The sequence below is a fragment of the Rhamphochromis longiceps genome, linkage group LG23 (genome assembly GCF_057381845.1).
Source record: "Rhamphochromis longiceps isolate RC_006_pf linkage group LG23, R_longiceps_female_GT1.1, whole genome shotgun sequence".
NCBI classification, from domain to species: domain Eukaryota; kingdom Metazoa; phylum Chordata; class Actinopteri; order Cichliformes; family Cichlidae; genus Rhamphochromis; species Rhamphochromis longiceps.
This window is the reverse complement of record NC_140578.1, coordinates 13,196,723-13,248,518: the sequence shown is the minus strand read 5'-3', so window position 1 is coordinate 13,248,518 and position 51,796 is coordinate 13,196,723. Positions and strand designations below refer to the sequence as shown.

The 51,796-nt window shown below is 42.0% G+C and overlaps 2 protein-coding genes across 2 annotated transcripts in view; both read left to right on the top strand.

The window, feature by feature from the left end:
- The first annotated feature begins 509 nt into the window (after positions 1-509).
- Positions 510-28,713, top strand: tprg1 (tumor protein p63 regulated 1). The gene is made up of 6 exons (XM_085398070.1): positions 510-667; positions 809-1,068; positions 3,082-3,173; positions 6,524-6,700; positions 23,903-24,056; positions 27,699-28,713. Exons 2-6 carry the CDS (start codon positions 829-831, stop codon positions 27,891-27,893), a joined length of 858 nt encoding a protein of 285 aa, XP_085254196.1. The 5' UTR covers positions 510-667; positions 809-828; the 3' UTR covers positions 27,894-28,713.
- Positions 28,714-44,353: 15,640 nt separating this feature from the next.
- Positions 44,354-51,796, top strand: part of tp63 (tumor protein p63) — a 65,070-nt gene continuing 57,627 nt past the window's right edge. Inside the window, exon 1 of the mRNA XM_085398985.1 lies at positions 44,354-44,484. The gene's annotated coding sequence lies outside the window, so the exon portion shown is untranslated. The remainder of the gene's footprint in view (positions 44,485-51,796) is intronic.

Here is a 51,796-nt window from a genome sequence, read left to right as displayed (position 1 = left end):
TCTATGGACTCCTTAATTAAATCTGTCCATGCAATTTGTAAGTGAAGTCAGTCTGAGTTACAACAACAGGGGCGTGTCCAGGGGGGACACATGGGGTGACACCAGTCCCACTAATGCCACTGAGTTCGTTGACTACTGTTAATCTTTGGATGGATGAGTGCGTGGAACAACCAGTACAGCTGTATTTAGACTTATTTAATATTAATATTGCTTATTTAAAAATAGTTGGTTATTTAATCACAGTATATTTATATTTTAAAAGTTTTCAGATTTTAAAATATAAATAGACCGTTTTATAATGCTATATTATAAAAATAAAGCTACCTAGCTGTATATAAGCAATTTAAAGCATCTGCAGAGGATAAAATTATATATAATGAGTGAGCCATATCACACATATTATTGCGGATAATGAACTTCCATCTGATTTCCACTGGTCATTCTGTGCACTGCAGTTATAAATTATAAGATGAATTTGACTTTCCAGTGAGCTGCTGTCAGAAGCGCAGACCATGCGCCGTCTGTGTAAATCGGATGTGCGCAAACGTGAGCGCTGCTGTCCGCCGCCATTCAAAACAAACACTGGGCCCGGAACAAGGAAGTCGTGCACCTGTTGCTCCTGCCTTACTGTACCTTTCCACACGTACTGCGCTTTCTATAATCTAAGGTAAGAAACCTGTATTACCAGCTTCTAAGAATAACTCGACTTAAGTATCGATTCGGAAAAACTGCGTGCAGGAACCCGTCGCTGGGAAGGCGCCGACAGAATCAGATCCAGACACATCAGTATTCTGACTTCTTTTAACAGAAGAGTTGTGAAGCCTCATCATGGCAGACGCGGAGGATGAAGTAGTTAAAGGAAGTGAAGAGCAGCAGCAGCAGGCGGAGGAGGAGGTTGATCTCAGCTCCTCTCCGACCCCTCCGGAGGACTCTCAGACAGCTGCTGGCCGCAAAGGGGACGCGCAGGAGCGGCCAGCGGAGAGCGTGGCCACCTCGACCCAGGGCCGTCACCTACTGGTGGAGCCCACCCTGGACCAGTTTAAACTAAGGAAGTTCTTCGTGTTAAGGGTAAAATATCATCAGCGTTTCCTCTTGACGCAAAGTGCTCCCAGTAATATGTCACACATTTCTGTAAGCGCACTGACGCCTGGGTTAGACTTTTATTTAGAATACTTTCATTTTTTTAATACACTATCTTCTTTATTTACTATATTTAAGAGACACAACATATAATTTGTCATTTCATAGGACTCCATATGAGAAAGTAGCTCATCTGGCTCGAATGAGCAAACTTCTTCCTGGTTTTAGTCCCGCACTTAACTTGTGGTTGAAACATGCCTAAGCTGTTTCCTGTCTGTGGCTTAAACTCATCAGCCCAGAGTGGACCACACACCTGGGTAACGTCATTAAAAACTTTATTTTTAAATAATGATAAAGTATAAAGTGTGCAAAGGTTTCAACAGAAGCATATAAGTAATCTGTATAGCACCAAACATAATAAAGGCGAGTTTATGTTAGAAAAAAATGAGTACCGTATTTCCCGGACTACAAAGCGCACCTGTATATTAGCCGCACAAGCTAAAATCAGGGGAAAATCCTGTTTTGTACATACATTAGCCGCACCTGACCAAAAGCCGCAGGTGTTTCAATGTTGACTTATCATATGTAAGAGAATATGCACAAAGGGAATTGTCAGGAAAGAGATGGCTGTTTGGAGACATCACTTTTATTAATATTTTGAAAAACAAGTTATGGGTACATATTTGCACATGTAGTACATAACAATAACCTACAGCACACCAGAAAAATAGATTCGGACTACCTTTTAGGCTCAGGTGCAGTGACACAGCTTTAACAAGAAGAAAAGTCAGTCATTCACCACCATCTTTCTCTTCTTCCTGCGCACTAAAACCACCAAAGTCCTCTCCTCCAGTGTCGGATACAAACAGGCTCAGGATGGCTTCGTCATCCACTCTTCTTCTCTCCTTCGTTGTCACTTTCAAAACCAAAGAAATCCTCATTGTCAGTGTCAGAGTCGAACACCCTCAGAAGGGCCGTGGCGGTGTCCTCCTCTCCATCATGCAGCAGTCCAGCCCTTCAAAATCCGTTGGTGATCGTGGATGTTTTCACACTTTTCCACGCTGTCAGAATCCACCGGTGGAGTTGGGCATAACTTGCTTTTTGGGCATAACTTGCAAGTTTATCGCCGCTCATCATCCACGCCTCCCGCTGAATGCGTAGCGCTACTTTGAAGTTTGTTTTTCGCGCTACTTCGTACGGCACTACGTTGCCTGGCGGACGGACATGTGACTAACATACCACTCTTGAACCCCGATCCTTCCGCCAGGCAACGTAGTGCCGTACAACAGCGGAACACACAAAACAAATCGTCTTACGATATGACAAAAATCACGGACAATCCATAGAAAAGCCGCACCTGACTAAAAGCCGCAGGGTTCAAAGCTTGTGCAAAAAGTAGCGGCTTATAGCCCGACATTTACGGTATATAGGTTGGAATACCTTTTTTTACTTAAAAAAAAGTACCAACAACAAGCTGAACGTTATCAGGATCGCTAAGATTCTGTTCATTGGAGGCCTGTTGTTTTGGATTTTGATGGGAAATCAGTCATACCTGCTATGTTGCCAGGCCAGCTCAGCACCATCCTCAGATTACAGAATGACTGTCAAGAGCACCTCAATATGAACTCCTAATCTTTTCACTCGCTCCAGCTTGGCATTGAAATAATAAAACATAAAGTGCAAGACTGGCAGAGCATTCAAAACCAGAAACGCTCACAGATGACAGTGTGTTCTGCGCTGGAGTGTTCCCTTGTGTGTTCAAATACCTGACTTACTCACATTTCTACACGCTCGGCTCTCTTCGTTCGCAGACATTTTCACACGCCCGGGCTTCATGCTTATGTTTATTGTGATTTCGTTTGACACGCACACACGCTGACATTTTACTAGTCCCAGCTGCACATCTGCCTCAAAGATTACCCCTTAAGCTTTCTGTGCACACGTTGTGATTGTCACAATGGAAAATTAGAAAGTGACACCCGTGCATTTCTGTCTCCTCAGCCTGGCACTCTGAATCAGGCCATCAAAGACGTTGAAGCTCTGGTGAATGAGGAGGTAGATGGCAGCGTTCTCAGCGTTTGGCTGATGGCAGAGTGAGTTCATGAGATCATGTTCTGTTATACACCTCCATGTTTGAGTGCGCGGCGCCTTGTGCGCCAAGTGAAAACCTTTTACCTTTACCCTCAACCCCACACCATCACCCACATTTAGCATTTAGAAACACTATTAAACATTGAATAAAAGGCTAATAATTCATTATAATATAGTAGTACACTTGTACCAAAAGAATTTAAAAGTCTTTTTTTGAATGCATTTGTTTTGTTATAACCAGACTGGACAAAAGAGGTGGCACTAAATGAGTTGTGACTAAACATAAGTTTGTTTCCCTGGACTAAAAGGGAAATAAACCCACAGTAGAAACCAAGTCAAACAAAGTAAAAGAGGTCATACATTAAAGAGCAGAAAGGAAACATGACACCCAAAGTGCTGCAACATGTATAAAAGGATGAGTTCTGCTAGTCAGGGCTGTTTGCTTTAACCTAAGCCTAAGTCATTTGTAAAATCCATTTAAATGTTGTATCAGCTTTTACGTTTGAGTTGTTTTTATATATCGAGGTCGGTCGTTCATTTTCCCAAGGGGCCCGTGAGAAGCTGGGGCTGTTGTGGAGGGCCGCACAAATAATCTAAACTCGATTCTGCTCAATATTCATTTTATTTATTGATAAGCTTCTTGGTCTTTGCTCTCTACTTTGTGAAAATTAATTACCCATCCCTGATAATCGATGACTGAAAACCACTAGAATAAATGAGCAATTTCATATTGTGTTCATTCATATGAATTCATTCAAATCATATTCTGTTCTGTCCTGACCTAGCTAACTCAAACTTGAACACAGGTGTATTCCAGTTACCGTAAGTTTTTCATGTCTTTGAGAGAACGATGTGATCGATTTACTAGTGGATAGTCCATTTGCACTTATTTTGAAAGTTCAGTTGCTGCTAATTCGCTAGCCTTTCCTGTCTCACCACACGCAGGTTGATCAGCTAATAGGTGGCTGTGGCTCAGGAAGTAATGCGGGATTGAAGGATGGTGGTTTGATCCCCGGCTCCTCCAATCTGCATGCCAAAGTAGTCTCAGGCGAGATACTGAACCCCGAGTTGCTCCTAATGCGCTCATCAGAATGTGAATGTGTGGGGTTTTTACATCTAAAACACTTAGATGTAGGAAAAAGTGTTTGTATGAATGTGTGTGTGAATTGTGGAGTTTGTGTGCATCCGCAGGATAAAATGGAAAGACAGCTGATATTTTATTTTTGCTATATTTCCAAATGTTTCTGTTCTCATCAAAGCCAAGAAAAAAAACCCTCCTCGAATACCTCTTAATCTCAAGCAGAGATAGTGATTGAACACAGAGCAACACAAAGTGACTGCAAGACATTTACAAAGTGCACTCGATGTGATGTCAGGTTGCATCACTCCTGCACAAGCTTTCAGGAAACATTTAAAAGGCTGGCCATGTGAGAATGAATAATGCATCCCAGTTTATGCGGTTCTGGGTACATACACACACACACATGCACGTTAACGCCTGTCCTACATCAGGCCCGCTGTTATCATGGCCATAGAAGCCAGCGTAGGACTTCAAGCAACAGAAAGAGTGCATCATGTGGTAATTTTGCGACTCTGCTGCAGAATTTGCCCCAAGGGAGGCCGAAGACTTATGTCAGCAAAGCATGAGAAATTCCTCAAATTTGGCTTAGCTGAAGGTTGTCACTTGCTTTACAAAAAGTCGTCTCAATTGCTGTACATTTCTTATAATAGGGCCATCTTTTAAAAATACACTAGGTGGTGTTTTTTATGTAGGAAAAATGAGAGAAATAATGTTAGTTACACTATTTTCCATCAGTTAATTTTCAGAAAAGCCCCGGAAGATTCTTTAAGTTACTTAAAGACATACTTTACATACTTTGGGTAAATCTGGGCAATTAAATGCTTCTTTTGATTGTCCAGAGATAAAACCTGGTCTGTCCTGTTTTCTAGCTGGCTTTACTTTTAGCATACATAGATCTCATTGTCTCAGGATAGACTTGTGTCTTTTTACAATCTTCATGACAAGCCAAGCCATTTAGAAGCCACTGTGCCTTCATATTTAGCTTAGAGTTGCATGCAACCATATTTCTAAAGGGGCGGCAGCAATGTGGCAACCAGAGATAAAGACATGTCTGGGAAATTGTGTGAATTGTGGTAATGATAGATAGATATTTATCTCAGTTTTAAGCAACGCAGTTGAGCTCATTGATCAGCCGCCGCTCACCAACTCCTTTGAGATTTTAAGCTATGCTAACAGTCTGCTAGCTGTAGCAAAAGCTAGCGGAAAGAAAACAAACAATTTTTCAAAATGTACCCTACCAAACAGTGTGCAGGGTCCTGCAGAGGTACTTCCTGTCGGTTTCTGTCCTGACCAACAGTTTGTTTTGTCAGGCTCGAGTGCTTAACAGCATGTCAGCCCACCCACAGTGTGCATCACATCTGTAGCATGCTTGCTGCCCCGTGCCCAGTCAAGGTTAACTCATTTCATCAGCACAGTCACAGCTCTTCACCCACACCTTTCTATAAAGCTTTGACTGTTCAGTGAACTGTCTTCTCTGGCTTACGGATGCCAGCAGCAATCAGGAGTGTTTCACTCTGAGGTGACCAAGTGCGCCCAGCTCAGTGGGCTGTAAGAAAGGGAGCTTCTCCAAGAGAATCCATGCCACCACGAATTAGCTGTTCGCACAGCGGTGAGGGATGGAGTGTGTGGATGAATGTGTGTTTAATGATGGTTTTTTTGTGATTTCAATTAGTACTGCAAACATTTTTGGAGACATTTTGAGGGCATAAAAGAAAGCCCATTTTTCCAGTAAAAATGTAGGGCTTCAGAAATGCTTACATCCATATTGTATGATCTTTGCCCAGGGCATTTTTATTTTACTTCGTGAACTGTAAGAGTACATAATTGAGCAGCTCTACAATATGTGTGCGTGTGTGTTAACTTTATATGACCTCCAGAATTCCAATCATTTTTGGCTATTTTTGCTTATTTTTTAAACTTGCTGATGAAAAATGTAAAACATTTCATTAAGTGTTTTGTTTTGAAAGGTTTTTAGTGAAGTAATAAATGAGTGAGGTTGATTTTCTTGTTGCTGTTTCCTAATACCGCAATGCTGCTAATCCATCTTTATAGCAGGTGAATAAACAAGTTAGTTTACTTGAAGAAGACTATGACGAGTCAGTGAAAGCAAAATAACTTAAGAATACCTTTTGTTGGAAGCGGTTTGAGTGCTGACATTGTAATATTTGAATACTGAAGCTGAAATATTTTTTTATTTAACATTTAAAAACCTGCTTTTTTCTGTTCTGTTTTTCTTTTTGTTCTTGCTCACACACTGTTTGGTTGTTTCAGAGTGGATCACTGGAACAATGAAAAGGAGCGCATTGTTCTCATCACAGAATTCTCTCTCCTGGTCTTCAAGTACGACTTCATGATGTTCAACTGTGACCAGATGCAGAGGATCCCGCTTAACTTTGTGGACCGCATCTCCCACGGCACCTTCAGCTTCCCAAAGCGCTCCCTGCTGGAGTAAGTCCGCTCATTTTGTCCAACAGTAAAACGTGCCTTCTAAGCTTTAAGCTTTAAGATTCGAGTTACTGAGTAGGGTTAGTGGACTGTAAAAATGACATTCAAAAACAATACGACTGTCAGTTGATTACTAATGCTTATCATCTACAGTCCTGTGCATTTCTTTGCATTTTTCTGGAAAATTTAAATTAGGTGCAGGAATTAATTGAAATGTGCAAACATACATGGAAATACTTTACATAAGGCAAAGACAGTGTTTGTACTATCCTGCCAAGCTTGAAAGTCAATATTTAGTCTGACTTTTATTCGTCAACACAGGCTGAACTTTGTTATTCAGCTTTTTTGTCATTTCTTTAGGTAGTCTTCTTTTAGGTAGGCTTCTTAAAGGACAATCAAAGCTCCTTTTTGGATGTTGGCTGCCTTTTGTTTTTTTCTCTATCATGGTGATTCCACACTGCTAAAACAATGTTGAGGTCTGGGCTCTGTGGAGGCCAGTCCATGACTGTTAGTGCTCCATTGTGTGTTTTTTCTATTCAGGTATGTCTTACTGCATTGGTAGTGTGTTTAAGATCATTTTCATGCTAAAAATTAAGCTGTTGCCAATCAGATGTTTTGCAGATGATGTTATCTGTCCATCCATTTGCTTCCGATTATCCTTTTCAGGGTCTTGGGGGGCGCTGGAGCCTATCCCAGCTGTCTTAGGGCGAGAGTCGGGGTACATACTGGACAGGTCACCAGTCTGTTGCATGGCTAACACATAGAGACAGACAACCATTTGCACTCACATTCACACCTATGGGCAATTTAGGGTTTCCAATTAGCCTATCCCCACTAAGTGCTTGTCTTTGGACTGTGGGAGGAAGCCGGTGTTTCTGGAGAGAACCCACGCAAACACGGGGAGAACATGCAAACTGCACACAGAAAGACCTCGGCCTGATAGTGGAATTGAACTCAGGACCTTCTTGCTATGAGGCAACAGTGCTATGGTGGATCAAAATCAAATCATACTTTTCAGCTGTTGTAATTTCATCAGTTTTGACAAGATTGATCTGAAACACAACCCAAACCACGACAGACCATGTTTTACAGATGGCTCTCTGTACATGCCTACTATGATTTGAACCGAAAATGTCAAATTTGGCTTTATCTCTCCATCAGACCTGTTGTTACTGGCTTTCAGTCCAGTTCTTGTGTCATTTGGCATTCCTCAGCCTTTCCTTCCTCTTTCCCTTCCTTAGGAATGACAGCTGTAAATTCTGCTGAGACCATTCCTGATTAGGCTTCTGTGAACCGTTGCTTCCTGTTTCTTAAGGACATGACTCTACGATACTGTGTGCTATAGATAGTTTCTTAGGCCTGAAACTTCTTCTTTTGTCCTCCACTTGCCCAGTTTTCTTTTTTTTATCGATTCAGCTAAATTAGAAATTGAAACATAAAGTAGTGGTTCTGTTGTTTAGTGGTTTACACGTTTGCCTAACAAGTGAAAGACCTTGAATCTAATGTTAACAAGGCCATTTCATGTAAAACAAATTTGCCAAATCATACGGAGCTACCTGCTGTGGTGAGCCTTTGTGAATAACAGATCAGCCAAAGTAGCTTTTTGCTATTAACGAATGCCCAAGGATGCAATTTGAAATCGTTTTTTGCTAAGTTGTCTGATTTGTTTGGGTTAGTTCAGAGAAAAAAGATCAAATAAAACCTCTGAAAATTGTCAGATGCAAGGACTGGACTGAAAATGGGAGAATAAGCAGCTAATGTCCATAGAGTAACTGAAAAAACAGAAGAACTATTGCTCAAGACCATTTTAAAAATGACTCCTTGTCTTGGTCCTAGGAAGCAAAATAAAAAGAGAAGGGGGAGCTCGAGAAATGTCCTGTATGCCTACAAATGTTTGCAGGAATTTCACATTGGTATTTAAACTGAGCAAACAGGGGTGTTAATTAAAGAAAAAAGCTTTTACTGTACAAAATTGAATGGGATTATGACGGTCATTTTAGTCCCTAAACTAGTTTGCTGACTTCAGGGTTAAATGCAGAAGTTTAGAGTGTCGTGGCTCTGAATCATAACCACGAAAGCTTCCTGACACTACATTAAACTACTCTTTGTGGGGTTTAGTCGGTCATTAACAAACGAAAATGTCTACCTGGAGAATTATAAATATTAGCTCCAATTATCTTCACTCTGCTCTAATTTGTTTCACAAAGCTCAATTCCCCGTGAAGAATAAGTCCCTTTGCTTCATCATTAACCGTTACGCCTTAACGTTAAACATGCCCGGTCACATTTGTGGCCGGTCTGTAATCATCTCACAGCTGATTTTAATCTAGTATCATATAACACGGTGTCAAATTTAAAGAAACGTTAGAAGATGTAGGAGAAAGTGTGAAATGTGTGCGGCGGATCGGTGCAAGGAGCAAATGGGGACAGCATGGATGGCGAGAGTGTTTGCAGCAAGGTTTTTGAGGGTAAGGAGTGCAGAGCTGTCACTTGGAGCTGTCACTTAACTGATTAGTGGCAAAATTAATGCAGTCCTTTCATCTAAACCTTTTAAAGACGGCTCAGGGGATACCAAATCAACTAAAACTAATTTGATGAATAAAACGTAATGTGCTGTGAAGAGCTTAGAGAGCGCGGCCTTTATTGAAGGTTTTATCTCCGCGCATTACATTAAATTATACATAAAATGCTCGTGGAAGCCACCCGGGAGTCCGGCAGTAAAGAGACGGTTTCAAATGAGAAAGACTGGAGCCTCAAACATTTCCTCTTTCTGTCTTCATCTTCAGCACTCCTTCCCTTTCATTCCCCGTCTTCCTCTTCGTCTCTCCCCCAGGAAGTGTCTTCTTTTTTTTTTGTCTAGGTCGTTCCTATTTTGAGAGAAGCCGATCTACAGTAATGTTCATGTATATATGGAAATGAATCTTCCTGCTTCGCTCCTCTTTTGACGCTTCACGAAAACTTTGTTTCCACATGACACCTTAATACGAGGCCAGCTGGGGAGATGAGCTGCAGTGTTAATGATTCGTTTCTGAGTGATGGAGGAGCTCAGTGGCGAACAGAGAGAAGACAGAGCCAAAGTCATGACGTCATGTCCCCATAGCTCCTCTATGAGTTTCTGTTCACTCGAAACATGTGTCTCGCTAACACCCCAGGGCTTATGGGAAATGGTGTTCACTTAAGGTTGCATAAAACATGAATTTATAAAAAATAAACAACAATCTTAGGCGACTACAGTCGTATTGCGAAAGTCTTTATTGCAGTGCTGTACTTTGAGCTACCAATGTAAAAGTCAGAGAATCTTCTGTGTGGAGCCGATGTCCAGAGGAACACATCCATGTGACCTGCAGTACATATTTGGCTTAAGCCATGTGTTTTTGAATTGTGTTGTGACTTCACATCTTTGGACACAAAACAAAGCTGTGAAACTATTTAACTGTGATCTGCTGCTGGCAAATTTAATGCAGGTGTTCTAGTTACTTCCTGTGTATTTAAAATAGGGCTGCCACGATTTGTCGACTAGTCACGATTACGTCGACTATCAAAATCGTCGACGACTGATTTAATAGTCGACGCGTCGTTTGAAGCTTTGTAAGATCCCAAAAGACGCAGGAATAAGTAGCAGGATTTAAGAGTGTAATAACGGACTGAAACAGAAGATGGCAGCACTGCATGTACAAGGATGCCAGCTGCCGTTAAACCCCGAAGAAGAAGAAGAAGCAGCTGTGTCCCAGAAATCATAGCGCGGCCCAGCTTAGTTTCCAACAATGGCGGCAGCTAGTTAGTTTTAATATTACTCTTATTATTCTTTCTGGGTCAGAAAATAAACGTTTAACGTATTTTCAGGCGAGAATGTAGCTGTGTAAACCTCAAATATCGGCTCAGTTTATCAGGACACCACATATTTTCAAAAGCGCTCCGACGTTTTCGGAGACGTCTGTTACCCACTAGCTCGATAGCTAGCCGGGGGCTAGGTCACTAGCGCGGTGAGAACACCGGACTCCCGGCAAATTGTTTTCTAACCCACCGCAGTCTTTCGCTACTCAGGTTAAATATATATGAGTCACTTAGATAAATTAAAAATGTTGTTGTTTGGCTTTTTTTTTTTTGTATTTTATTTGTTCCTGAGTAAATCGGTTTGTCTGAGATTAAAGTTATAGTTTTTACACAGCTGAATAAACGTCAAGCAGACAGCTGATTATCAAAAGTGTGAGATGCTGGAGAATATACTCTGTTGTCCTGTTATATTTTAGATAGCAAGGAGTTCATTAAACTTCACCGAAACAATCTGCAAATTTCATTAAAATTGAATAAACTATCATCTTGTCTTTATTTTTAGTTAGCACCTTAAACACTTAAAGCTGTAAGCTAATGATAGTTATATAAGAGCAGATGCTGCTGGTGCAATAAGCTGTAGTTTTACGTCCAGTGGATGATGATCTGATTAGTCGACTAATCGCATAAATAATCGGTGACTAGTCGACTATCAAAATAATCGTTTGTGGCAGCCCTAATTTAAAAACACAAACAATAATGCGGGGAAGTAATGATGGTGCAGTTTGCAGCGTTGTCGCCTTGCGTCTTACATCAGGAAGGTTCCTAGTTGGAATGTCTCTGCTCTCCCTGTAACAGACTAACCCAGGGGCCCCCAATCTCAGTCCACAAGGGCCGGTGTCCCTGCAGGTTTTAGATCTCACCTTGAGTCAACACACCTGAATCACATGATTAGTTCATTACCAGGCCTCTGGAGAACTTTAAGACATGTTGAGAAGGTAATTTATCCATTTAAATCAGCTGTGATGGATCAAGGACACATCTAAAAACTGCAGGGACACCAGCCCTCGTGTACTGGGGATTGGGGACCCCTGGACTAACCCAAAGTCAGCTGGGATTGTTTCCAGCACCTTTCTAGAAACCTTTGAATATATAGGTGGTCCAGAAAGTACTATATGTGTGGGTGAATTAGGGTGACCAGATTTAAAAAATGCTGTAGTCATCGTTCCATCCACTGGGATACAAAGTGCTCGCCGTATGTTCACTGCATTTACTTAACGCAGGAGCTGGGAAAATTACATTCAAATACCTGCACCTATTTGTTTGCATTGTCTGTTGGGATCTGCTCACTATAGTGTAAACGAGCTTTGGATGGTCAGTATGACTGGAAAAGCACCCTTTAAATGCCTGTTGGTTCACATTCCCTTATCAGGAATATGCAATGCTCCACCTCCGTCTGCAATGTTGATCCCACCCAGCGGGGCTGCATTAATCAAATACAAAGGCTTCTTCTTCCTTTATAAATCAAAAAGCTCACAGAGTGATGAAACAATTCTTTTACTGACCTAGAGCAGAGAAATTCTGCTACCTGTGTGATTTTGTGCTGTTGTTCTTCAAGGCAGCCGCAGCGTGATTTGAATGCTGACAGTTGTCATATGACCACTTGATGTCAGTGTGCACCCTTGGTGAAGGGAAGGTTCAAGTCAGGAGCACGCCACATCACATTTCTTCATGTCATGTCATCATGGATGATGATAGGATCACGTCCAAACCCCTTTCATGGTATGGGATACGGCTCTGGCAAAAAATCAGCACATTGTCTGACCGCAGTGAGGCAGTTTGTGGCATTAAATGTACTACTGTTGGCTACATTTCTATATCAAAGGCACGGTATCAGAGAGATGACATCAAAGGATGACTCTTTAATTTGATTATTTCCATTTTTAGTCTGATTGCCTAAAAGTAATAATACAATTAAAGTTCCTGAGTGAAAGCACTTCTCTTAACAATTGACCTCAAGTGTTCCCAACCTTCTCAGAAATAAGCACAGTGTGTGTGTGTGTGTGTGTGTGTGTGTGCGCGTGTGCACCCCACCAGTCTCCCGAAACCTTGATGATGTCACTGGAAACCGTGGAGGGAGTGTCAGTATTTTTAGTCCTGATTATTGTGTTTTCTTCACACATTCTCCAGGTGCACCCGTGAAGAAAAAGCACAGTTTCTTCTGCATCTGTGGGGAAAGATGTGTTTTAAGTGCCTTCTTTCCAAACTGTCTAGACAATCTAATTACCCAGCACATCATCTATTTTTTTTATTCCCGTCTGAGAGAGCTGGGTGTGGAGGTTTAAAGAAGCCCCACTAGAGGTTGCTTCAGTAACTGTTGTAAGAAAAAATATATATTTAAGAGGGCTAGAAGTAATCCCAGCTCTGCTCTCCTTTGCTTCTCATCTGGTCGGATACTTTTCTCTCTATAAGGCTTCAGAATGTGTGTAGCCAACTATTATTTAGCCCCCATCTTCATCTGCTCAAGTTAGTTTTAATAAATAAAATGCTTCCTCATTAATACATGCGAGGTAATTAACTTGTTACAGATGAATGGTGTGTCAAACGTCTTTCTTCTGCTTTTAGGCTGTAGTGAAGTCATTCGACCACACCTATACAAACTAAAGCAGCATATACATTCAGACAGCAGGTGGCAGGCAGTACAAAGTAGGTACTTAATGTATCATCAGCAAAACACACAGTTGCAGACCTCATGAGATGAGCATTAAGTGAAAGCAGCTGCAGCTGTTGTAAACCAAAGCAGGCTAATTCCATATATTTGTATTATAACAGCTAGATTTTTCAATCTGTACATTTATCATAAAGAAAAATAAGAAAGTCTTTTGAACGTTACCTTTTGAACTCAAACTTGATGGGCAAATGTTCTATAGTTAGTCACATAAATACAAATTTGCAAAAATTGGAAGAGGAGGGAGGTTTTTCACATTTGTATCAGTAAAATTATGGAGAAAAGTGTTAAATAAATTTGTGCAAGTGCCACAGTCAACATCAAGTATGCAGTAAATGTTTGCTGAGCTTGCATGGTCCACCAGTGGATCCTTTATTTCCATTAAGGTGAAGTTACGGTGCTGCAGACATCTTTTTTTTGGTCTATGGTGTTGATGCTATGAATAGGTAGAATTTGGATTCATTGAAAAGTGAACAGGAAAGAAAACAGAAGCAGAGTTCACCACAGACACAAGAGAAGCACTAAAAATATCATGAGATGGACTATCAACTCATTACCAGGACCAGGACTTAGGAATGTGTTCAGTCTGTAGTCTTTTTAGATCAAGCTAAACAGTAAACCTGAAACACGTGCAAAAAAGGTTCAGTGGGCTTTGCCATAATTGCACTTTTAAAAACGCAAACTGTCCTCTGCATAAAATGCAAAATTAAAAAACAATCAGATTTGAATTTGCACAAGTGAAACAAAGCCCAGCAAAATCACATACGTAACTGTAAGAATATAATGCCTAGCTTTGTAGCTCTACCTGTACTGCAAGTCTTGTTCCAACTGTAAATACAACAGGAAACAAACAAGCTAAGAAGCCCAAAGCGTAAATGAGGAGCAGAGTGTGTACGCAGGTTGCACCCGTGGTGTACAGTATGAATTAATAAACGGCAGTAGACTCAGACTCATGGTTTGGGGCAGGCCGCTGTAAATTCAAACACCTGGGGAGCAGCTTTCAGCCTGTGGACTCTGCTTTTTCACGGTGGAAACATCATTGCCAACAGCCTGCAGCTATGATATCGCAGCGTATGCACGACTGTATGTACAGTATCACGGCTGTGTGTTTTAGGCTTCAGAGGTTGCATAAGCAGTCTGATCATGTGTGCAGCTCAATTCCCCATCTTCTCTTTGTTTTTCTACGTACCAATCCACCTTTGCTTTTCATCTGTTTTTAATCCTTTCAGTGCAACCTTGTTTGATGGATACATCTATGGATGGCTGACAAACCCGCAGGCTGTGTTGAGCAATCAGACCAGATTTGTTTATGTGCTCTTAGACAATGTGGGACACTTGCCATGATAACTGGAGCTGGGATTGATATTTATCTTGCATGTTGACTTATGAGTCCGAAGCGCTTGAAAGCCCAGTGAGGAATTTATCGTCACCTGCCCTAAAGCTCAGAAAACACATGCGTCTCTTAGGCATGTGTGCATTTTGTATAAACACTGTGTATTAAGTGGAACTGCAATGGGAAGGTCAGGGAAGGGTGGATTTCCCCAGTTTGACCTTTTTCTCGCCTTTATTTTGGTGCAAACCTTGAATCGGCCCTGATTGCCTGTTTTTCCAGTTGTGTGATTCGGTGGCTGTAACAAAATGAGGTGCAGTGAAAGTCCAACCCCAGCTCTGCCAAATAAACACAGTGAAAACTTCCAAGGCCTCTGGCTGGAAAGCCCAGCCCTGCTCTGCCTGTTTGGGCTGGTCCCTCTCACAGTGATAACTTACCTGTGGAATTCTCCAAAGCTTTTTTATATCCTCATTGATACTCGGGCAATAGGTGCGCACTTTTACAAAGGGCAGTGTGTACAAACCTAACTCCACCATCCTCACCCTTGGAGCTGAAATATAATCAGTCTTTTAGGCTGGGCTTTGCTTTTGTGCCATTTTTTCTTTTTCTACCTGCACAACATTTGCTCAGGAGGAGGCACAAAGTGTTCAGCAGCCACATTGTCATTTTGAAAGCACTTGTGTAAACAGGGCTAGATGATTGCATTATGATGCAGCCCCTCCCTGGGACCGTGACATATCAACAGCTACACCACTATTGTTTAGCCTCAGGTGTTTAATTCTGGTTGGCAGGAAGTGCTCTGTTGCACAAGGCATGTGGTAAAATGAGCACATAGGCATGACAGGTCATTAAGGAAACGAGAACACTGTTGGGAAATCATCTCCATCCTGATTTATTTCTCCTCTTTGTCGCCTTTTATTATATGCAAACCAGCAGGTACGTTTGCCACCAAAAACTGCGACCACTCACGCCACCTTGAGCCGTGACAGCCGCTGACAGAATCGCAGGATCCGTCTCAGGCTGCGTTCTACAGTTGCACTTTGCAAGCGACAGTTTGCAGTTTTTATTTAGTAAATTGCGCAAGTTGCCTCTTGAAATCTGTCTTCACTTCAGGGTCTCTGCATGGTGTTGAACACTGAAAAAACCTGAGTGTTTGTGCTTCCACGCATCCGTGCTACTTAAGCAGCGATCAGTAATGTGTGGGTTCAGTGTTATTTCATACCTGATTGTCAGTGTTAAAAATGTGCAGAAGGTTAATGAGTTAAATCCACAGTGTGGTGCAAATCGTCACAGGAATCTGTGATAGCGGGGCTGGTGTGTGGGCATTTGTCTTATCTCCAGTGATCATATCTGCCTTCCAAGAAAAAGTGAAAAACGCATCAGCTGCATATAAACAACATTACAAAAAAGCATATAACTATAGAGGGGTGTTTAACAAAGAAACGCTAAAAGTTGGACTTGGAAAAATTAAATACAATGGGTTTTTTTTCAGGAATATATTCCGTCATCATAAAAGAAATCTTTAAACCACAGTAGACCAGCCATTGCATTAGACACTAACCCCAACAGTTATACAAATAATCAAGCCATTAAATGTTTTACTTTCAGATTCAAAATGATAACTAAATTTCCATTCAGTTCAATTTTATTTATATCATAGACCTTACAAAATTAGAGGGAAAACGCCCAAACCTCCCTCAGACAATATCAGTTTCATTTATTCCAGCATCAGCTTGAAAACAGATTTTGTTTTTTTTTTTTGACAAAAACCCTAAAAACTGTAACGAGATCTCACATTTTACACAAAATAACTTCACACTATACCTTCAAATGACTCAGATCCAAAAGTACTTGGGGCAGCATCTCTCCCCCACCCAAGAGTGAGCAATCCAGTGGTTTCCAGCAGAAAACCTTGGTGCTGACATGGGTGATTGGGACCAACAGATGGGTCAACGGGAATGCAAGCATTGTACTAGGAGGAAGAGAAAGATTAGTCTTAAGCTTTCACAGTCTTACACAGTCTTATCTATTTTCCAACTCTGACCTGTGGTCATGAGATCTGGATGAAGACCAATAGAATAAGGCCACAGGTACAGCGCCGTAATGAGGTGGGGCTCAACCTTGGAAATAGAACGAGGAGATCGACCATCTGGTGGAAAATCATAGTAAATTTACTGCTTCCTCTTGTTTAGTGGAGCTAGTTGTTTTTCGGGTATTTGACAAGGATTTCTGCTGCACACCTACCTTCGGAGGTTATCCAGGCGGGGAGGTTATATATCATCTGGCCTAGGAACGCCTCAGGATCCCCGAGGAGGAACTGTCAAATGTTACTGGGAAAAGGACGGCTGGAATGCTACCATGACGTGTCTTTGGTTCAGGGGAAGATGAATGAATGTATGGATGATTGGATGATTGGTAGTAACTTCTTTCATACATTTCCAACAGGCAAACTGAGCATAGCTTTAGTTCTGTATGGTCACAGAGTTAATCCAAGCCTGCAATCCCCACCAATCATCTGATGGATCCTCTCATGTCCTTTTGAAAAATGCAATACAGGATGCACTATGCAAGTTGTCTTAGCCTGCCTACAATTTTTGGTGGCCCTGCAAACAGGTTTGCAACCCACCCCAACCTCAGCTCCTCTGTTTCATTTCTTATTTGTGCCATCTTTGACTTACTTATTTACTCTGTGTTATGAGGGTCTTAATGCTGTTCACGGTGCTTTAGGCTTTCAGTGGGTGTTTGTGTGAAAGTGCAGTTAATCCCAGAACTGAAACCACCAAACATGAATGACTGCAAGTAAAGACTGTGATATCGTTTTGACTAAAGCAGTCTTCACAGAGCTTCTGGTCTTCTTTCACTTTTGGTTGCCTTCACTGTGTAGCTGTTTATGTCTTGCTTTCATGATTTATTGTGTAATGCTTTATGTGTAGTGTTTCTAACTTGCATGTCCTGCAGAACAGGAACCTTCTGCAAACTAGTTTAAACTCAGTCAGTTGACTTAAATGTTCAATGTTACCTGAACTTCTCCTGACATAAAAATGGTGATGCCACCATTTTTGCTTTTGTTCTACTGACGAAATGTTCTGAAGAAAAAGCAAAACATATACAGCAGTTAATTCCCCGCTGCTTTTCTTCTTAATTATCTTTAGAAGGATAATGAAGCTGCTGCAACAGTATTCTTTTTGTTGTTCAACCGCAGATGCAATGGACGGAGTAGTCAAACCTGTTGCAGCAAGTTTGTCAAGCCGCTGTTTTGAGTAAATGTTTATTTGGTACCTGCTGTGTTAAACAGACACTACAAAAAAACAGGGATGGTTGTGTAGCTGGTTTTGTATGTATGGTTATGTAAATCCCTCAACTGTGTTCTAGTTCAGTAGGTCAAATAAGCTCAAAACAACTCTGTTGCAATTACTGCGCAAGTAGATCAGACTTTAAAAAATAAATGTTCATGCCTTCATTTTTTTATTATGTAGCCCCAGTGTTAACTCCAGTACCTCCTCTCTAAAGCTGCAGTCCTGCCCACCTACAACACCATCCGATTTTTACATTTTTAAACCTTTCTTTATCAGACTGCATACATTCTGCTCTGAATCAATTATCTGGGCTTTCACAGTGTGATGGTCTCGCCTCACTTTTCAGCAGATATTGGGGATCTTATGCCTCCTGTTTATCTGCTAAATGATCTTTCTTCCTCCTCACACTGCAAGAAAACACTTTAACTCGCTCGTTAAAGTGGAAGAACATCTGTAAGTAATGTTTCCTTTAAATAAACCATCACTTACCAGAGACTGAGACTCAGTGTATCAACCTGCATAATAATCCGAAACACATTGTTTTACTTATTACACCGCAGTAATCACATTATTGGCAAATTCAGCCGCCACAAATACTGTTGCTTTACATCTATTCTTCTGCTCTTTAAAGCTCTCTGCAAGTAGTCGTGCATTTTTCTAAGCAACGCGCCATCAGAGAGATTTTAGTGCTGCGGGGAACACTGTTACTCCTCCGTGTTCGCTGAGGTAACATCAGGGGTTAAAGTGGGATTTGGCAGGTTGGAGCCACCTGGGTGCAGCAGGGAAACAAAACATACACCCAAAATAACTCCAAATTATTTTGTACTGTGACATCCAGTAGAGTTTTTCTTGGAGCAGCGCCTTTAACAATAATCAGGTGTTTAATTTGTTCTCCTGTCTCACCTCTCGTCTTGGCAAAGCAGCAAATTAATTTCTTTACTAATTAAATACTTAGGAGAGAAGGAAATGTCCCTGGATATTTGTTTTTTACTCCTAGATGTGAAGAAAGGAGAACAAATGTAGGTGTCGGATCTGTACAAAGGAGAAGATCTCAAAGAGTAACATGCAGCATCCTTGTTAATTGCCTTAGCTCTGCTGTATCGATGTTCAGTTTCTAAAAGATATGTGTAAGCTTTTTGCTAGGGCTGAACGATTATGGAAAATAATCTAATTGCGATTTTTTGCCCCAATATTGCGATTGCGATGCGATATGCGATTATTTTTTAAGGTCTTTGTCTTCTGTATTATTAAACAAAGACAAGCAATACATCATATAGTATGGCCAATACTATATTACATTAATTTTAAACTGTTCTTTCCTGGAAGACAGACCTCTGTTATGATGACATGAGGTGATGCATGAATTGATGACTGACATTTTTATTTAACTTCTTCAATCACAACAGTATATTTGAACATACACAATAGTTTATTTTTAGCTTACAAACATCTGAGCATAAAGTGCTGACAAGGAACCCTGGTGTAAACATTAAAATGAAAGTCAGTACAATGTGCAGATTGCAGAAATATACATAAAAAAAATCAGTGGCTTTACCACACTCAGTTTTTCGACATCTGTGAACTACTAGACAGTCATTCAATTAAAAAATAATATTAAATAAATAAAACTAATAAATAAAAAATACACACATCTTACTGATCTCTGCAGTCAGTAACATTACACATAAAGTGCAAACATAATAGCAATTGTATAAACACACACACAAACACGCCTTTAAAATTTAAAGGCGTGAAATTGGACGGTCTAGCCTTCTGATTAGCGTCACCGCTGTCTCGGTGGAGTTTAATAAACTCGGCCGTCTGCTTCTTGCTATCTAAAATATAACCAGACACTGGTGTAAATTCTCGACTGTCTCATACTTCTGTTTAATAAGTTTTCTGTTTGACGTTTAGTCAGCTGTGTGAAAACCAAGGAGGAACCCACCCGGGGGATTAATAAAGTTTTATTTTATCTAATCTAATAACTTTAATCTCAGCCAAACCGATTTACTCACGAACAAACAAAACACTGAAAAAAGCCCAACAATAACATTTTTAGGTTGTCTAAGTGACTTATATATTACGTTTAACCCGAGCAGCGAAAGTCCGCGGTGATCTGAAAATGATGTGCCGGGAGTTGTGCCGTTCTCGGCCGCATCAGTAACCCTCGAGCTCCCGGCTAGCTGTCGAGCTGGTGGGTAGCAGACGCCTCTGAAAACGTCGAAGCACTTTTGCAAATATGGGATATCTTGATAAACCGAGCAGATATTTGATGTTTACACAACTACTTTCTCGCCTGAAAATATGTTAAAAGTTTATTTTGTGACCCAGAAAGATTAGTATGAGTAATTTTAAAACTTAGTAGCGGCCGCCATTGCTGGAAACTGGAGTTTGGCTGGGCCGCGCTATGAATTCTGGGATATGGTAGTAATTTGGACAGCCTTCGGCGCGTCGCTGTGACGTAATCGGTCTACAAATGCGGCCTCAGGAGGATGCAGCCCATGAATTTGGACATGTCCAGAGTATAATCGCAGCCTTTGCGGTTAGAAAATTGCACTTGATCATGTCGCGATATTATCGCAAATGCGATATATCGTTCAGCCCTACTTTTTGCTATTGATGTTGTTTTTTTAAGCTTGCACTTAAATTTTCATTTCCATGGATACCTCAAAACGTTACCAGGTGTTTTTCACAGAGGTTTTGAAATGAATGAAGTCATGTGTAAATTTTCTTAGATATATTTATGATTTGATTTGACTTTCTGAAAGGTGCAGAGGGGCTGCGTGGGACTCTCTTTGACCTTGTTCCTTTTGAGTAGTAGCAGCAGTACTATTAGTGAGTCCTCTGTAGCAGAGTAAACAGAGAATTATGGCGATCTTTGCAAAATGTGGAGCAACACTACCATCATTTCAAAGACGGGATCTGTGAGTGTTTAGACGTCTGTTTGCTCTCAGTCTTCTGAGGTTTCATTAAACAGAAAATATATGACTAGAGGGCTTTTTCATTAAAACCTACAGTATTTACTTTAGAAGGACTAAAGAAAGAACAGCAGAATAAAGAGAATATGATGAGCACGCTGTGGATTACCTCTGAGCGTGGCAAACATGAGATTGCCCTCACATTAAGTATTTACCCCGAGGACAGATCAGTGCAAATTTGTATTATTCTAACGTTGTTAATACGAAACCAGCAGGTCTGCTTGTCCCCTTTAGGGACATAAGTGAAACAAAATGATACACGAATATGTAGGAATTAAATATCAGAAGGTTGCTGTGTGTTTTATTTGTGCATGTAAAATGTTTACTGTACAGTGTTTGGCAGGTTTTTTTGGGTACACCTCAGAGCTTTATTTGTTTTTTGAGGCAGATTATTCATCAGCTAAAAATCACTGCAGTAGATAAAATCTAATCAGAACAAAAACAGTTTTGTTTTTTTTTTCAGTTTAACAGGCTAATTTCTTAAGAAAATAACTTTTTAATGCTTGATAATAATCTAATTTACGGATTAATACAACCCACTTCCTCTATAACACTTGATATCCTGTTTGTTTGCTTTTAATTGAAGGAGTAAAAAACTGGCGATATAATAAAAACAGAACTTTAATCTATATTACTTTAAACCTTTTTACATTGTTTCAGAGCTAACCAGTTAGCTTAGTTGTAGATTATGTTATAATATATCTTATTAACAGCAATTTTGATTTTGATCTCAGTGTGTCACAGATTTCTTTTTTATGGTCATCTTCTACACAAAGAACCTCTAATATGATGGAGAACTCCAACCCTCTGGACTTCCTGTTTCACTGATCTAACCTGTGACCACGAAGACAACAGCCTGCTGTACAGCAGTCCAAATTAGTTTAGCCTAAACTAAACTACTGTACACTTCCTAGTAGGGCTGTGCGATATGACCAAACTCTCATATCCCGATATAAGAATTCTATCGTCCGATAACGATATAAATCACAAAAATGTAACAAAATCTGTAAATTCTGTGACTCTCGGGCAGCTCGACTTGCGGGAAGTGTTTCCAGCTGCGCGTCATGTAGCTGGAGTTGAGTGTTTTAACCGATGCATGAAACTATACATTTTTAGACATAAGTTGTAACGGCCGCCGTTTTATTTGTGAGTATTTATTACACGGCGGGAAAAGCCTGTTCTAACGTTTGAGTCTAAGGTTTATTTTTTAGCACCTGGCGGCTCTTTTTTACTTCTCATCCGTAAACAATCTGCTCTTTCACGTGATTCAGTTTATTTTGAAAAGTCTGAACAGGATCTTGAGCTTTATTGTGAAAGGTTTATGTGGAACATAAACAAGCGGACACGCGATGCTCTTACCATCGTTGTTGCTAACCACAAGCATAAAAACAGGCGCTTGTCCATCCACAGTGTGGTTATATAAAATAAAAGAGAAAGAGAGAACTTTAAGAAATTTATATAGCCACTACAGTGACCATCAAAACGATGAAAAAATATTTCCGTAAACAGTTTATTTTGCGACACCACGAAACAAACAATAGCGTAAAATGAAACAATAGACGTTTTTACATCGTCATCCGATACATATCGTTATATCGAACAGCCCTAATTCCTAGCATTTTCATTGGATAGATGATTACAATTCAATTTGTTTTTCAAATTATTTCAGAACATGTAATAACCAGATAAATTCAGCGGCACATGATGTTCACATCCATGAAAAATCCAGAATGTCAGCTTAGTTTTCACTTTATCAAATGTCACTTAAAATAATCTTTCATCCTACTCTTAGATCTTTCTCCATCTCTTTTTTTTAAACTTTTTTCTCCCTGGAAAATTCAGCAGCTTGAACCATCGGCTTGCAGGCAGATGATGATCCAAACAGAAACAGTTTGTGTGTTTGCTGATTTTTTGCTAAACTGTTTGAAGCACCGCACTGGAGATTACCTGCCACTCTGCACAGAGCTATTCCATTTATGCTCCTTCCACTTTCATTTTTTATGTTTTAGTAAACTAAAATTTTGAAACATTTGGGTTAACATGCAAAAAAACCCCAAACATTTGTTTATTTTCCATAAATTTTTAAACTGTAACTGAGATTTAATACAAACTCCACTAGGTTTACTAGAAACTGCCAGTTGATCGCTAATAGAACAGAATTAATTGGCTGACTGACAGATCAAACCCCACCCCCCAGGTGTGTGAGGCTGCACTGAGCTGAGGATTTCCCCTCACAGCTGACAGGTTTACTGGATGATGATTTTGGATAAAATTTATGCTGTTTATTTGCATCTTATGCAAGAGAAATGTGTGATAAACATTTTTCAGATACAGTTCTGAGAAATATTTGCAGACAGTGAAGCTAAGATAACAAACATTGGAAATATTGGAAAGTCCAGTTGTTCTTGATGGCGTCAGTGCTCGGCTGTTTTTGTGTGTAGCCGGGATTCGTCACATATGCTGAATTTCCACAACTTTATTGACATCTGCGTGCATGAATGCGTTGCAGGGATGAGAAAGAAACACTGTATATGGTATAAGCGGGACTGTGGGATGAGGGTAGCAAGTGTCTCCACACCATGAAAAATAAACCTGCTTGACATTATTTTGTATTTAACTGACCATCAGATTTGACTGACGGTGCTGGAACACAATTCTGGATCATTCTCTCTCACTTTGTCCTCGGGCTGTGTGCCTATGAAAAAGAGTAATCGAGAAAGTGTGACTGAGGGTTCTGGTCCACCGATTGCTGAGTAAAAACACCACTACGGCTGACACGATTCAGTATTACCCAGCCCGAATGCAGTTAATGCTCATTTGGCTTGATTAGGAACTTTAACACTATTTACCTCAGTTAAAACCTGTAAGCAAAAAAATGAGTCAGTGTTTTTTAAGTGTCACCTGTAATTGTCACCTGTAAGCATCTATGGTATCTGTCTCTGTTTGTGCAGTGAGGCAGCGAAGCATGGCTCCCAGCGCAAAATAACACAAGGACTTGTTTGTTTGAACGCAGCCCTTTTATCACTCATCTGATGAAGGTTCAGTCGGTTGTCACTGGCAGAGGAGAACACTTTTTCATGTTTGCGTTTTGGTGCGTTTTCAGGAGAAACGGAGAAGGGGTGCGAGTCTTCTGGGACCGGCTGAGAGAGCCTTCCTTTACCTCCAGGTGGAACCCCTTCGCCACTGACTTCCCCTTCATCACATTCACGTACCACCCCGTGAGAAAGATCAGCGATGTCTTCACTGCTCTCACTGATGTAAGTTGATTAAGCATGCATGGATCTCTATAGATCACACACAAAACATTTTCCAGTTTATCTCGTGATGTAAGTAGATGTGGTTTATTTGGAGTTTATTTCCAGTAGCAGTGTCCTGGTTCTATGCAGTGCTTTGCATGCTTTTTGAAGTATCCCCCTGTGTAGGTTTCAGTCTGTACCCTATAGACGTGGGTCCAAGCACTGCACCTTCAATTCCACGTAATCTTCTTTAATCTTAATGTAAACATTTTCCAATAGGAGCTTTTCCTGTGAAGGCTGGCACAGGGTGAGGACTCAGATTTCTCAAAACAGTTCAAGTGTGCAGCTGCATGACTCCCTTCTGTGAGTGCAACATACCTATTTGTAATTTGGATGAATTGATCCATCAAGTGAACAAAAATGAAACCGTGTGCTGGGAGTCCCTGTCTGGCGAAATGAGTCAGCACTGCGAAATAACTAGCTGGAATTAGCCATCAGATAACACCTAATGTGTAATTCATCATTTTCAACACCTAATGAGCTACTGAAGATAAACACCCATCTGAATCTATGCAGCGGTTAAAGTTGAATTTGGCAGGTGGAAGAATCCTAACCCTCACCCCTAGTTAATAGAAAGCAGTGGAATTTGTCAAGTGAGGCAAAACTGATCTAATCTAAGAGTGAGCACAGACACCACAACCGGTTCTTCACCACTCCAACACATTGCATTACTGCAGATTACAGTACCATGCAAGGGTCTGAAGTCATCCCTCATTTCTATGTATTTTACTTCCAATCAGCCATACTTACTCTTTTAATTTAAAAGTGGTCCAGAGCAATCGTTCTTCAGGCTTTCTAATGGTCCTTCTTTGGACACTGGCTGCTTTTTCACTCATTTTGGTTCCAATCCTTGTCCCTTGTCCCTTTTAAAAGCGACAAATCAAAGAACAGTTTTTAGAAAACGTTGTTAATCCACCTTGACACTGACCTATGAATCATTCAAACACAAAAAAGCCGACACATAACAAACAGCTTGGCAGTTTTAAATTGTAAAAACGGTCTCCTAACAGCAGTTTGTTGTGAATTACATTTGATGGTATGAAATCACCAGATAATACCAGCAGCACATCGTGTCCTGATGCGCTGTCTGATTAATAAAGATCTGTAAAAGGAATCGCTTTAAATTTACAGCTCATAAAATGTGAGTTCTTAACTTGTGCAACTAATCTCGCAGGTCTCTCCCGCGTCCTTTCACTCTTGCATCTTTCCCCATCTCTGAGTTGCATTATCATACATTAACATTTTATTTATCAAATACAGCCTCTGTACTTTCAGCTCACTGACAGGCTGTATATAAAAGTACACAGAAACATTTGTTGAGCTTCATGAAACGTTGCATTTGAAATTCCGTTCCACTTCAAAACAAGCTGCTTGGTTTTATTTTCACTTCTGCATAGATTAAGAGTTACAAAAAATAGTGTCGTGACACAAGGTTATTGACTTCTGCGTGGATGAACACATGACGGATGGAAAGGAGGGAAAGCATCGTTTAAAGGTGTTGGAACAGCAACTTAAACGACTGGATTTTAGGTTTCAGGTTAGGGAGACTCTTCGCGATGACACTGAAGACCATTAAGGGGAAATTTGTGCAGAACTTCAGTATAAGATGTTTATGGGCAGATACTACAGACGATGTAATGTGTGGCGGAAATTAGAGGATGGGTTTTTTCTCAGCATATGTCCCATATTGTGTTGAGTTGTCGTGTCAATACAGTCAATGGATGCGATTTAGAGTCTTTAATATTTTATATCGCTGACAAATCCAGCCTTTTCACAAACGTGAGTATATTTCGGATTAAACATCTCACTCTTTATTAAGATTCTGCCATACAATGTCATTCTAGCTAAATCAATTGATAGATTTTCTTTCAGTTAGCATCAAAACAGTCCTTTTATTAGCACCATCTGGCCTTTAACCTCCTAGGACCTGGCGTCCACATATGTGGACATCACATTTTTGGTTATTTAGCCCAAAATACTCAATTTTGCTCTACAAGGGCCTGATATCCACTTACGAGGACATTATGCTGCTACTGTTCTATCAAAATTTAAACGAATATCCTCATATGTGGCTCTTATTTGTCTTAGAAACAAAAATAAGGTAAAAAAAAAATCTGGTAATTCTTTGTTTTTACATTCATCGGGTCCCAATCAGCCCAAATATCAAAGAGAAATTAAAAATGCATGCCGTGGAAGAGTTCAGGTCTTAGGAGGTTAAACTAATTAAAACACATCTTCCAGGTTGGAACATTGTGTTCTCAGCATGTTTTCACTGTCTGGTATTTTAGATCACTTGATTTCATTTATTTATTCTTGTCTTATTTGTTTTAATGCTCTTAGACACTTGGGTTTAATCTCAAGAGATTGCTGTTTAAATCAACGTTTAAAAAAGAAGTTCAGAGAATACGATAGAGTGAGATGCAGAAAGGTTTAGATGTTAATAAGACATCAGTTCTTTTACTTCTTTCACCCCAGGGTGAAAAGCATCAAAGGGAAATTGCTGCACCCACATATTGCGCTATTACTCACGCATTTACTCAGGTAGGAGTCATCAGTGCAGTCACAGACACAGCCAGGAGTTAGACCCAGCCTTCACAACTGGTTTGCTTAACAGTAAACCTGTTGCAAACAAGCTCCACCTAATTAAAATAAGTCTAGTTTAATTTTTTTCTGAGATATTCAAGCACAGATTATCTTGTGCCTTCAAACTAAAGGAGTCTGAGCCTATAGTAGGACAACTAAGGGATGGTTCTCCTGAATCCAGACTGGATAGTAATAATGTTCTACATGATCATTCAGGACTTTGTATCTAAGGAGAAGGCTTTGTGATTAAACTTTGGATTTTAAAGGAAACCAATGAACAGAAACTAATATTATGTGGTCTGTCTTTCTTACCCCTGTTACTTGTCTCACTGCAGCATTTAAAATCAACCGAAGTCTTTTTAGAGAGCTTGTACAACAACCTGATAATGAATAACAATAGTTCAGCCTAGAAGTAACAAATACATGAGCTAGTTAGTCCCAGTGTCACTCTGAGATAGGATATGTAACAGGATCAGTATTGATACTGGTCAGATAAAAAGAAAGCAGGGATTATGTTCCTGAGGGTTTCTTTTTAGGGAGAAATAGAAGAAGCTTAGTTTAGAAAATTCATTAAGACATGTCCAGAGTTTAATCAATTGATTTGTCATCTGGCTTAATTTCTAAACATAACTGGATATTATCTGCATAGCTTTGACAATTTATGATACATTTTGTAATATTATCTTAGAGAAGCATGTATATTGTAAAAACGCATGAGTCTCAGCATTGAACCCTGTGGAACTCCATGACCAACCTTTATGTGTAAGGAAGACTCCTGATTTACAGGAACAAACTGAAATCTATTAGGCAAGTTTTCAGCATTTTATTATCTTTCAATCTAATAAATGACTTTTTTCTGTCCTTAAAAAGCTACATATAGTCCTTTGTAGTAAAAAAAAAAAAAAGCAGGATTTGGGTGTTTGGTGATATAAACGAAAAACCACAAAGCAAAAAAGTGTGCAGACAGCAAAGTGCTCTGAATTCTCTGTATTTCTGATTTTCCTGTTCTCTGGTCCACAGGTCGAAAAGTTTCGTGAACAGCTGAAGGATGCAGCACAGAAAGTCCACACCTTGAAGCCGATTCCCGGGAAAGCCAATGGCGTGCTGGTCCTTAACCAGCCCATTCAAATCGAGGCCTATGTGGGCTTCATGTCTTTCCTGGGGAACGAAAACAAACTGGGCTACTGTATGGCTCGAGGAAACTTGGGCTTCTAATCTCTTTAGCATTTAATAGAATCATACTGTTTGCTCTCATTTATAAGCCTTTAATTCATGTTAATTTGTTTACAGGCAGCTCATATTTTACAAATATTGGCAAGAAAATTCTTTTTTTTTTTCGTTTCACATGTTTTTTAGTATGTTTAATGTGAGCTTCAAACAACTGCGTGATCACCCCCACTGCTTATTACCAGTGTATGGTGTCTGAGCGCTCAGAAATATCCACATTTCAACACCGCTCTTCACTGGATGATGGATCCCCCGCTGCTCTCAAGGAGCTTTGTATTTGCTCCTCAGTGATATGGTAATTCAACTCTTTTGCAATGAGACTCCTTTCTTCCACCCCCGGTGTCTCTGCTAAAAGCTCATTCCCATGCCATTCAGCCCCTTAGAGATTCACTGGAGCATTGGGCCGCATTTGTCAGCTTAGTTTTATCATTCACATGTATTTTTGCAGTGCATACAGTCCTGGAATTTCCCCTTGATTTGTGTGTTTACCGTACGCTCTGCCTTGATTGGCATTATGTGTTTGTCAGGATGGAACAGAAATAAAACAAAAGTGGTATGAAGCATGCAGCTCTCTTTATGCAAATTCCTGTACACTGCTTGTGTTTTTGTTTTTTTGTTTTTAAATCATGCAGTTGGCTTTACCTGTTTAAGGGGAGTTACGTTCCAGTGGGTTTAGGAACAGCAACACTACAGCAAACAACTACTGAGAACTTACATGAACTCCTTCCACCTCATCCTCTGAGATTCAGGGAGTTGTTTGTTTGTTTTAAACACCTGTAGTATATTAATAAAGGCCTGCAACATTCTATTTTCAATGTTAATGACTCCATATTGTAAAGTATGACTTGCATTAGCATGTGAACTAAAGGTATATTATACTTCTCTGCAGTTGCTGTGTTTTCCACTAGTGGGCGATGTCATGTGTAGTACATTAGTTGCTAGCCTCACCTCTTAGCTATAGACGTTCTTCTTTTTCATGAATCTCATTGACTAAGTTGACTCTGGTCTGCCCCATCACTTAATTTTAGATAAGACACAACATGTAAATAAGGCCACTTTAGGGGCACTTGTGGGGGGGGGTGACTACACGCCACCGCATGATTGGTCTGCATATAGTTATGGCAATGAGTTTCTATAAATGTTTTGCTGTTATTTTGATTTTTGCAAGTAAATTAAACCCCTTAATAAATAATAAAAATATTTTAATAAAATCTTGGTCATTTTCCTTTTGGGGGAAAAGTTGAAACCCTTTTTAGGGGTTGCGTTAACCTTGATATTTCTTAATTCTGGAAATTTTAACTCCTTTTTAGTTGAGACTTTCTTTCTAAGAAACTAATCCCATTAGTAAACTGTTACAGTTAATGCATGACTGTCTAACCCCTTTGAATTTCTCATGCATATGTGTGCACTTTAAGTCATTAAAGAAATAATAGTTCTTCCCAATAACGATGGCAGATACCATATAGAAAGGTAATCATCATAGCAATAGGAATAATTATACTTACATTAAATGGCTATAGGGGTATGTCTCACATTTTTGTTAGATAGGACTAGAGATGTAACGATCCGATATTACGTATCGGTATCGGTCTGATACTGACCTAAATTACTGGATCAGATATCGGAGAGAAATAAAAAATGTAATGATCCGAAGCATCACAAAATCACCTCACAAAACGCGCTACTTGGCGTAACCCAGCTCGGCGCATCGGAGCAGTATGTGTCAGGTGATAGAGTGGCTGTTGTCTGCAGGACCTGTCCACGGTCTGTTGGAGCATTTGGAGCCTCGCTACATGCTTCCTAACCGCGGCATTTTATCTCGGCGAAAACTCTCCCAGAGAAGTAAAGCAAGTGTCTAAGTTCATCCCTGGATGTTTGCATAGTATTTCCACGTTAAGCTTAACAACTGATATATTGAGCCACAGCTGGACTGGCCATCAGAGTTCCATATTGAGGTGAAAAGGAAGCAATTTGTCCCGGACTTCAACTAGAATTAAAAAATAGACACAAAGCTGGAGTTATTTTTGTCTTTGCTGCGCAGTTGCATCTACTTCTCTCATTCACTCCCCCTTCCTCTCCTGTTATTACTTCAAACATGAAACTGATCAACGATCAGCTGATCGGCTTTTCTGCTGCAAGTCCCGTCTTTCTTGTTTGTTTATCGCCCAGTTTACGCTAGAAAGAGAAGACCATCGGATAAACAACAGCAGCATGTTTAAGCGTGATAAGCTGTTGTTAGAATGTATTTAATATTACTTTCTAGTATCAGCTGAGGTTTGCTGGAGCCACAGCTGTAAAAGCTGCTGGTCATGATGTCCGTTTGGACATCTGGTGAGAGGGAAACATGAAGATGAAACCAGGAGATGTCCTTACTGAATCATCAGAGCTGAACAGGTGATGGAGAAACAGGTTTACCTTTTAGGTGACACGAATGAGTTGAATGGAACTTATGAACTGTTTCTGAGAGACAAATAACACCAGGATCCTTTTCTACATAGCTGACAGCTGGTAACTGTGCAGGGGCGGGTCTAGCAAAGTTTTGTGGGGGCCAGGGTGGGCATTAACAGGGAAAGGGGGGCACAAAGAAATACTTTTCTTTGTTATGTCATTTAAAAAATTTGAATAAATAATTATCTGAATCTTACAACAAAAGTGGTCACCTGATTAAATGTATAGAAATCCATTATTGTATATAGTAACTAATAAGTGTAATATACACCCTAGTAAACTATAGTACTTTTTCCTTTGGGAAGGTACCATCTGTGCAGTCTGCAATTCTGTTGAAGAAAGATGTTGAATCTATTTAAATATTGTAGAAAAATAATTGATTTATGTGCATTTGTTTTACACTTGCATTAAATTAAAGTTGATTACATCGATTAAGGGTGGGGGGTGGTTCCCTAATATTTTTGCTGGGAGTTTGCAACCCTATTAGTTAGGTAGGTAAGTACTCTTTAAAATACCAGAATAGGGAGGATGGTGTAGGTTTAAATTTATTAGATTGATCAATGTTGCTGAACTATAAAATGTTTTGGGTGGAGTGCATTTTTCGCATACAGGTATAACAGAATAGCTTCAGTCTCTTGTTTTTTAAAACTTGAGTATGAACTTATACAAAATGCAGCAAGATATTTATAAAAACAGTTTTATTGATGACAAAATACGCTATATCGGATTCATATCGGTATCAGCAGATATCCAAATTTATAATATTGGAATCGGTATCGTACATTAAAAAGTGGTATCGTGCCATCTCTAGTTAGGACCAAATATAAGTGAATACAGACAACCTGACCAAGTGGTATTTAGTCTCTCTTAACGCATTCTCATCAGGAAACAAGGTTAAGTAGAAAGTGTCCGAGGAATACTCACCACCGTCACTCTGCAAGTGAAAGTCTAAGTTCAGCACCTTCAGTATCACGTATCATTACCTTAGGGTTCGAAGGGGTTAACACGTTTCCTCCCAGGACGAAAACGTGTCTCTTATCCTGGATCAAGCACTCCTCTGGCCTGAAGCGAAGCACCTCGTCCATATTTCTGCTCCTTAAGTTGTAAAAGACGTTCAGAAAACAGGATTAACTGCCAAAGGAGCTCCTCGGCCCCTCGAGAGTTTTACGTTTGGCCAGTCAAAGTGGAAACATTAAGTGAAGAACATTCAAATGAGTGCCTTTGTTTTGTTTTGTTACCATGGACTACATTGGCACTTGTAATCTTTTTATTCCTAAAATGCCATTACTCTGCCTTAGCTTCAGGTAAAGAAGCTCCTGTCACAAATCATTTGAAATAATGACTTCCCAGTTTCATGCTTGTGATCGTGTTGTTTGCTGCAGTAGTTTAGATATTATGTTTGAACGGAGCTTCAAATTCCCCTTTTCTCTTCTCTCAGCATTTGTTTTTGTAAAAGTTCAGGTCACCACTGCTCTTGGCTGATGTGTAGATGTGATGTGACTTGTTCTTAATGCCAGCATATAGATTAAACATGTGCCTGTGTGTGTGCAGAGGTGCGTGCGGGAGATAGGAGGGTGTGTTGCCGTGTATGATCCACTTTTGTCCTTAGATGATCCTTTTCTTTTCTTTTTCTTTTTTTTTTCATTAGGGATAATTATGTTCAGCCCTCAAGGTACACCAACTGAAATAAGACTCTTATTTGTGCTCACGATTTGTATGTATGCACTACTGTGACAGGACTGCAAAGGACCATAAATCAATAAAAAAAAAGTCGAAGTGCATAAAAATGAAAAGACACAAAATCACCACAAAAAAGGGAGATAGGCCGCATGGAAATGCAAGGTGGCAAAAAGAGGGAAGTTTGTCTGCTCCTGCATCCGTGGGTTTGAATCTGCAGGTCCTGAAAAATAAACACATAAACATTTGCGAAGTATTCAGCTGTAATTTTTTGGGGTCTTTTGCGTGTGGTTTTTGGATGCGCTGCACATCCGCAAACTAAAATGAAGGCAGCAGTCATGACGTTTTTTTATTGACTTTCAGCCGCTGGGTCTTTTTTTTTTTTTTTTTTTCCCAACGCTGTTGCTACAACAGCCCCAAGATCATCAACACATCATCAGACCCAAGATTTGCTCCAAAATGCAAATGAAATTTACTGTCATGGTCCTGAGCCTGAGGACTCAGTGTTTGTGTTTCCTTATGCTTTTGTTCATTCCGAGTGTGTATTCTGTTGTTATTTTGCCATTTGTTAGGTTTCTGTTCTTTGCCTGCCTGCTCCCACTTCTCTGTGTTCCCTCTGTCTGTCCATGGTGTTATTGTGTCTGCTCATGAGTCTGCCTGTCAAGTTCAGTGTCCTGTCTGGTTCTCTGTCTGTTAATTTCCTGTTTTATTCTGAAGGTTCATGTCTGATGTGAGTGTGTTCAGTTTACATTTCCCCTGTCCCGTCAGCTCTGATTTCTCCCAGCTGTGTTGCCCTCCTGTCTCTTATCCCCTGATTACTGGTGTGTGTATTTAAGCCCTGTGTGTTCTCCTGCCTGTTGCCGGTTCGTCTGTATTACTCCATGTAAGTCCGCGCTTTTCTGCATTCATCTGTGTCTCTCTGCGTTTTTGTATCCTCCGTCAGTCTGCGTCTCTCTGCCTTTCACCCCGTGTCCTGTGGATTTCTAGTTGCTCTTTAGTTTTCCCAGTTTAGGTTTCCGTTAGTTTGTCTCATTATTCGTTTTCTGTTCCTGCCACTGACACCTTGTAAATAAACTCCACTAATCTTTTCATACACTGCTTGCTCTTGGGTCCTTTTTCCAACTCCACACGGCTCGCCTCGGCAGCCGTGACAGTACGAACCGGCCACTATGGACCCAGCAGCAGTCAACCCGCCCGAGGAGCTCCGGGAGGACATTATGTACTCAGTGGACAAATTAATTAACCTATGGCTGGAGCATGAGGGGAGAGAATTCCGCCAAAGCATAGCTGTTCGGCTACAGCGCTTACTTTCTGGTCTCCCCTGGTTGCTCAGCTCACTTCACCCGCTCACACAGAATTTTGTTCTGAACGAGCTTCATCTTCTCCCCCTTGCTACCACCCACCCTGCAACTCATGCTTCACTCCCCGACCCGATGGAGAGTGTCCTGCCCGGCCCATCGATCCAGCCTTCAAATGGGGATCAGCACTCACGCCGTCGACGCCCCTCGCCACAGTCGGACCCCAGGATATCAGAGCGGCCGACTGAGGTGAGTAGGAAGGATAACAGTTCCAATTCGGACCTTAAGACTTTTTCTTCCGGGATTGTTCGGGGTGTGTCAGTGGGAGCTAATTCGCTAAGCCTACCTACAGTGGGGCAAAAAAGTATTTAGTCAGCCACCGATTGTGCAAGTTCCCCCACTTAAAATGATGACAGAGGTCAGTAATTTGCACCAGAGGTACACTTCAACTGTGAGAGACAGAATGTGAAAAAAAAATCCATGAATTCACATGGTAGGATTTGTAAAGAATTTATTCGTAAATCAGGGTGGAAAATAAGTATTTGGTCACCTCAAACAAGGAAAATCTCTGGCTCTCACAGACCTGTAACGTCTTCTGTAAGAAGCTTTTCTGTCCCCCACTCGTTACCTGTATGAATGGCACCTGTTTGAACTCATCATCTGTATAAAAGACACCTGTCCACAGCCTCAAACAGTCAGACTCCAAACTCCGCCATGGCCAAGACCAAAGAGCTTTCGAAGGACACCAGGAAAAGTATTGTAGACCTGCACCAGACTGGGAAGAGTGAATCTACAATAGGCAAGCAGCTTGGTGTGAAAAAATCAACTGTGGGAGCAATCATCAGAAAATGGAAGACATACAAGACCACTGATAATCTCCCTCGATCTGGGGCTCCACGCAAGATCTCATCCCGTGGGGTCAAAATGATCATGAGAACGGTGAGCAAAGATCCCAGAACCACACGGGGGGACCTGGTGAATGACCTGCAGAGAGCTGGGACCAAAGTAACAAAGGTCACCATCAGTAACACACTACAACGGCAGGGAATCAAATCCCGCAGTGCCAGACGTGTTCCGCTGCTGAAGCCAGTGCATGTCCAGGCCCGTCTGAAGTTTGCCAGAGAGCACATGGATGATACAGCAGAGGATTGGGAGAATGTCATGTGGTCAGATGAAACCAAAGTAGAACTTTTTGGTATAAACTCAACTCGTCGTGTTTGGAGGAAGACGAATACTGAGTTGCATCCCAAGAACACCATACCTACTGTGAAGCATGGGGGTGGAAACATCATGCTATGGGGCTGTTTTTCTGCCAAGGGGACAGGACGACTGATCCGTGTTAAGGACAGAATGAATGGGGCCATGTATCGTGAGATTTTGAGCCAAAACCTCCTTCCATCAGTGAGAACTTTGAAGATGAAACGAGGCTGGGTCTTCCAACATGACAATGATCCAAAACACACCGCCCGGGCAACAAAGGAGTGGCTCCGTAAGAAGCATTTGAAAGTCCTGGAGTGGCCTAGCCAGTCTCCAGACCTCAACCCCATAGAAAATCTGTGGCGGGAGTTGAAAGTCCGTGTTGCTCGGCGACAGCCCCAAAACATCACTGCTCTCGAGAAGATCTGCATGGAGGAATGGGCCAAAATACCAGCTACTGTGTGTGCAAACCTGGTAAAGACCTATAGTAAACGTTTGACCTCTGTTATTTTTTTTATTTATTTATTTATTTTGGCCTGTCCCGTTTGGCTCTTTTGCCATCAGAATTGTTGTCTAAAGGCAAAGAAAGATGCCCAACGGATTTACTTTACCAAACTGACCATCCCAGCCTTGCCGTAATGGTCCATTTGATTCACCTTTTATTGTTTATTTTATTTTCACTTACTGAATACGGGACAGACTTGACTGGGGGAAAGAAGGGGAGAAAGAAAGAGGGAAAGAGAAACAGCTGAGAAGAGGGACGGGGGAGAAGGGCAAAAGACAAAAACCAACAGAACGGGCAGAGAAAAAAAATGCATATATCAATCACCTGGATCACCTGCTGAGAAAGAAAAAAGAAAGCAAGCAGAAGAGAACAAGAGTAATAGAATAAACAACATCACAATGATATATGGGAATATGACAGTAAATACTAAATGTTAAACATTATTGTGCAGCACATAAGATCAACAGAACACAGTGTGCTTTGAGGTAGGAGCCAAAAAGGGTGTAGTTTGTGGGTGTGATCACCAGTGTGTACACCTGTGAGCATGGACGCGCTTGTTTTTTGTTTTTTTAAAAGGTTCCTTCATGTAATAATCTGCTAGAGGGTGTGGGGGGGCCACAGCCCCGTCCTCCAGGGCGTGAAGCAGGTGTGGAGGAGATCAAAACTCCAGACATCCAGAGGCCCCCAGAACACAAGAGACCAAGGAAGACCAACAGAGGGGCAGCTGCGCCACTGTCCCGGAAAGAGCTGAGGAGAGTCCCAGATGAGGGCTCACTCAGCAGCCGCGGAGCAGAAGCCAGGGGGAGTTGCAGTGACGCGCCCGTGAGCTCCGCCGGCAGCCAGCTGCGCCTGAGTGACCGAGCCCCAGGCCGAGAGGCCGGGGGGCACCCCACCTCCGAAGTGGCCCGAGCGAGCCCCAGGCTCCAGGCCCCGATAAGCGGCCGCCAAGGAGTGAGCCGGTGTGTACCTGGACGCCCATCCCCGGACACAAAGAACCACCAACGCACCGATGTCTGAGGGGGTCCGCCACTGGCAGGGGAAGTGGTGGTAGGGGGAGATAGGCCTCCAAACCTTGGAGGGCCTGAGATGTCCCCAGAGAGGTGGCGCCTGACACCCAACCTGACATATAGACACAGACATACAGGCACACACAGATACAAACATCCATTCCCACCCTCATGCTCTCATATGCACTTACTCCACACTCAACCAACGTGGAGACAGACATAAAGAGACGTTGTACACACGATCACACTCCCCAAGCGTACTCTACAAACCGGGTCTAGGTGCCCCCGCCCCTGGAGGGGGGAACTGCACCCAGACCCAGGTGGTGTTTCCCTTTTCCCTGCGGTGGGGGGAGGCAGACCGCCCCGACTCCGCAGCAGCAGGAAGGCTCCACACTCCAGACCGCAGTCGGACGGCCAACTCCTCCTCCTAGTCCTAGCCCCCCTGCTCCAGCAGGTCGCAGAGAACGGGGGTGAGAGAAGACTCCGAACCTCCCTCCACCCGCTCATTGTAATGTTGATGCATGTGTGTTCTAAGGTGCATTTAAAACCCAGGAGGGCTTGGAGCTACCTGCCAGAGAGCAGCAGGTAAGCGCATAGTCCCTCCTGCTAGCCCTCAATGTCTACGTGTATTTAAAATTGAGAGGTGGGCAACGATGCCAGGGGTGGGGTGTTATTGCCAACAAAGGTTATGTTACAAAGTATTGAGTTGTATTTTTGTTATTGACCAAATACTTATTTTCCACCCTGATTTACGAATAAATTCTTTACAAATCCTACCATGTGGATTCATGGATTTTTTTTTTCACATTCTGTCTCTCACAGTTGAAGTGTACCTCTGGTGCAAATTACTGACCTCTGTCATCATTTTAGGTGGGGGAACTTGCACAATCGGTGGCTGACTAAATACTTTTTTGCCCCACTGTACCTTCGTGGTAACCGATCTCTCCCAGGTTGGCATTTTTAAGACTTCAGTGAAAGCAAAGGGCTGTTGTTCTTCTGAAACTGTTAAACCCGTGTCAGCCAACCCAGGGTCTGCTAAAACTGTGACATATAACCCAGAGACCATTAACACCAGCTCTGATAATACTAGGACTGTTTATTCATTTGAACCGCGGCCTCAAGCTCAGTTAGCCCCGCGGCCTCAAGCTCAGTTAGCCCCGCGGCCTCAAGCTCAGTTAGCCCCGCGGCCTCAAGCTCAGTTAGCCCCGCGGCCTCAAGCTCAGTCTCTAATTCCACCACCGTTGTCATCACAACCACTATGTCAGTCACCCTCAGTTCAGCCTCCTGTTCAGCAGCCACCAGCCCTGCATCCTGTGTCAGTTGTTCCACCTGTAAAACCATACAAGTCAATTCTACCCGAAAGACACTGCTCCTCGCCCATCCACTACAAGCAGAGAGACAAATCTAACAATACTGTCAACAGTCCTCAAAAGCTGGCCAGTTCTGAGACTGCGACACACTCCAGGGCCTCCCCAGAGGCCGGGGTTCAGCCCCCAGCTGATTCTGGATCCCTGGAGGTCAAGAAGCCAGCTGAGGACTGCACCCAGCTGTCACTGCCTGAGCAGAGTCAACGCTCTGGGCAGCTGAAGTCTGCTATGTGTTTGCCAGGGGCCACTGTGCCTGCTGGTTCTGTTCTGTTTCTGCCAGAGGTCTCCGCACCTGCTGGTCCTGTCCTGTGCCTGCCAGAGGCCCGTGTGCCTGCTGGTCCTGTTCTGTCCCTGCCAGAGGCCCGTGTGCCTGCTGGTCCTGTTGCGTTCCTGCCAGAGGCCCGTGTGCCTGCTGGTCCTGTTGCGTTCCTGCCAGAGGTCTCCGCACCTGCTGGTTCTGTTGTGTTCCTGCCAGAGGTCTCCGCACCTGCTGGTTCTGTTCTGTGTGTGCCAGGGGCTCCAGTGCCCACTGGTTCTGAGACTGTTTTTGCTGGGGGGCCCGAGGAGCCCGTCCAGCCATCTGCCTCATCAGCTGGGGGGCCCGAGGAGCCCGTCCAGCCACCAGCTGCAGTCTCATCACCAGCTGCAGTCTCATCACCAGCTGCAGTCTCATCACCCTCGCCTGCTGCGGCCTCAGAGTCTTCGGCCTCGCCTGGTCCGGTTTCAGCATCTGCTTTGGCTTCATCCTCGTCGCCTGGTCCAGCGTCTGCTTTGGCTTCATCCGGTCCAGCCTCTGCATCCTCGTCTGGTCCAGCCTCTGCATCCTCGTCTGGTCCAGCCTCTGCATCCTCGTCTGGTCCAGCCTCTGCTGCATCCTCGTCTGGTCCAGCCTCTGCCCCACTGCCGCTGCCTTTCACACGGTCGGCCCCCGGAACTGAACTGTTTTGGCCTCCGGGTCGGCCCCCTGACCTTGTCCGTCTGGGCCTTTTCGGACTGTGTCCCTCCGTCCTGGACCCCCACCGCCCGCCCTGGTCGGGTCGTTTTCTGTTTTTTGGTTCGTAGGGGTTTTTTTTGGTTTTGGTCCGTTTTTGTGTTTCTGTTGGGCTGTCTGGTGCCAGCCCTTGAGGGGGGGGGGGTACTGTCATGGTCCTGAGTCTGAGGACTCAGTGTTTGTGTTTCCTTATGCTTTTGTTCATTCCGAGTGTGTATTCTGTTGTTATTTTGCCATTTGTTAGGTTTCTGTTCTTTGCCTGCCTGCTCCCACTTCTCTGTGTTCCCTCTGTCTGTCCATGGTGTTATTGTGTCTGCTCATGAGTCTGCCTGTCAAGTTCAGTGTCCTGTCTGGTTCTCTGTCTGTTAATTTCCTGTTTTATTCTGAAGGTTCATGTCTGATGTGAGTGTGTTCAGTTTACATTTCCCCTGTCCCGTCAGCGCTGATTTCTCCCAGCTGTGTTGCCCTCCTGTCTCTTATCCCCTGATTACTGGTGTGTGTATTTAAGCCCTGTGTGTTCTCCTGCCTGTTGCCGGTTCGTCTGTATTACTCCATGTAAGTCCGCGCTTTTCTGCATTCATCTGTGTCTCTCTGCGTTTTTGTATCCTCCGTCAGTCTGCGTCTCTCTGCCTTTCACCCCGTGTCCTGTGGATTTCTAGTTGCTCTTTAGTTTTCCCAGTTTAGGTTTCCGTTAGTTTGTCTCATTATTCGTTTTCTGTTCCTGCCACTGACACTTTGTAAATAAACTCCACTAATCTTTTCATACACTGCTTGCTCTTGGGTCCTTTTTCCAACTCCACACGGCTCGCCTCGGCAGCCGTGACATTTACTTCAAAATTCAAATTGTTGCTACTGGATGTGCAAAGCTGCGTTGGACATAGTCAAGATTAATCTTTACAGTTCACGGAATTTCAATATTAGACCTTCCTGATTGAATGGGGGTCGGTTCTTAGCTTGAATCCATTCAGGTTTTACTGTAAATGTAGACCCTACTACGACATATGAAAAGAAAAGATATTTGACTTGTTATTATTGCTTTCACGTTTTACCAAAGGGGACATCCATGATGAATTATCAATAACACAAAGCAGCCTCCACTTTGTAACATGATTAACTCTAACTAAATATTTGCTCATTTTTTACACACAAAAGTTAGCCGGAACACATTTTGGTTCCTGCTCGCAAAGTAAAGTAACATCTTTCATATAATCTACTACTGACATGAAATATCGATCAATGTGATTTTTGGGGTTGATAAAACCTGAGTAGCTGATATAAACTGAATTCTGCTTGAACGACAGTGTGATTTATTCACAACCTTTTACATTAAACAAGAGGTTTACGTTGGGAGTGTTAGCGATTAAACTGTTTTTCTTCTCACTTTTCTTTCCGCACACAGCGCAGTGCAGTGTAGTAAGAGTACATCATTACTTTGTCAGAGCGAAGCACATGGATTCACAAGATAAATGACTTTCAAAGCTAATGATTGCATTCCTTTCTGGAAAGGTAAGCCTGTGCCTGGGGCTAGAAAATATGACTTGTGCTCACTCCAATTATTTTCCACCAGTAAAACATCAAACTAATCAACTGGCAGTTTGCAGCCATGGTCTCCTGACAGTGTGTTTAGCTTTGGCACACAAAGAGTGATGAGGTCTATAAAAAAGTCCCTTGCTCTGTGGCATATGTTTGAGTCTTATTATGGAAAATAAAGATGCATGACGAGTATAGGAACAAAATGAAATCAGTGACTACTATATTGGCTTGTTATCGTGATCCTTGTTGAAGGGTTGGTTGGGTATAACTTGTTTTGTTGGAGGTCAAGGTCACTGTAATCCAGAGCGGAAGTCCCCATGTCTGGCTCGACAGGTCCAAGTGGTTATTTTGCTTGATTGTGATGCGAGACGATTTTTCCTTCTGCCCTGAAGTGGAATGTAGTCGTCAAAGTGAGAAGCTTAAAAACTGCCCATCAGCGCCTGTGACCCCGGATGGCCCCGGAGCTGCCTGGGATGCTTGAGGCCAGTAACATAAGACAAATTCTGCGAGACACTCTTGCAATCCTGGTGTGGCACGCAGTCTTCTCATCTCTCTGAAATACCATCAAAGCTCTCATACATATGCCAGCATGGATACCAGGCTTCTTTTCACAGGTCATGCAACCTCAAGTCACCATTTTCATTTCTCTGACATGCGCGCTGCTTGTTTGTTTGGTAAACATGTTACACCTGTCAGAGGAATGCCGGTTGCTAACGGGCCAAGTCCAACAGCATTTATTATCTTCTGTGGCGCTTTCCCCTTCTTCTCGCCTCTCTTGTTTGTCCATCTGTTGCCCTTGCAGCGGTGAATTCAGTAAGTGTGAAGGAGCGAACGTGTGAGGGGAGGCGCGTGCGTGTCTGTTCACGCATGTCCGGCGCTGTGTGCGGATGTGTCCGCGCGCACACACACAGGCTACCAGGCTGTTTGTCTGGACTGCCGTCTTGTAACGGAGCTAGAGACACTGTTTTTATTTATCCCTCCCCCAGCTGTCACTGTTGTGTCTGGAGTGTGTTCGCTGAACTCAGGGCCATGGGACACTTGGAGAACTGTCAAATCCACTAACACTCCCAACTATGCAGAATGTTGCAGCTCCGAACACACCCTGGATTCCTGTTATGGAAAACAAAAGCTGAGCTGGACATTCAAGAAATGTGCAACCTCCATTTGACTCTCCTACCTATAAATTTGTCTTTATTCTTTGCGCATTCAAAACTCTAAAGAAGTGAAAAACATCACTTAACTCACAGCCCTGTGCTGTGCTGTTGACCTCAGGGCTGCCGAATTTCTTAGAAGCTTTTAATCATGTCACAAGTGCCTGATTGAAGGATAACTGCTAAATCATAACGAATAAACTTCCACACGTCCTTTTTTTTACTGTGTGATTTCCTTCAGAGACAGACTGAGCAGCTTCATTTGAAACATTTAAAAGACAGTTTTCTTTTTGGATTAATACTGAATGTTAAAGTCAACCTACTTTTTTTTTTTTATAACAATTTCATTTCCAACTTTTTTTTTCTCTCTAAGATGTAATTGCCTCCCACTTGAGCTCCTCAGAATCAGCTAAAGCATTTGTGTAAAATAACGTGATCATATTTAGTGAAGCTATTTCCCTTCAGACTATCACCATTTTCACTGACTGGCCTTCAAAGTCAAAATAAATAAAACAAAAACTTTAGCTTTGGAAAAAGTTGTTTAATCAGTTACCTAACTATAGCATGTAAATACCAATGTGTCTTTCCATTTTGCAGCCATGAAAGTGTTAAAAAATGACAGTATTAGAAAATTGTTGTGACATAGAAGAGAAAGCAGCTAGAAGATGGGCCTTGTATCACCCGTAGGTAAAAATGAAACCTTTCACATGCTCCAACTTGTTCTGATCAGCCACCTATCCCACAGGGTGATATGAGCCGTGAAAGTTTTCCCAGAATGCACCTTTTTGAAGTTTTCTCCAGTGAATTCTCAGGAAACAGATCAAACATCCAGTGTACCAACACTTTTCCCCCCTTCATTTTAGACATTAAATAGGAATTGCTGCAATTTATTCACAATCTCTCTCTCGTTCCATATATATATACATGCAGTCAGTACTGTGGCCTCCAAGTTGGGCGAGTGTTGCTCTAGCAGATCCCAGGAATAACATCCGAGATGCAGTCATAGGAACAGCAAAGATACTGTGCACTTTTTAAAAACTAGTTCTTATATGGATTGACTCAAATCTAAATGTTCTTTGGTAATTATGGGACATTTTCTTCAGAAAGAATTTTTTTAATGTCGCTGGTGCTGACAGATTAACTGGTTATACTCAATATACAGAAATGGAATGGGATTTGAGTGTCAAAGAAATTCTTGGCTGGACACAATAATTTTTAATAATGTTTTTAACATTCTTGTTTACTCACTATGGAAAACTGGATATTGGTTATTATATATATATATATTTTTCAGATTTACCTCTTAGATGACTTCTATAATGACTCTGACTGTCAGCTGTTCTTATATTTTTTCCATTGTCCAGTAATTGTAACACATGCTAGCACAATGCTCTTAATTTTTAAGCTTGTCTTTAAAGCTTCCAAGGGTTTTTGTCCTTACTGACATGCCTGCTGATTCTACAGTTTTGATAATGAGTCTTCCACATCACATGCTGTTCCTGCGTGAACCCAACCTTCTATGCGCATATTGCATAACTATAGCCAAGGAACTTTAAATACTAAAAGCCTCTACTCTCTGGATATCTGCTTTCATAGTGAGTGGTCATAAGATGTAGAACAAAATACAGATTTCACGTGGAAAGACATTTTTCTTCTGCAATCTTTGATCATGTTATGAATTCTTCTTCATTTATTTCTTTTTGTAGGTTCGGATTGTCGTGAAATAATTTTCTGATGCCACAACACAAGGGAGATACTTTATTGCATCCGGCAACGGCCACTGCTAATCTGTCATGTTTCTTACATGTGTGAGTTTCTGTTGCAGTTTTACAGCAGTACAAAAGTTGCAGGTGGCTTTTGGGTCTGATAAATGAAACCAACATGGAAATACTGTAGACTTGTGTGCATTGCACTTGCCAGCAGGGGGCGACACTCCAAATGTCTCGTATGTACTTGACCTCTGACCTCAGTAAACACTTTCCTGATGAGTTAGTGATCAGAGAAGAAATTTCTGGTTGTCTTAAATGTTTCCCTTATATTTTGCATGTTTTAACTCACCTCCAATTTCATTTTGTGAGGCATCTTGTGCGAAGGTGTATAAGGCCAATTTTCATTTGAATAATTCCTGGGGTTTTTGTTTTTGTTTGTTTTGGGTTTTTTTACGACAAAGTTAAAGTAGTATTTTGATTTTTATCTCAAAATCCTTTATCAAAAAATTAATTGATAAAAAAATCCTTTTATATTTCTTTTGTCAATGTGACATTGTATTGATGTCGTAAAGCATACGACATTAATACGCTTTATTATTATTCATGTAGGACCATCTTTTAAGCGCCCCCTGTTGCAACTCTGGTTGAACTGCAACCCGTTTCTGTGCGGTTGGATAAACAGGAAGTGGAATGGCTCTCCCGGATCTTGGGAACGCCTGATGCTCTAACCGGAAGCTGCAGGATATCATGTTCGTTGAGCGCAGAGGAAACAGCAGGTGTGTCTGCAGGCTTTTGGAGGTGGTAGGTATTTGTTTAGGAAAGAATCATGCTGGTTCCAGTTTTCAACACACAAGTGTGAGGCTAGAGTCAGCTAAATTATTTTCTTTAATTTTTTAAAGGGTGGAAACAGAAATGTGTTAAAACACTTTCCAGTTTGCGGCTGAGTTAAAGTGGCTCCCGGCTTCTGCTTTCTTTGAAAGTATCAAATGTGAGAGTTTCATCCGTCTTCTTATACAGTTTTGCCTGAAAAACAACTCATATATAGCATTTATTTTTAAACGAAATAGTGATATTTTTGTCATGTCATCGCGTGGGGTTGTTTGAGAAGAGAAAAAAAGAAAAGAAACTGTGATATCTGATTTCTGATTTGACTTTAAAGCTGACTGGAGAAATGTGGGCTGAGGGTTGATGAAATGAGTCAACACAACACAGAAGCTGATGAGATATTTGTCAGACAGTCCTGTGTAAATTATGTCCAGATGATGGAAAGAATAATTTGAAACATAAATGCTGATTGTTAGCTTGTCATTATTACTTAATTCAGCCTCGCCACAGTGTACTGATATGATTTATGTTTCAAAATGTCAAGTGAAAGTGTGCTGACTGAGCTCTATTTCCAGTCTGTACTTGCAGCTTGTGCAATACATGAAAATCACCACACTGGCTGTTGTTCACTGGCTGAGGTGGGTTGATGAGGACTGCATTCCCTTCCATATTTCGCATGTCAGACAGGGTATGAGAGTGAGTCTGTGTTGCCGTGTCAGTCATCCCGCCTCTTGTTTTAGGATGCCCCCATTAGACGCAGGGCAGACGGTCAGCGGTGGTGGGACTAAGCACCGATGACAAGCTCCTGGAAAGGCTGCAGTTGAGGAGAATGAGCAGAGCCTGCACAGGGACCGGCCCGAGCCTCAGACATGTACACACACACACACACACACACACACACACACACACACACACACACACACACACACACACACACACACTGAACCCACATTCGTATTTAAGTCCTCATACACATGCATGTCATAGCTGTCTGCAATCTGACGCTCACTATAATATTTTATTGCTGCAATGGAAAACATTGTGTTTGATTTATGTTGTCTGAGTTATTATTTACATTAGTTTATCGTTAGCTTTAATTAATGTTGGATTCCATTCATTTTTGCTTTTAACGATCACCTGCTCGCCAACATGGGCAAACAGCCACCTGCTGCCTTGTGCATACTGTACATGCTGTACGTAGAGACGATGGATGTCACGATCCCTAATGTATATTTGTTGATATGTGATAGTAAGTTTTATTTTCACGTTGCCTTTTGTGTGCTGTTAGCTATTTGGAAGTCCAATTATGTGCTGTGGGCATCAGTAAAGTTATCAGTGATCACATCTGAGGCCTCTCATGTGAGTTTATGTTTTACAGTTTTAAATGCCTCCACATTTTTTGATGTATGTTCAAAGTGCTTCAGTGCCACCAACCCTTAGTTTACTTTCTAGTGGACCTGTGAAAGCGTCCAACAATAGCAGATACACGTCAAGCAGATAACCATACTGTACAGCTAACTGAAGAGTGGGAACCATTATTTATAAGATTAATTCAAATATTAACCTATCAGGCACCATATTATGACCACCTGCCTAATATTGTGTTGGTCCCTCTTTTACTGCCTAAACAGCCATTGAGGCATGGACTCTACTCCTCCCCTCAAGGTGTGCTGTGGTATCTGCACCAAGATGTTAGCAACAGAGCCTTTAAGTCCTGTAAGCCGCGAGGTGGGGCTTGGATTTGTTTGCACATCCCACAGATGCTCGTTTGGATTGAGATTTGGGGAATTTGGGGGCCAAGTCAACACCTCAAACTCGCTGATGTGCTCGTCAAACCAGTTGTTGGTCTGCAACAATCTCAAAGCCACCTTCTTCCATTGCTCTTTGGTCTAGTTTTCATGCTCATGTGTCCATTGTTGCTTCTTTCAGTGGTTGACCGAGGTCAGCATGGTCTGGCCTGCTTCTCTACGGCCCCATACGCAACAAACTGCAATGCGCTGTGTATTCTGACAACTTTCTGTCAGAATACACAGCGTGAACTGTTTTTGGTAATTTAAGCTACAGTAGCACATCTGATGGATCGGACCACAAAGGTCAGCCTTCGCTCCCACATTCATCAGTGAGCCTCGGCCGCCTTTTACCTGTCGCTGATCCGCCACTGTTTCTTCTTTGGACCGCTCTTGATAGATACTGACACCTGTAGACCGAGAACATCCCACAAGAGCTGCAGTTGTGGAGATGCTGTGAACCAGTTGTCTAGCCATCACAATTTGGCACTTATCAAATCCTCATGCTTGCCCATTTTTCCTGCTTCGAACACATCAACTTTGAGGACAAAATGTTCACTTCCTACCTAATATTATCCTACCCACTAACAGGTGGCATAAAGAAGAGATAATCAGTGTTATTCACTTCACCTGTCAGTGGTTGTTATGTTATTCATGATTAGTGTAAATAGAGTTGATCTCTGTGGATGAAATAGTGTGAGAGACTAATTAGGATAATTTGCTAGCCTGATGTTGGACACAATTGTCAACTTGCCGATCTTCAAATCCATGTTTAGTCTGAACATGGAAATCACTGATTTCTCTTTGGGCATCAGTTTGTTTTCCCCCCGGTCAGTCAGGTGCTTGTGTCAAAGTCCATCCAGATGTTTGGCTTTGCTGACCTTTAAATGCTCCATTTCGCGGACATGTACTAAGATCCTTTTTAAATGGAGAGCTACACTGAGTTTTCCTTTAGGTGTGGGAGAATTAATGCGTGTTCAGGGTTGCAGAAAAGCAACAGTCACTGTTGGTTTACACTGTGGTTTACACTGAGCTTAACACTTTACAGCAGCTTCTTAACCACAGTGAACCCACCCATTCTACTGATACAGGTTGTTTTTTTGTTTTGTTTTTTTTCATTTTGGCTGGTAGTAGTGGATATATCTATCTATCTATCTATCTATCTATTAGGGGTGCAACGATACACAAAATTCACGGTTCGGTTCGGTTCGATACTTTGGTGTCACGGTTCGATATTTTTTCGATACAAAAAAAATGTTCATGCATTTTTAATTTGTCATTTATTAAAATTATAAATATATATTTTAACTCAAAAGTACAGTTTTTAAATTTAACCCTAACCCTTGTGCGTGTTTTTTATTTTGACAGCGAATGCGCACCTGCGGACCACTTATGTGCAGCCCTGGTTATTTAGCTCGTCATATTGCAGCCACAGAAATTATTTTGTCCATGAAACCATAAAGCTGCACTTTCTTTTTGCCTTATAGTCTGATTTGTCATAACTTTTCCGTTTTGTGGTAAGCTTTTCTTTGGCTGTCACTTCTTCACCCTGACCTGTCTTATTTGGCTCAGCAGAACTGAAATGCTTTTACACACGCACTCACATAAGCTCAGCGATTCTCTGCGCGATCAACCTCTCACATGTTTAAGCTTGCTGCGGGAGATTTCACTTGTCATGTTTGCAGAGTAAGCTAACGATTAATAAGACTATGTCAGAGGAATTGGTGCGCAAATTATCATCACTCACAGATCAGTGCTGTCGCTCTCTATACACAGTTCGCACGATTGCAAAGTGAAAGCAAAAGAACAAGCGCAAATTCAAACGCGACTTCAATATGTCACATATTGACAGTGGCTCACCGATGCCAATGACATAATTACCCAGCTACATTTCTGAAAGAATGCAAAAGCATTGACATATATTTTTCCTACAATAGCCCGACGGGCAGGGAAGAGATAGATTTTGGTAGCCCGACTGAAAAAATCGCTAGCTCCGGGACGTCGGGCTAGCGATATTGCAAGCCCTGTATCTGATTGAGGAATCACTCATCTTTGGAAAAGAGAGTTTATTACAGAGAAATGGCTCTTTCCAAAATAAAAGCTATACTATCCGCTTCTTCTGGGCTATATTCTCAGCAGCATAAGGAGAATCATGTGCTAACAGCTGTCTAAATGACTCGGCTAAAGTTAGTAGCATGCTTGCTTTTTTTTGTCTGCTTCCACTTGTCTTTGCACTAGGATGATGTCGGTGTAAATGTGCAGTCATATTCGTTGTGTTCCCACTAGTACTTTCAGGTTAATCTCGTTGAAATGACCTTAACGCCACAACACGGCAAATCTCCATTAACGAGCTACCGCCGATCGCTCCGTGCATGGGGCTAGACGGCCAACACGTTAACGAGCTAACTGCGCTAACACACTAGTTCACACCAATGTAATTGAGCATTGCATGGCACATCCAACATACTGTTTTACTTTAGTCCATGACTCGCTTACCTTCAGGGTCATACGTCACATGAAAACCAAAATAATTCCAAACGCCAGATCTGAATGAGGTTCAATTTGCCTGTTGCAGGGAGAGCTTACTTCTGTCTCGCTAGCTTGCCCTGTGCTCGTCCTTCTGACTATGCTGTCTGTGTGGAGCGCTCAGTGGATCTGCGCTCGACAGTGCAGCCTAGGCAGAGTAGTCGAACACAGATTCACTGAGCGCTCAACACAGACAGCATCGTCAGAAGGAAAATTGATAAAATAAATTACAAATGTTGTATTGTTCGATACATATGCGTACCGAACCGAAAGCACTGTATCGAACGGTTCAATATCGATACGAATATCGTTGCACCCCTACTATCTATCTATCTATCTATCTATCTATCTATCTATCTATCTATCTATCTATCTATCTATATATCTATCTATCTATCTATCTATCTATCTATCTATCTATCTATCTATCTATCTATCTATCTATATATCTATATATCTATCTATCTATATATATATATATCTATATATATATATATCTATGTATATATATATCTATATATATATATATATATATATATATATATATATATATATATATATATATATAGAAGACGGCCGTAGTGATCGATGTAGCGGTTCCGAATGACAGCAATATCAGGAAGAAGGAACACGAGAAGCTGGAGAAATACCAAGGGCTCAGAGAAGAGCTCGAGAGGATGTGGAGGGTGAAGGTAACGGTGGTCCCCGTGGTAATCGGAGCACTAGGTGCGGTGACTCCCAAGCTAGGCGAGTGGCTCCAGCAGATCCCGGGAATAACATCGGAGATCTCTGTCCAGAAGAGCGCAGTCCTGGGAACAGCTAAGATACTGCGCAGGACCCTCAAGCTCCCAGGCCTCTGGTAGAGGACCCGAGCTTGAAGGATAAACCGCCCGCAGGGGCGTGCTGGGTGTTTTTTTATATATATATATATATATATATATATATATATATATATATATATATATATATATATATATATGTGTGTATATATATATATATGTGTGTATATATATATATATGTGTGTATATATATATATATGTGTGTATATATATATATATGTGTGTATATATATATATATATATATATATATGTGTGTATATATATATATATGTGTGTATATATATATATGTGTGTATATATATATATATGTGTGTATATATATATATATGTGTGTATATATATATATATATATATATATGTGTGTATATATATATATATGTGTGTATATATATATATGTGTGTATATATATATATATATATATATATGTGTATATATATATATATATATATATATATATGTGTATATATATAGCAGCTGGATAGCGTAGTGGTTAAACTACACGCCTTTGGAACAGAGGATCGCAAGTTCGATTCCTGCCTGGGGCGTCTGTATCCAGTAAGGGTCCTAAGGCTAGACCCCCTATGCTAAGCAAGCCTACCGCAGACATGAGCGAGACAGATAAATATGAAGGCATGCCGGCTCGGACGTCGCCCGGATCAACAAGGTCCGCGTCAGGTGTTGAGGAACCAGGGCACCCTGACGAAAAGTGGGCTACTGGAACAAGAAGGCATCGGTGGGCAAGGGACGAAAACAGGGCGTTGTTGGAATGCTACTACGCAAGTAACCCCGGCGGAAGGGGCTACATGAATAGGATGAGGGACCTATGGATTCTTCGATACCCAACATCCACAATGACGGCGAAACAACTAGTAGCTCAGTGTTCCAACATTCGAAAGAAGGGACTGCTCTCACAGCTAGAGATTGACGAGGTACAACACAAATGCTACGGCAAGGAGGAGTCAGGACGCCAGGTCAGGGGGGAGATATCATCACCCCCACCCGAGATTGGGTACATAGCCCCAAGTGCGATAGGAGAAGGATCGTTGAGTGCGAGAGGAACTGACCTGAAAAATAGGATCATGGCCAAGCTTGAAACCTGGATCCCCCGTAGCCGGTTACCAAGATTACGTGAAGTACCCTCAGAAGGTCTGCTAGATGATGTTAATGCAGCACTACGGGCAATACCTACAACCACAATTACCGACACTAACAAGCTGATCTACAATACGGCAGCAGTGATCAGTGAGATGCTTGGTTACAAGTTGAACAGCCACAAGGGGCAGTACCCTCCATGGAGAAGGAGGCTAGAGGGCAAGATCAAAGTAGCACGGAGGGAGGTTAGCCAACTAACAGAGTTGCAGAAAGGTGCGACAAATAAGGTGCCTAAGAAATACAGCAAGCTGTCCATACCTGAGGCCTTGGAAACTGCCAAGCAAAGACTCACAGCCTTGGCCAGCCGCTTGAGGAGGTACACCAGAGAGATAGAAGGCAGGAGAATAAACCAGCTGTTCTCCACAGAACCAGCAAAGGTGTACTCTCAGTGGCAAGGGAACAATAAGAGAACAGCACCACCAAGGCTGGAGACGGAGCAATACTGGAAGAGCATATGGGAGAAGGATGCAACCCATAACGGCAATGCTCAGTGGCTAGTGGATCTGAGGGCAGACCACAGCGACCTCCCTGAACAGGGTCCAGTAACCATCACAGTGGCAGATATCCAAGAAAGGGTCTCCAGTATGAAGAGTTGGACAGCACCAGGGCCCGACATGGTTCACGCCTACTGGCTGAAGAAGCTGACTGCACTCCACGAGCGTCTGGCAGCACAAATGAACCAGCTGCTAGTTAACGAGAGACACCCGGAATGGCTAACTGAAGGCCGGACGGTCCTGATCCCCAAGGACCCCAAGAAGGGACCGGTCCCCTCCAACTACCGACCAATAACCTGCCTCAGTACTACATGGAAGCTCCTGTCAGGCATCATATCGGCTAAGATGAACAGGCACATGGGTCAATACATGAGCGGGACACAGAAAGGAATTGGCAAGAATACCAGAGGTGCAAAACACCAGCTACTGGTAGACAGAACAATCAGCCGAGACTGCAAGACCAGACTGACCAACCTGTGCACTGCCTGGATTGATTACAAGAAGGCCTATGACTCAATGCCCCACAGCTGGATACTGGAATGCCTAGAATTGTACAAGATCAATGGGACCCTAAGAGCCTTCATCAGGAACTCAATGGGGATGTGGCGTACAACACTAGAGGCCAACTCCAAGCCCATAGCACAAGTTACCATCAAGTGCGGGATCTACCAAGGAGATGCTCTGTCCCCACTGCTGTTCTGCATAGGCCTGAACCCCCTCAGTGAGATCATTAACAAGACTGGCTACGGATACCGACTACGGAACGGAGCAGTTGTCAGCCACCTCCTGTACATGGATGACATCAAGCTGTATGCCAAGAGTGAACGAGACATCGATTCACTGATCCACACTACCAGGCTATACAGCAATGACATTGGAATGTCGTTCGGACTGGAGAAGTGTAGTCGGATGGTAACAAAGAGAGGGAAGGTAGTCAGAACTGAGGGGATTGAACTACCAGAAGGCAACATTGCAGACATAGAGGACAGTTACAAGTACCTGGGGATCCCGCAGGCAAATGGGAACCATGAAGAGGCCGCTAGAAAGGCTGCAACCACCAAGTACCTGCAGAGGGTCAGGCAAGTCCTGAGGAGTCAGCTGAATGGTAAGAACAAGATCCGGGCCATCAACACATACGCCCTGCCCGTGATCAGGTACCCTGCTGGGGTAATAGGCTGGCCAAAGGAGGAGATAGAAGCCACTGACATAAAGACAAGAAAGCTCCTGACCATGCATGGAGGGTTGCACCCCAAGTCCAGCACCCTGAGGCTGTACGCTAAGCGGAAGGAAGGGGGCCGGGGACTGGTGAGTGTCAGCACCACAGTCCAGGATGAGACAAGGAACATCCAAGAATACATTGGGAAGATGGCCCCAACTGACAG

Bases quoted from the DNA above. Each gene is read 5' to 3' on its own strand.
- tprg1 (XM_085398070.1), top strand. From the start codon at position 829: ATGGCAGACGCGGAGGATGAAGTAGTTAAAGGAAGTGAAGAGCAGCAG. The intron at 1,069-3,081 runs GTAAAATATCAT...CTGTCTCCTCAG, and splicing joins GGAAGTTCTTCGTGTTAAGG to CCTGGCACTCTGAATCAGGC. The intron at 24,057-27,698 runs GTAAGTTGATTA...TCTGGTCCACAG, and splicing joins TCTTCACTGCTCTCACTGAT to GTCGAAAAGTTTCGTGAACA.